Source organism: Pomacea canaliculata, linkage group LG3 (genome assembly GCF_003073045.1).
Source record: "Pomacea canaliculata isolate SZHN2017 linkage group LG3, ASM307304v1, whole genome shotgun sequence".
NCBI classification, from domain to species: Eukaryota; Metazoa; Mollusca; class Gastropoda; order Architaenioglossa; family Ampullariidae; genus Pomacea; species Pomacea canaliculata.
The window spans coordinates 22,783,286-22,836,414 of record NC_037592.1 but is presented as its reverse complement, the minus strand read 5'-3'; the positions used below and the strand labels follow the sequence as shown (position 1 = coordinate 22,836,414).

The following is a 53,129-nucleotide window of genomic DNA, read 5'->3' as shown; positions in this document are numbered from 1 at the left end:
CAGTCAATATATTCATTGCGATTGAGCATATTAAGCGTCCTGTTGAAAACCTTGATTAATGGCATATGTCAGACCAAAAATAAAATAAAATAACACACAGCTATTCAGAGACAGTGGTAGAAAGACAGTGGAAAGATGGACAGGAAGACGAACATCTGAACGACAGACAGCGAGTGAGTATGATGCCTTTCTCTTGTTTACACGGTTTACCCTCAGACACAACACACTCCTTACCTCGCCACCAGATGATCTGGTCCAGTCTGACGGACGTGTGGGCCGCCTCACCTGTAAACCCACTCTCACCTGGCTTACTTCAGCCGCTTTTTGATCCAACACCTCCATAGAGAGCGCGATCTCGAAGTGTTCGATCGATGGAATCGAGTAGGACTGGGGCTGCTCGGAAGCAGATAGAATATTCCTTCTTTCCGGCTTACTCTCGGCTTTTTTTCTTGAACCTTGGCAGGATAATACGAGCTGAAGAGCCAAGGTTTTTTTTTCAACCGCTTTTAGAAACTTAAACATTACTCCCCGTCCCTCCCGTCCTCCTTCTTGAGAATCCCCTCCACTAGCAGACCCATCAGCCCTGGCAACCGCGACATTTTGATTATGTATGATTCTGACCCGCCCATTGGTGTTTTCTGCGCGTGTTGTCAGGCAGCTGTGTGGATCTTCGCCAGTTCTGCGCAATACCTTTGAGCACCCAAAGATTTCTGCGGCTGCTGGTGATTCCCGTGGAGGATTTACAAAAAAATCATTGTAAGCTCCGTACAAAGTCGTCAGTCGTGCACTCCCTGTAGAAGGTTAATAGCAGTTTTCTTAGGTACTTAGGTCTCGAATGCCTGGATTCTTTTTTGTGCACCTACGGAGAGAAAGTATAAGTGATTTGCGCAGTGTGTACTTGACTGCAAACCTGATGCCATTGCTGCTATCGTCGTTGCAATCCTTTCATCGGATTTTTTTTATATTTTGCGGCATAGTGTAGCTGCAATCTTCGGAGAGTTCTCTCAAGTACTTGAAGGCTTTCACCTTCTCGAACTGTTACTCACCCACTCCCACACCTTATGTGGAATTCTGTTTTTATGTCGCCTTTGCTGTTAACCACGGCTTTTTTTTTTTTTCATACCAGTGAAGTTCTCTATCCCATAAGCATTCGCGCTGCCCTTCAGTCTGTTGTTAAGGTCTTGCAGTTCGCTGCTTCCTGGCATGAGGTCAAATGTCATAAAGAAGACTTGAACTATACTGGCCGCCCACTGACCGTGGCCGTAAAGTGTTTCTCGCAATACCGTTCTCCAAATAAAATTTGAAGAGCACAGTCGATACAGTAAATTAAGCAGCACTGCACTCATTGACCTTTGTACAGATCCTTCATGACTTCACTCTCTCTGATGTTAAATTCTCGTATCACATGCCACAGCTCAACATGCAAGATTCTGTCAGTGGCCTTTGTGAAATCAATGAAGTTGTACAAGAGATGCCAAAGATGTTGTATATGTTTTTTTGTCTATGTGACAGTTGGAGTTCTGCTTACTCAAATTTCTGCCTTGTCCAAAGCCTGCATGCTCTTCTGCTAGCAGTTCCTCAACGATTTTGAATGTCTTTAAACAGGATTTGGGGGTTGATCAAAGGTTCTGTAGTTTTGGAAGGGCTTTGACTAGCGATTGCGCAATTTGCTCTAGCTTCCCTAGTCACTTTGCGCTAGCTTCCCTCACGCCTTCTATATTCCTTTAAACGTGCATCCTGCATCGTTAGGGGTTACCGTGTCCCTGTTTGACACTTGGCAGGACTGTGCTCTCCAAACATCGCTTTCGCGCGTGATGGTCTGCAGCCTGTGTCCTTATTCGTCTCGCTGTTTTTCTTCCTTGTGTCAGGTGTTTACTTTCTCCGCTTTCGAGAGCTGCCAATGGCCAACCTTTTCAGCCGATTTTGTGGACAGTCTATTCTCAGCCGCCGCACGTAGGTGGCGTTCCAGTCAAGGTTTTCACTACAGACCGAGCAATTTTAGTTTACAACACTTGGCCACGAAATGTAATGATTTGGTAAAATTAACTTATTTGTATATTTGTTTAGAATTTTTTTTATGAAGGTTGTTCTGTTTGGAAAAAATGAGGCGTTTCACATTTATTACAATGTCAACCTCACGTTTCTGACTCATAAAATTTGCGCAATGTTTTTTGACTTTTGAGAAGACTCTGATGTATGTATGCTCTCTCGACACAACACAATTCTCGCGATCACCCACGTGACCATCGACACCGTCAGCACATAACACACATATAAGCATACACAAAACACTCACGTTTACACACAACACATTTACACACAACACCAAACTCACACACAGATGTACAAGTTTACTTAAATCTACTCACTCACAATTACAAATTACAGAGGAAATAAGCTGATAGTTCAATCGATGTGCCCAATTTTATGTTAGTCCATAGATGAAGTCACGTGACATGATGTACACTGACACATTGGTTACTACCCTGCATTCGTCCTCGTGCCTCTGATAACCGTTAGTACTATTCTCATTTTGTTTCTGATCACACATGATCATTACATGCTTTTTGCTGCCATATCCATACTGAGCTTATCTCATGCACACACTCCCATAATGTATAAAAAGACAAAAGAGTTTGCTTATAGGTATGGATCATTTGAACCGAACCCTGCGGGAGGACAAAGACTTTAAAAACGTACGGATGTAATAGGTCAGTGGCTTACACAGAGTGTTTAAACAAGTTACTTCTAAAGCTTCTCATTAAAATAAATATACTTGCCTTCCTTCGCCACAGTCGTGCAAATGATTCTCTCCCCACTTCTCTCTCTCTCTCACACACACAGCTTGTTGACTGGTACATCTGAAAGGGCTTTTTTTGTCTGCCTGAAATTTATTGCTGTTTCTTTGTAAAAGCATCCACACAAGAAACTGCGTTTTATAAATTATTTCGTATTATTTTGTAAAAATTATTAATACTCATTAGGAGCACGCGATTTTTATACTTCCAGATTGATATATATATATATACATGTACGTGGGCACATGCTCACATGGTATTGTGTGTGCATGTGTGTGTATTTGTGCTTGAACATTTTGCGTACTGAGATGCGTTTGTGTTTGTTTCAATGTTGTGAATAAGTGCGTGCATGCATCCGGGTGCTCACGTGCGTCACCACCCCTCCCAATCCACCAGCTGTACTATCCCTCACTCCTCCCAAAACTTTGTTTTCTTTCCATTTTTCCCTCCGTACTCTTTTTTTGTGGAAATCTGTTTGCCGCCGTTAAAGGCGTTCCTCGTGTCTGCTATCAAGACAATACTGGAGCTCATCGGGAAAACAGGAAGCCGCCCACATATCAGACAGAGCGTCAGACGGCCAACAAACGACAAAGATGCCTTGAATCAATACTCATGTCCCGCTTTTTTTTAATTTTCTTTCAGTAAAAGACACTTAATATAAAACTGAAATATGTTTATTGACCATATAAAAATGCTTGAAAAATATTGTATACTCAATGGCGTATACTATAGTATTTCATTTAGTTGTGAAATATAATTTAATAAAAATAAGTTAGCTGTTCATAAAATATACGTTTCTAAATATAAGAAAGCATGCTCATAAAAGAAATGGGAACCAGGAGATTAACGATTGGGGCGATCAAAGAGCTGTGGCACAATGTAAATGGGATAATCAAAGGTCTGGTCTGTGACAAAAGCACAGTGACTTTCAAATCAGATGCTGCCTCATTTTCAAATCAGATGCTGCTGTTTTATAGTCAGCTATTATCCTAGTCCAAGAAAGATTTTTTAAAAATCAAATATCTGGAAGACCTACCCAATCAAATGCTGATTATACATTAAGTGTTGAATTTTATACAAGGACTTGTTAGTCTTCAATGTCTGTAATTTTGTGGGATTTGTATGATAATGATAATGATAATGATAATGATAATGATGTCAATTTATAATGCGCAGGTATCCATTCAGAAGAATGCTCATTGCGCAGAAAAAAAACAAAAGAAGAAAAAAAAATAAAGTGAACAAATATATAAAACACCAGGAAAGTAAAAAATATAGACAGAAGTGTTTCTTGGTAGTTTGTGATCTTCCGTGAGAGAAGCCGTACTGGGTTATTGTATAACACCTTATTGTCACTTTAACTAAGGCAGACTTACTCATTTAATAACATGTATTCTAAATTTAGCTTTTCTACACCTGGCTTAGCATTTAAAAAGTAGTAATTTAAGGACTAAAACGATTGCTTAATTTTAAACTATTGATCAACTGAGGCCTGCGGAAAGACACGAGACGCAAGTAAGGGGAGCAATCCAAGCATTACTAAGCAAAAGCAAAGGTTATTGCCCTTAGTTCATCTTGCCAAAAACACGTACATAGTTACACGTGTATCTTACGCAAGCACCTTTTTAGTTTGGTGTTTGGATGATAATATGCTTACTTTTTACTTTCATCTTGCTATTATTTCCCACAATGTGGACAAAAGAGAAAAAATATGGCATTCTTTGACTATGAAGCATACAAATATAAAAAGTACTAATTTTGTCTATTAAAAAAATGTACGATTAATATGTTTAGAGAACAATAAATTAAAAATAACAATAATTGAATTTTTGTTACCAGTTATAAAAATTTCTTTAAATTAATGCAATTATTTCAATTAAAAATAATATAAGTGTAGGGCGTGCCACGCAAAATGCCTTTTTTTTTTTTTTACACTGTGGATCGTACGGACCTGGACATGGCCTCTCAAACACTCAAGAAAGGTGTTGACTGCAGTCATTTTTCGCATTTCGAATGTTCTTGATTGACATGCTATGAAAAGATGAGAAATAACAATTTCAACACTTTTAAATGTATTTGATATGTTTTGCTATTCTTAAATAAATAATAATTTATTATTAATTTCAAGACCGTTAATCACGATTTAATATGCAACACGCAATATCGCGATCGTGAGATTACGGCGCTAATTTCAAAATGGCGACTGACAGGTTAACACGTGGGAAAGGACTGTGATAAAAAAATGTATTTATTTCATTATTTATTGTAACTTATGCATTATCAAAAAATATTTAAGCCACGGACCACGACAGCCACGGTTAAGCAGTTTGGACCCCAATCAGCACGGCTTAATGGCCCTACACTGTATATAGCTAATAATTAAATCAATGTGTGGAAAATGTGGAAAAGATTGTAGACTAAAGCCACAGGTCATCAGCCTAGAAAGTGCATTTGCATGAACTAATCAATGTAGCTTGTATCCACTGCGGAATTGACGGACCCTTCGAACTCAAGGGCGTTACTAACGGACGGAAAGGCAGCAGCAGTAATATTCATCGCCTACCTCCTCGCTGAACACAGTAAAGCGATTCCCACACCTCTAACCCTCTCCTAGTTCGAACTCATTGCTTTATGGAAACATGTTCTCTAGAAAACCAAGAAGACACTGTGCGAAAGAGAATTAGAAGGCTAGGTTTTGTTACATTTTATATTAGAGTTTAGGGAAAAATTATTAGGCTTTTTAATATATTTTTCCGCTGTTCATTATTCAGGGCCTTGCTAGCACACCCCTGTAAAACGAGCGGTTGTCACCCACTTTCCTCACAATTCGTTTGTTTGAAAGCGGGGGAGATTTTTTCTAAGGCACTTCATAAATTGTGTACACAGTTCACAACATTCATTAATTATGCAAACAGCTTAAAACAATCGCTGGACAAAGAAACAGGCAAGTCTTTTTCTTCTCTGCGCCCATCTTTCTTTGTCTACATCCTTCATCTTTCGTTCTTTTCGTCATTTTTTCTTGTTCTTTCCTTTTTCTTTCCGTTTCTTTTCTTCTTTTCTTTTTAACCTCAATGAGATTTTCTTTTTGTTTTAGTTCTATATTTATTTGTTTCTACCTCTTGTGTCTTTCTTCTTCGTGTGATCAATATGGTGACCTCGTCTTCTGCGCTACCAGAGGTCAGAGGTAACGGAGCGAGAGTCCAGCTACTGACCACGAGCCTGAATATCCATCAGCCCCTGTCATTAGTCTAACCTGACCTCATGTGAGTGATTGCCCTTGCAAGGATTCTCTTTCCCTGGACGGTCTGCAGCTGGTCACTTTGTTCCTCCCCAGCTACCCCCAGCGTAATTTCATATTCATAGGTCTGGCAGGATCGTGTTGCTATGGTCACTTCTTGGACACGTGATGACTAACGCACACATCACACCTCTGTCTAAATGATGTATCCAGAGTTTTACCCTCCTCTCTCTATCCCTTATTATATATACGTATGAATACTTAAGGTACTTTGGTCTTTTAATGACCGTACTCTATCAATGTTTGATGCTCAGATCCATACTACACTGTTCGATGGCACGGAGACCTAGAGAAAATAGTATATTTGAAAATGTCGTTTGTTTGGAATGAAAAAGATTCTTACATGCCAGAATGTTACCTGATGCTCTGAAGTATGGTCAGGTGGGCGTTATCCAGTAACTAGCAATACACATGTAAGAAGTAAATTAGTTCAAAACATGGCAGCTACCAAAGAAACATTACAAAGAAGAGTTTATGAAAAACCGCTTAATTTGAATAATGATCGAAGGTTACATGGATACATTGTGTAAGGAATTTTTTTTACATGGGTTTGTATGGGAAAGTCAATAGATGAAATGCCTAGGATTATTTTTAAAGAAATGAAATTCATTTTGATGGCTTGTTTTCACCAAGGGAGGTAAAAGAAACTCAACCATATTTTTAGCTATGTATCATACAACAAATCACATATCACAAGGGACTAGCTTTCTTGCACATTTAAAGTACACGAGAGTACTATAGCGGGAGAGAGTGGAAGGTATAGAGAGGACGTGCTGTGCCTTCTATTGGTGTTTGTTCCAGATTATTCAACGTTACTTTTTTATCTTTACGTTATTTTTTCCTCTTTGCATTACTATATTTTTCGCACTTCTCCTTTGCTCTGTCTTGGCCACAAATATCAGCGATTTCGGCATCCGTCTTAAAAATGGCAAGCCTGTGCGTGAGACGTGTATCGAGAGTGTAAATCCCTTGCTCAAAGACGGAAGTGACGTCAGGGCAGTTATTAATCTAACGGTTAGTCCTAGAACGTGGCGATGAGTGTCCACTTTAAAATGAGTGTTTCCCCGCCGGGTGTGAATAGTGACCACAATAGTCTCATCAGACTAAAACCTATTAATCAACAGCTCCCGCTTCCAACAGAGGACTCGCCCGGTCCAATTCCAGAATGAGGCGTGGCGAAGAAACGTGCTGGACGCAGGAGAACTCGCTCCCAAGGGACGTAACTCTGAGCGAAAGGCTGATAGTCCTTGCCAGGTCTTAATCAGCTGGTCCGTATTCATGGCGTCAGAGCGACACAAGTCTTCGCTAGCCCCCGATTGTGCTGGCTTCTAAACTGCATTTTGGACACGAGGCGGGTCGTAGAGGCTCCTTCATCCCCCTCCCACTATTTTTTTTTTTTTTAAGTAGGAGCCTTCATGGCTGGAAAAGATGTTATGGAAGAATCGTGTTGGTGGGTTAATGCAAATGATTATAGCTTCAGGCACCACCCTTCCCCCTTTTTTCTTCAAGTGGACAGCGGTTCGTAATGGAAAGACATCCTGCAAGGTGCATGCTCTCCCGGAGGGCAGCCATGACAGTGTTAAGTGACAGCTTCATTTTTGTTGCCCGTTTATTGCATTGATCTTCCAGAGAGTACCAACCTCTTCCCTCTTCTGTGAAGTTAAAGAAAAAAGGAAAAAGTGTGAACAAGTCCAAGTCTTAAAGTTTATTCATAAACCCTCAGGGGACATGTAGAACAAAATGTATTATATAAAATAATTCAATGCACAATAAAGAAATGCGGAGAATATCTTGAGAACTATAAATAAAAGATAGCTCTATTTTCACAAATTTATAACAGAAAATTAATGCAGAATCATAAATAATTAAATGTCTCTAAATAAATAATAGCAATACGAATCTTAATTCTTATTCTTTTCGCTATGATGCTGGCAATTATAATTTTTATAAATTTGATCCGGGTCATCAACCCATCCTCAATAGCGCTACCAAGAAGAATATTAAGAGTATGAATTTTTATTTCTGAAGCAGACTTTGAGAACTAGTTTACTTCCTTCTATTTTGAAGGAAAGAAAAAACTCACACCAACAGAAATCGAGGTTTCGTCACAATATCATTGCATTTATTTCTCATTCTCAGTCATTTGGCACATTATTATATTGCTTTTATGTACAGGTAGGTTTTATTTGTTATTCTAACTTCTGAAAGACACTACAGTTTTGAACGACAGAACAGAAATATGCTTTCTGCAAGCCAAATCCTTTTATGCATTCTTTTATTACACTTTCTTGTTTAGAAAACCATAAATGTGTATAAAGATCGAGTAAAACTTTTCTTAATAAAAATTGAGCTGCAGATTTTCCTGATCGAACCAAGCCGAAATAATTTAGAGTGGACGCTAGGTTGTTACAGTCATGACCTGTCCTGCATTAAAAAATACTTTGTCTCTACATAGTTATCATGCCCTTCTGTCGAGTTATCCTTTATAACTATATTGCTTTCTTTTCCTTTCCTAGCAGTATACACCTTGTCACCGTACTGCTTGGTGGTCCTGTTTCCATGCTGCACCTTCTCCACTCTGTCCTGTCCTCCACTGGTCTGGTGTGGAATGTTCGCAGCTCCAGGTCTCCTCGCCGCCACCATGGACTCGGCCTAAACACCAACAAACAAAGGATTAGCACCTGGCTGTGATTTACTCTAGCAATCGAACTGCAGTAAAACTTCTGCAAATAATGGATTAGCACCATGAACTATCACTATGGTTACGATGGTGGGAGTCCGTCATGGACCTTTTCCCGGCATGGAGACTATTTCTTGCGGTAATATACAGTAATTTGCATTCACTAAGCTATCAGTAACGAAGGTAATTTTAGGCAATAATTTCGTCTGTAGATGCTGGGGGACAGAGGAGAGACCTCGACAATTGATGATTTTTTAATACTGTCGGTGTGTCCAGCTGGAGATGTGTACACGGCTGCCTTTTCGCATACAGAGTTAGGAAATGAGCAGTCTCAGAGACTGTTCAGTCTGCGATCTGAACTATTTCCACGCATAGCTACTCCTGATAAACTGTAGTGAGAATGACATTCTCGTGGAAAGATACCTTTCAAAGGTCAAACTCTTACAGTAAAACCTCGACAGCAATGGCTACGTCTGCTGGGGAATTCCACGTCAGCTTTTGATTTATGGATTTAAGTATGGGGAGAGAGAGAGTGGGGGAGAGGAAGTGGAAAGAGGCGAGAGGATGCTGGGTAATACCTGCCTTCGGCGTGTCACATCCTGTTCCGGCCTTCTCCTGCCCCTGTCTACCCCATTATACAAGCCAGTGTCGTGCGTGCGGAGACACAAGGGCTTACCTGCATTATAAATGCTTCTCTCGGACTCTCGTGGCACCTTTACCCTCAGCCCTCTAACTCCTCGAGCACTTAGGATGCCATTCACCTGTCTGCGATCTGCACACGTACAAGACATATTTACTAGCAGGTGGGACAGGGAACAGGGAAAATGGGGCGATGCTTTGATATCCTCTTACAATCTACTGTTGACGTGGCCTTGCTGTAGGTGAGCTGCTCATCAAGCTGTTCGTATTAAGTTGTGCTTGTCGCTTTAAAACGAACTTAGTCTCAATTTAGCGCAGATAAAAGAACACCCTTTAAACAGACGTAAAGCCTCGAGAGACATTTTTAATCTCTCCTTTCTTCCCCAAGCACATACATAATGACTCCTGAAGACGTGTCTCTCATCCATTATCTCGTCCTCGGTAGCTGGAGTGGACATATGCCTGTTTGACTTGAAGAGCTGACCTTTTGAACTAAAGCCTGTGTTCAAGCGAGGTGAAGGTAGTTGAGCCACTGAAGCTGCTTTTTGCACGGCAGAAGCATCATGTCTCTAGCATGCTGGAATGTTCCATTGGTAGCAGTCTTGGATGAAACGGAAGCCGCCTTCTGGTAGTGTAGATCAAAGTAGGGTTGTCTTTTTTTTTACCCTGTCTTCTGCGAAAGGCTTTACCATGTAGCCAATACGCCTTTTATTTCATGCCTTTGTTTACAACTTCCTCTTTCTCCTTGAGGCCTGTCCTCACACACAGACGCCCGAGGGAACAAGAAGATAAAAAAGAAAAAGTCATGTCAAAGCTTCGTAAACCTTTGATCTAAAATCCGAAGGGAGAGTCACAACTTTGTTTGCTGCTAAAAACTTATAACAACCTCCAATTTTTAGCAAACATGGGAATCAAGCCCTACCTAATCCTTGGGAAGTGTGGCCTTGTCACACAGCCCGCTGTGTGTGGAGGCGAGGCGGAGGGCGCTACAAGCTAATGGAGTCTTTAGGACAACGAACACGTCACGGCGCTAATCCAATGGCCGTGTGACTTCTCGTGTCTCGCACTGCGCCACCTGTCGGCGGTCCGTGGTCTGGTCACTTCGCGAGAGCTTTTGTCCGTGAGTCCGCGGGACTGGGGGTCACCCTTACTGTGTGAAAGGGGTGGCGCTAGTACTCGACCACAATCCGCCTTCCTCAATGCAACCACTCATGCGAACTGCACTCATTCGCTCACACACGCACGCTCTCCGAATCTTTTGTCCACAAGACATTCTTATACACATTCCGCATTCACGACCATATAACTTTCCTTCAACCGTGTCCTCCATGCTCTTCAATAATAATCCTCATTCTGCTTCATATATTTATCTTCCTATTTTCGTGCTTAAAGCTGTGTGCGCACGCAAGTGTTTATTTATTTGTTTTGGTGGTTAAACTGTGCATCAGAAATATATGTATAAAAGAGACAGGGACTGCTCTTTTGTGTATTTGTCTTCTTCTTTTCATAAATTAATTAACAGGTTTAACTGATTCATCTTCATGTTCCCGACAATTTTTTTTATTCTCTATTTACACAGATGCTTGCAATGTTTGTAGCCAGTTATTGCACACGAGGTAAACAACGACTCTCACCATGTGTCAGGGAGGTTCATATCTAGAGCTATTGTCGGCCGAGTAGCTCGTTCCTATGGGCGCCTACGGTGATATTAAATATGTATTCTCAGACCTCTTCAGACCGGCCTAAGCACCAAAGCTGCCTCCTCAAACTGTTTGACATCTGGTAAAGGTCAGCTGCCAAGGGGCAATAGAATGTCCAGTCGGCTAATCGACAAAATCTTTTCGAAATAGTCCCCTGGCAACCACAATTTTTCTTGATGAGCTGCTTTAGTAGTAAAGATGATTTATACAGCTCTTTACTCCAAAGGCAGACCCAAAGGGCTAAAAAAGGATGAAAGAAAAAAATTATTATCATTGGAAGCTGGTCTCAAAGCAAATAGTTCATTGCGTGCCCCAGTAGTGTAGTTACTACTGTTGAGAAAAAGATGAATTCCATCAGAACAGATGCAGTTACAGCCTTGTCATTGCATGATATACTCAATAAGTTAATAAAGCTGGGCTTCAAAAATTGCAGAAAATTATTACAACGTTAATGTGGAATCCCAACTCAAGGAAGCTTTCACCTTTAACATAAACACCGCATGTGCCAGCATGAATTACAAAAACCGAAACAAAAAACTATGTTCACTTCCTTTATGGACAACGTTTAGGATGAATTTTCCAGGAAATTTAAAAAAACTTCTTGCAATGACTTACGAGCACCAAATTTTACTAACATTTTGTTAGAAACAAATAGCTTTCTAACAACACTATAACAAAGGTTATTCATTACTGAGAAGCAGCGACAGTTATTACTTTTACAGTCAAACGCCATGAAGACACGTTTGTCCTCGCAGTATGTAGTCTGTCAGAGCACAGAGTAAGTGTGGATAAATGTAGATAAAAGAAGAATGACCGTTAAACTTACACTATCAAACGAAGTCAATAAAAACCTGTTGGAGCATGTAATCTGAGACAGACATGCTAGCAAGACAAGACAAGACAAGTTTATTATAATCCTCAGCGGAAATAAAATTTGTCCACAACAGGGGCATAAAATAATACACATACTTCACCATTCCCCTACTACCACACACTTACTCACATAAAATACTCTGATAAAACATTGAAAAAAAAATACTACTACTACAGTCATATAACTTTTGATGTGCTCTCGTGCTTGGGAACCATATTTGGTCCTTGAATACACGCAGACGACCGGATAAAAGACATTTGTAGATTGACTTCAAGATACTTCTTCTTAATATCTGAGTGAATAAGTTCGTGAGATACAGTCCTTTGAAATTATCCTCTGTGTTTTGAAAAGAGGAAGTAAGAATCTCGTTTCCTGGGGCGTCTGAAAAGACAGGCTGGCAGTTAATACTTGTCCAGAATTCTACAGTTGGTTGCAGCCTACAATGGTGTCTGCATCAACACGACTTCCTATCATTCTCTCTCTCTCTCCACACACACACTCATTTATATACAAGGAGAGGTGGGACAATGACCTTAACAGTTATTATCGAGGGTGGAAGAATAAGCAAAGCATGCGGTTTATCTTTATCCTTCTCCGGAGCAGAAGATACTAAAGCACTAGACTATTATAATAACAAGGTATGACATAGAGTGGAGAGGGAAATGTGTAGTTATTGCCTTCTATTTTACATGGGTCATGGAATCTTGGAGTATGAGAAGTACCTAAAAAACTCTTTTTGGCTTTTAATCTTTAGTTGAGTTCAGAGCACATCCGGGTGTCAGGCTCAGGGTTAGATATGAGGTCTCAGCACGTGATTACAGGTTTTGGCTAAGTATTTTAGTAATTCTTGTCGGAAGCAGTAGAGAGTTCATCTGGTGGAAATGAAGAGCAAGGAAATTCCACAGGACTCTACTTGAATATATCAGGCTTGACTTCAACAGACCATTTCTTGGAATGAGATATTCAGTTTAAGAGACCTTCGATGGTTTTTGTAAAAAAAAAAAAAAAAAGGGGAAGAGAGTCCAGAGGACAGTTTCTCTTTTTAGTATTTAATAATGGAGATGCATTCGTTGTATTTTAGCATGTTTTTCACTGGAAGGACTCATTGAAAGTATAATCATTAGATGCATTCAAATTAATAAAATGTTTTTATTACTCCTTCGCTAGCAAGTCTCACAGAGTGGTGAGAAACAAGGAGGAGTGAGAGAGAAACGCTACAAGAGAAATGGCAGTGGTATGTTTTATTAACATCCATGCAAATGTAAGCTTCATTTACATCTTACAAGGATCAATCTTTAACAGACGAATAAATATGTTAACTTTTAATATGTAAAAACTTAATAGCTGCTACTGGATATTTCGTAATTCTTGAGTGGTTGAGAACTAACACTCTCCCTTTTGCGATTGTATAAACGTTAGCTGGGTGTTGAGTTATTTCCTTTTTGTTTTTCTTCTGGATTTTATAACAGATAGCATCGACACCAACGTGTGCGAAGATCATTCATTCAGCCAGTCGTCCCTTAATTGGTTCCTGTCGTTGGGGGGAAGGGAGGAACATGGAGAGACGCAGCAGCTGACAAGGAAAGGAAACTTGGTTCGAATGAAAAGTGAAAGGCAAATTGGGATTTGCAAATGGAACAGGTTGCGAAGAAATTCCAATCCGAATATTGTCTAACCTGATAACAGCCACACAAATGTCTCTCTGGAAGTCTCTCTGCTACATTAGGTGTGTAACTGTTGGTTCTCCAGGGCAACCCGCCGCTTAGAACAAATAGAAATGTCATGGCGAAGCAGTAATGAAACATTGTGATGTGAAGGAACAGGGTTGGGAAAAAAATGGAGAAAAAAAAAGTACAATGCGAAGCTGAAGATATCTTGCTAGTTTGAGATGAAATTTTCTGCAGGAAATGTGAAGATCGCGGCAACCAAAGTCGGCAGTTTCTCCGAAACGAAAGAACAGCACAGCTAAAGAGGCGTAACTCTAATCAGCGGGCAGATCAGACACGGAAACCGTTGTATTACCCGCCCCTTATTGGCCTCTCGTTCGATTAACGAGGTTTACTCCGCTGGGGTCTTTGTGCCCGAGCCACGCAATTTCACCCGAGGCCTCCTCGGTCTCCCCAGGGGCAACGGAACTGGCGACTGCAGCTCTACAAGACAGAGGGGAAAGGTCCCCTTGTGATGCATGGTGTCCTCTGCCACGGGGGTCAAAAGGTCGGTGAGGTGGAAAATATTGGGAGGAGAGTCTTGCACTGCCGGGCGGGCTTCCATGTTCAAACACAGAAACGGCAATTTGTCAAGAACCTGCGTGCCAATGAATCTTTTATAAAGGTGATGTGACCTTAATTCCATTTGGTGGGTTAGTGACACGGCTAGTTTTCAACATTAGCATTCTTTTTTTGGAGGAGGGGTAAACGGGGGTGAAGAGGGAAAAGGGTTGCAGGCGCTTAACCAACTGTAGAAAATAATTCTTTCTATACAACTGTTTGCAGACAGCTGATGACTTCCGCTCTGAACACGCGAAGGCTCATGCTAGGGTCACTGGGGGTGAGAGAAAAATTGGGGGCATTTCGCACGTTTTGGAGGCTGCTCTGCTCAGTAACCGTCTCGTTACAAGAAGCTGGGATAATTTAATCAAGGCATCGACCTTTACACGCGGCAATGCGCGTAGAACAAACGAGTTTGAACGTGGATGCATGTTGAAGGTGAGGAAGGAATAACTCACAATGAGACTCCAACAGCAAAGCAAGCGTCGATGGACAGTAAAAAACAGCTTCTTTGTTGCTGTACTTCTTCATCAGATGGTCTTAGCGAACAGCAGGCTAATGGTAGAGGTAGTAGAAATGAAGTGTTTCAGGATACTGCTACATATATCCTACAGAGAGCGCAAAACGAACGACGCAACCCAGTTGGAGGCCTTATGGGTCCCCTGGAATCCCTGTTCGAGTGAGGAAAGCTCAAGTGGTTTGGACATGTCGCCCGACATGACACCTTAAAAACATTTCTACAGGGTTGTGTTAAAAGCGTTCAAATTCCGCGGAAAGCAGAGGAAATGCTGGGTGACTAACATGAAGGAGTGGACAGGCTGTTCACTAGGGATCTTCTTAGGCGGGTAGATGACCGGACCCGCTGGCGTGAGTTCACGTTTGCTACGCTCCGTTAGACTGTTCCCCTGCGACTGGTGGATGTAAGAAACTCCAGTTCAGGGGCTCACTGGAAAAGAAGAGGCAGTACGACCGATGTGCACGATTAATCTGAGAGCAGTTAATCTGAAATGTGAATAAGCCGGAAGCTTTGCAGTAGCATGCTTCGTTTTAGTAGTAACTGAAAAAATCGTCTGCCAGCAGTCCATTAATACACGTTAGTGGAAAACCTAAAGCTTCTGAAGTCACTGTTCCTCAGGTTGAATTCAGCTCACATTACATGGTCAAAACGATCCAAATGACACTGGCGATCAGGGGAAAACCCCTTTCTCCAGTTTCTCTGACCTTCCTTCTGAGTTTTTCCTTCCTCAACAACTGCTTCTCTCCGTGGTAATTAGTACAAAACGTTTGACTTAATTGAGAGTTTAAAAATCCTCTTTCAATATATTAGTTCAGTGAAACATATCACGCTCGACTAGATCCTACTGTGTGAGACCAGCTTTAGGAGTGCTGGTCGGAATGGAAATATCCTAAGGGAAACAACTCCTCCCTCGATCGCTAACAGGCGTGACCTGACTGATGATGTTAGTGATATAGATGGCGGCACATCCCACCCTGCCTGCAATGGCGGTGCAAATTCAATCATGGGCGTGGCCAAGATGATCAATCAACCCAAATCACCAGCCTGAACTCGCTCGGCTGATAATCATTCTTGCACTTTGGACCAGATGGTGTGTCGAACACCGTGTTCTGCAGCTTTCCGTTTCTTTCATTTTAGATGCAAATTTCTCTCTCCTTTCCAGTCTCTTTCTGGTTTTTTTTTCTCCTTATTTTTTCTCCTTCACGGACCTAAACTTGACATGTTATATGGTGTTCTAAAATAAGAAGAGAAGGACTGTCTACCATAGGGTTAAAACAAAGGGTTAAAAAAAATTTTCGAGTTCTCAATAACCGTGTATCCACGGAACGCGGGAATGGAAAAATCCATGGACTGGCGGGCATTGAAAGATCGATTGTCGCCCTTGAGAGACGTGCATCGCCGCGGCCTCTGAATTACGCTTCTTGTAACCTCGTGTAAACGAGATAAAGTTTTTGTTTCATTACCTAGATATATCTATGAATGGAACTAACGCTACGTGTGGGTTTTGCGAATAAAATGTGTGTTTATGCCTTATTAACCCTCTCTCATTCTCTCTCTGTTGGGCAGATTTGAAGTTGTTAGCAAACAACTATAAAATAAATTAGCTGAAATGAATGTTGAACTAGACAGGCTAGACTCACCCTCTAGAGGTTATCTCTAAGAGAAACAAATCAAATTTTTTCGGGATGAATTTCCGATCATGCTGAAAAAGTTGTCTTTAGTTCAGTCTTTACTGAAAACTCTTGAACATCGACGACATAGACAGCGCCCACCCACTCGGTTTGAAAGACCAGAAGAGCAGTCAGCCTTGGCATCTGGTCGTTGGATTCTATCGATGGTTGCACAGAATGATTTTACTGATTTTACTGATACCCATGCACACTCAGCTCTGAGAGAGGCTGGCATTAGAATCGCCGCAGACCTGACAACGAAGCAAATGGCTTCGCATAGGAAGCAAAAAAAGATGGTAAACCGGACATCTTAAAAAACAGGTTTTTTGTCAGAGAAAGCTGGGTACTTTCAAGCTGACTCCCACCCTCTCCTGCGGAAGAAGCCGGCCATAACAGTAGCATTGAAAGGGACTGTATTCCATTATGGTAAGCTCTGCACATCAACAAATCGCCACAGCTAGGAAATACTCCACTGGCCAGATAACCACTATTAACATTCTCTCTGGCCACTGTATAACTTTTTTTTCCCCAGCAGCTGTAATCATCCAACTAATGGACAAGCAGGAATGAACAATGAAGGTCTTTTGTTAAGATCAGTGTCCTCTGGCAACAGCCAATCACCATTTAGAAGTTCTCTTAGTATCGTGCGCAAATCGGAAAAGGGAGTCGAGATGTATGCCTGGCTTAGCCTATACATTCTTTAAGTGAACATCTTCTACAAGCTACGAGATTCCAGCTTCATCGACATGGATAAAGAGCAGTTTTAATCAAAGAGAAGTTCTAGTTCTGACAAAGTCACTTTCACAGTTGGCTGCTTCACAGTTTCACGGTCATTTACCAAGTTTTGATGGCTGGTAGCAGAAACAAAGCAAAGCAAAGCGTGACATAGCTTGCTTTATTCACGAAGGAGTCCTGTGCTGTCTTTCTACTTCTGGCTCTTCTACTTTGTCATTGTACCAGTCTTCAAAAAGGAAACTGAGAGTCCCCAAGTATTTATAAAGGAATCTCTCTACTGAACACTATATTGTATGATTGACTGGAAGAAAACAAGATTATACCAGAATTACAAGGAAGATTTAGAAAGGGATGCTCAACAACTGACCACGTATTCTCATTGTATGCCATTGTCCTGAAGTGACTCGGTAATCCCGCTAAACTTTATTCATGCTTTGTGGATTTAAGATGGCCTACGATTCAGTCCAACACGCAACCCTCTTGAAACATGAAGTAAATCCGAAGCATCCAGACGTTTTATCACATCTCTAACGGCCTGAAGACACGCATCCGGACAAAAACTAAACTTACAAAGTTTTTTCACTGTCCCCGCGGTCTTTGACAAGGATGTGTTGCTAGCCCAACGCTATTCTCTGTTATCATAAATGATTAACTGCCTCGCTCATGCCAGAAGCTTGGATCCAAAATCAATTGTAGAAAAACTAAAGTAGTTGTCTTTAGGAAAGTGAGATTTGGGGGAAGACGGGAGAAGTGGTTTAGAGGAGAAATGGCCATAGAAGTAGTCAACAGCTACGTATACCTAGCTCTTACATTTACGACAACCATGAGTTCGTTTCAAGGTGCTAAGCAGTTGGAGGCCAAGGGAAAATACCACTTTCGATATAGTCACGATATAATTAAACAGAGCTTTTTAAAGCTTTTTGATACTGTGATCTAATCTACTTTTTTATTATATGCATCCGAAGTATCCTTCTCTTTGAATCTGTGATAATAATACTCGTTTGTCAGTTCGTCCGCCTGCTCGGGCAAGTTGTCTGACATCCTTCCACTCTGACAATTATTTTTACTTTTATCACATGCATTGTCTATTACAGCTCAATTTAACCGACACTGAGAAGTTAATCAAAGTGTAAAAATGTTGACATTTTGTATTCCAGCCTCCATCAGACTTCTGTTTGCCCCCGTTATGTACTATTAACAGGTAACACAGCAATTATGGACTCAAATTTGCTTTGGTGGTTGTAGTAGCAGGAAACGGAGCGATTACAAACACAGCGCGGACACGGTTCCACCCAGGGATCGTCTAACAAACAAGACATTAGTGGAAACCAAACTAGGGTTGCGTGTCTGACTGTCATCGGCTGATTGTCGTTTCGGTAAACATAATTATCTTCATGTTGCGGATCCCCCGATACAGTTCATTTGAGGGAAGTAACCCTCTCTCTCTCTCTCTCTCACACACACACACACATTTTGATTGTAATTAGTCTTTGTATATTTACATTCTTTGCATCGTTGTGTTCGATCTCCTGTGGATTATGTTTCTCGAATAAACCATTTTTCTAATGGGGAGGAGTGGGGTTAGGAAAAAAAGGAATAAGCGAGAAAAAAAAAAAGGAGAAAAAATGAAGAGTTGCTGGAGAGAGCGAGAGAGAGAGAGAGATAGCCTTAGCCTGAGCACTCAATGTCACCATCTTGGATTGTTTAGTAACTCAATGATGAAACCTAAAAAAAAACCTAGCTGGACTAGTCCAGGTGAGACATTCCTATTAGCCAGATATAGCTAGACACGTGACCTGTTTTTTTTTTTTTTTCTAACCAGATCGACTCCTACGCTGAGAACTGATAGATGAGTAGGTCGAGTAATTCGTTTGGGTGAAATTTTCTACCCTGACAGCGGGCAAGCTGTGTCACGACTACCCTCACCTTTTTAATAACTAAATACAAAGTCTGAAGTTATTAAAGCATATGACTCTATAGAAACAATCTTTCATCTGTCCAGTCGTGTTTGTAAATTTCCCCACGGGGTCAAGAAAATCTGATGCTTTGTCCAGTCCTTCGTGTTAGCAGCCTGAGTTCCTTTCACTTTCGCATCCGGGGGCTAATTACAAAACATCGTTTTTTATGTGTTTTTTTTTTTTTAGTTTTGCTTTGTGCAAGATAGACAATGTCTGTTGAAAGCAAAGTTATTAAGAGACTCGTATGAAATGACTAGAGTCAGTCTAATGTACCTCAGAACTCTTCTTTCCTCCTTTCTTCTTTAATTCTCCATCCTTCACTTCCACACTTTATCGCCTTACCCACGCTCTCTATTTGCGAGAAAGAAAAAAAAAGAGAGAATAGAAAGAAGTTGAAGCGCAGGCTCGTCCAGACCTGGACCCTTTTTTTCTCATTTTTTCATCTTTTTTATTTTCTTCTCCATGGTCTTGAGGTCCTGATTTTCTCAAGACCCGTATGTAACTACCCCAGCTTTCGCCACGGACCATCCTTCAACAGACTTATGTATAGGTCTCTGTCTGTTTTATGATTTTTACGTTTTATCTGCTGGCGCTCAAGAAAAAAAGCTCCTTTCTCATTAAAGTTCAACAAACAGTCCCTTCATAAGAATCTTTTCATGTGACATACTCTCTTTCTCTCTTTTACAAAAATCTTTTTCGAGCGGGCAAACAAACAAGCAAAAATACAGCGAAAGACCCTCTACACAAAAGATGGCGATGAAAGGTCATCGGCATAAAAAGTCTTGTGTGTGACATCACACACTGATCGATGGCATGGAATGATCTCCTGCAAGGTGGAGTGGGATCCGCTTTCTCGCCCAGTTGTATCCCAAACCCATCGAGGAAACAATTGATCACGAGGCAACAGTCGATTCCTCTTTCTCGCTGGCTGTCACGCCCGAAAATTTGTCAGGAAGACGAATGGAGTTGTCATTTCCAGCTCCAGCTGAGAGCAGTGGTGTTTAGCCTTCGCCGGCCTCTCTGCGGGCCTCGCCATTTTCCGCGGGAGATGGCAGCGGCCAATGAGGGCTTCCGGTCCTCCGGTACCAAGTAAAGGGTCCTGGCGCTGATTGGCTCTTCTTGTTCATTAAAGCCTCTTCGAGGACTGGTAAATGGATGGTTCTGGACTTAATATTCAATCTTGTTATTAACAGATTTTGAATATTCAAATTTCACTACAAATGTAAAAAAAAATAAGTCTTTGTTTACAGTAGAATTTAAAAGATTTAAAGGACTAGTGGGGAGAAACAGTTTTTTTTAATGATTGGGTAAAGTTCAGTGCAGTAAATTGCTTTCCCCCTATTCCTCTTCTAGTCTCGAGATATACACTTCAAAACGTCCCTGTGGACTGAAAAAGGTTAGCATCGTGATATCACTTAATTAAAGTATACAAAATCTCCCATTGGCTGAGGTCTTCACAACATATCTATGTCTATATACTGATGTCTGTCTTGCTCCGCTGTTTATATGCAAAGAAATGTTTCTAGGCGTGTCTTGAGAATGGAAGAATGTTCTTCACCCAGCTTTGTAGAAATAATATTTTGTACTTTGGTTTACTCAATAAATAGAAAAAAATTACACCTCAGTACTTTTTTAATACTCAGACTACAACGTATCAACATTAGCCCTCTGTTTTACCAATTAAATCTAATTTGAACTTCACAGTGTATATTAACTGTATCTAATAACAAATGCATGTTTTAAACAGAGCTATTTATTAATATATTTATTATTTGTCTCATTCGTGTTCGTTTTCATTTGATTTAGTCTTCATGTACACCACTTTATTTAATTTTTTTCTTCTAAAAAAGTTGCGTTGCTATTAGATTCATTTCCATGAGGAAGTTGATGTCTGTAAGTTATATATACATAGTTCGTCTTCGTGTGACCTGACTGCAGAACGTCGGCGTTAAACTCAAGGCAGTTCACTCACCGACAGGCTGGTTTTGTTAAGCTTTGCGCATGCGCAGTGCACAAAACCCTGAACATTGTTGCATTTTGCAAAGTGGTCTTCAGTCTGTGTGGCTCCATCAAGATGTGTAAAGAAATAGACAAAAGGTCATGCAGTAAGTAAAGGTAGACGGTAACCAGAGACCTACAGAGAGCAGTGCCGTCTGTCACGCGGCGACTTGCAGACGACCCGTGACCAAGATAATGTCGCAGGCTCTGAGACGCTTGGCATGGCGGGAATGATACTGCAGCCACAATTGATGCATGCAGACATGTTCAGGCGTGCTGTAACAGGAGAAAGAGATATTTCAAATATTCGACGATCTGTATGCAGTCACTTAAGACCTATAAGAAAAAGCTCATAAGTATAATTGAACATTCGAGTCTTATTATTTCATGTAGTTGCTGTATCCTTCTGTTATGCTCGGACTAATTGGATTTTGGTACTGCTGTCCTACTATTTGTATATTTTGTTCCTTAGCATATTTCTTCATGTTTCTTTTTTTATTTAAGATGTTCTAAATGGCTACACATAAAAGAAATAAAAAATTAATGTGGAATAAATTTTGACAGAGACGTAATTTTAAATGCCTTCCCTTCCCCCCCTCTCTCTCTCTGTGCAGCTGAGTGAGCGAGACAGCATAGTAGCCAAAAGCACTACAATATTTGTCTCCCCTTCACGGTAGACTTTCCTCCCCTTTTACGATGCTTTTTGATCTGGTCCGCAATCGCTCTGTGCGCTGACAGCCTGTCAGGCGAAGGACATCATACAAGCATCGAATACCTTTGCTAGTGAGCGATATAAAATGAAATCTCATTATCGTTTTTTATGATTACCCGTTGTATGCATAACTCGTCAAATGCACATTCCAGAGAACTGTTTACTCGAGAATCAGGGCTCTCCACGGTTTCGCTTCCCAAAGACATGAACGATGTGGACTTATCCGTGAATATACTGGCTCCCTAATGAACACGACACCGCCCACTGTCTGGGATAATGGCGCCACGCGCTACTAGACATTTTAATGTCGTATTGATCTCTTCTGGAGGCGCGAACATTACCGAGAGCGGGAAAAAAATGTACAAGTTCAACAATGATGCCTTTGTTGTCCGAGCTTTGCGCAGTGGCGCTACCAAAGCCGATGGGCTTTACCCGAGGCGTAGTTATTGCTAGTTAAACGAACCTTCTTATTGCATCAGAGCTCACATGAGCAGTCTCTTTATCTCTCTCTCACTCTGTGCATGTGTAAGAGAGACAGAGAGAGAGAGAATGTGGGTGCGCGCCTTCCTGACTCCTGGTCGGTATGTCTGTCAATAAATTTTCTTGTTCTTTCTCTCCTCCCTACTGTCACGCACGCGCACGCGCGTGTGGGTTTGGTGGCATCCCCACATCACCGTAAATCTAAGGGACTGCCATCAAAAACTATTACCCAGCTATTTTAAAATATTTTGATGCAGCGGCTAAGAAGGGTGAGGGGTGTTGAGAGAGTGAGGATCGCAATGAAGAGGGAACCTCTCAGGTATCTCCATGCGAAAAAAAAAAAAAAATGCCTCGTCTCTCGAGGGCCCCGTCACCCTTGACCTGACTTCACCTGCAGGTCGACCGTGAACCAAACCCCAGTGCTGGAGACAAAGGCAGATGCCGCCTCGCTGGATCTTCATGTGGAGTTGAAGGCTGTGGTGGTGCGGAAGACGCGTCAGCGTGAACTGATCCTGTCATGAGAGTGCCTTTGTGCTGTTCCCTCGGGTCACGATAGTTAGTCTTTGACCAAGACCTAGTCATTTCAAGAAAAAAAAAATCCGAAATTATCTGACAGTTTCCGATCATTACGTCCCTAGGGGTAATCATAAAAAAAAAAAACAAAACGATCATGAACTACCGAACTACTAGCCTCGCTACCAGTGCTAGAAAAACCGAGGGTATCCTGCCTTTTTTTTTTTTTTTTTTTTTTTCGTTTCTCCAGTGTATCTTATACAGAATAGTACACAGTCTTAGTACCAAACACTTTTTTAAAAAAGTCACAGCAAAGGTCTTGGCACACAGTGGAAGCAAAATATTCCTATTTAAAATGCAGATTAATTCATTTAAAAGTACTTAAATCAGATGTTTTTCATTTTAAGAATTATTACTGATTTTATTCAAACGCTTTTTTTAGCTGTTTGTATAATTGTAAAAATACAGTTTTATCTTAAACACGTGTTTAAATTTCCAGTCCTGTGAAAAATACAGTTTAATGGGCGGCTGTTTCAAGTAAGCAAAAAGAGTCTGTCTTCTCAAGAGTTCATCAACTGCTGACGTCGAGGTAAAATCAATGGCCTCAGTGGGGTCCCATAAGTGTCCATGGCATACAAATATACACGTACTCAATATTCTGTATATTTTATCAACAAAAGTTGGCTTGCAGCTCATGTCGAAAGTGGTAAATGCTATTTTGAGAGCCATTTGGGTTGGAGGGAGGATGGAGTAGGGAACGGCAGTGCTCTAGGAGGATCTGCTAGATGAGTGCCATTTAATGGCGCGGATGCAATCACCGTGTTCCACCAGAGTAGTTTCCTCTTCCGGGAATGTCTCGATCAGAATGTACGACCACTCTGCCACGGTGTCAATTTGGCGCGATTTGGCGCGTGAACGCGATCCGCCGTGAGAGCTCGCCACCTCACCAGCTTCCACATCTCTCGTGGACCTAACAACGCCGCAGGCCACTTGGCTGCGCACTCCGGCCAGTCCACCGTTGCCAGGATGGTGGATGGGGAGGCAAGAAAGCCAGGCTCGGCTGCTTCCTTCTGGAGCTGGCATGATGGCGGCCTGGCCTCGTATCTCGAGCTTTCCCATACTTTCAGAATCTATGGGTGGCTTTAAATGCCCTCGCTGACACCGAGGACAGAAAAGTAGTGTGTAGATTATGGAAGGGCCTGGATATTTGCGGACACTTTAAAATATACCGATAGTTTGGTATTTTGAGTTGTTTATTGAATTAGACAAAAAAAAAAATATATTGATGAAGAATGGAGGGGTGGGAGTAAGGATTTTAAAAAAGTAATTTAAAACGACCCTTCGGTTAAATAAATATGTTAAAAGCAAGATCTGAACCATTTATGAGAAATAACTAAAATGAGCTGGGCTACTTTTGAAAAAATTAAGTTCTCTGGCCTGTTTGAGTAAGACAAAGATTTTGGGGTGTTTATGGGTTTTTTGTTTGTTTGTTTGTTTTATGGGGAACGTGTCTCTTCCTCAGTGGTACAAACCACCTTAAGTCTAGCTTTGATGACCAATGACCGTGAGAACGTGTTTTCTTTTTTTAAGATGTAATAATTCTTCATTTATTCTTCGTCGGGTTTGTGGTAATGGTGTAGAGTAGGTTCTTGTGTATGTGTGAGTTGGTATGTTCCCAAATACTGTGTTTTGAAGTGTTTGTATATTTATGTGTAGTTCTAGGTATATGCGTTTATAGAATTCAATTATAACTCGATTTGCTTACAACTGGATTATGTTTACAGTAGTTTAAAGATGTTGTGTAGATACATTGGCAGTTACTCACAACCGTGCTGGACTTATTCACGCGATAAAGAACCAATCAGTCTCTCTCTCTTAGTTCAAACAGTTATGGAGCTGCTGTTATCACTTCCGTCTGTTGCAGAAACCTAGTAGTCATTTTTTCAACGGAAGTCAGTACCCTCCATTTTCTCCCATTCTTAGCAAACGATAGGGCTAGATGGACAGTGACGATGAAAAAAAAAAAAATAATAACGTGAAAGAAAAAAGGGAGATGAAGAGAAAAGGACATTCCGGCAGCTCACAAAACGACCTTTCCAAGTGCTTCATGTCAGATGCATTTCTTGAAGGAAAACTACTCCTTTGAAAAAAGGCAACTGTGTCGTGAGCACTGCGCATTGATAATGTGGCGTGGTGTGATGTGACAGGCCTTTGGTATCCACAGATCAAGTGACAGCGAGGCTAGTCCTTCACGACGACCGACGACAGCGGAGAGGAACACTCGCTGTCGTGCACCAGTGTTGAATAACTCTCCAGAAACTGTTTAAAACCCGATGGACATCGGGAAAGCTCTATGTCCCCCTCCTCCCTCACCTCCAGGACGCTGCCGACATTTACAGCACTCGCTAACAGTTCTTGCTGCTGGCCGGCAAACGAGCGGCCACGAATCTTGTCACGTGACATTATCCGGGCCACTTGAGCTGTGACGTCCGTGGCAGACCAAAAGCGCAATATGGTCGTTCGCCATCAAGCTATATGGAATCCTTTTGGGGCCGCTGTCAAAGGGACCAAAGCTCAACAAAGAATGGACCTCTCATGGAAGGCAGGAGGAGTCATTACAGGGGGGAGCGCGGAAACATTAGACGTGTGCAAATGCGTTTTTCTGTGGTGTGAAGTGGCTGGAAGCTGCCGCCGTCCTCACTGGGCTTTTATTCCTGCCCAGCTTCATCTTTACTTGGCAACTTCTCCGACTTCCGCCTGAGTCACCCGAGCGTAGATTGACACATATCCGTTAACTACTCCTGTAGATCGATAGTGGGTGGATAGGTGGAGCTACTTGGACCGGGTGAGATGCGGGTGGGTATCGATAGGAGGAAATGTATACACGCAGAGAACAGGCACCCGCACGCGTGAACGCACCCGCAACGATCTCTGAATTTTAGTTTCAAGGATCATTGGAATTTCTTTACTCTCCACTTTTATTATAATACTTAAAGTGTTCGTTGTTGAAAAGCCTGATGGGATTGCTCGATTCAGCAATGAGCTTTGTCGTTTGGACTAAACATCAAGCGCACATCTCTTGAGTGTTGCTTTTCCCAGCTCTTTGATTTTCTGAACAGGTATGAGATCAGAAAAGTAATGACATACATCAAAAATGATGTTTTTCTTCCAATTAATCATTTGCTGTTAATAAACTCCTTTTTACAAGACTCCATCATCATCATCATCATCTTCTCTCTAGTGCTTGCTTGGTGCGACTTTCTTTCCTTTCCATTTTTTCTTCGCTCTTCTTTTTTTTTTTAATTGTTCGTCATTTCTCTGTGTTCATTTCTTTCTTTTCTTCGTTGGCTTTCTTTTCTTTGTGGATTTTTTTTTCTTGCCTAGCGTCTGTCAGTCTTTGTAGGTGCGTGTCACTTGGAGCTGCAAATTGTAATATGTTCGTCTTGCGCGCTCTCTCTCTCTCTCTGCCCTTTAATCTTGCTTCGTTCTTCTCAAAGTTGACCAGTCGCCGTCCTTGTCCTTTGATCGCATACAAAGGCGGGTCGTCTCTGGTTCATCACGGCGACGGAGGCAAGCACAGTTTACTTCATTTTCTCCTTATTTTCACCTGGTCTCACTACGACCGCGCGGCCGTCGCAGCAACAGGCCTAGTGTCTTTTGATACCCTCCATTCAGACTAAGAAGATTGGCCAACATCGCTTTGACCTGGGAGAGCAGAAAAGTTACCTTAGCGACCTGGAGTCACGTACCTGTGTTAGTTTGTGGGTCACGCAGGTAGACCGAGAGGTGATTAACTAGCCGTGGCAGGTAGTGGGGATTGGGACAGGAGGAAAAGACGCTGAAAATTCGGTTTGCCGCATCATAAATCTTAGGACTATCTATCTGCAATATTTTTTAATTTGTACCAGAAAAAGTAGTCGTACTTCTATAGTAATTGTAGAAGCTTGACAAGAATAATACTAGTTGTCGGAGTTTAAGGCTACGTCAGCGGAGGAAGAGAAAAAGATGAAGATGCTGCTGCTGCTGCTGCTGCTGATGCTGATGACAAAGATAATGATAGTGATCACCGCTTCTCTCTAACACTGCAACAGTGGAACCATGAAGGGAGGGGGACAGAAAGATCGAAGAAGATGGCTCCCACACCCGGCAAGGTGACAGCGAGAACTGTCAGACCCGGCGACATGAATGTTTGTCGTGGCACTGGGAGGGCGACCGGCCACAAACACGACCCCCGAGTATCCAGACGACCCCTGGCGCGCATTCCGTCGTTAAGAGCTCTCGGCTCCGCCAAGCTCGCTGTCAGCTCGAGTGGACTCAGCTGCACGTGTTTGAATAATTATGTAGAGTCAACCCCGGAGTCGCCGAGAGATGAGGACTTGGCATGAATAATGGATCAGTGGAGCGGTGTCACTTATCGGCCGTGATTTAGCTGAACACCCGGCCTCCGGCCTACAGGTATCACTGGGTATGAAGCCAGGGTAAGTCGCTGCCCCAGAGGAAAAATGGAGATAAACTCAGGAAAACTAAGAGCAAGAGTCTGGTCTCTAGAAAGGTGTCTCAATGATAACATTGATATACAAAGATGTAGGAAGTAAGAAACAAAACTAAAGCATTTTCAGAAGCCGGGATCACTCCTTAACAGCAAGAGTCTTAACCCATGAAAAAAAAATAATCAAAACAAGAACAACAAAAAAAAAAAAAAAAAACAACAACAACAACAAAAAACCAAACAAAACAAAAAGCAACAACATCAAAAAACAAACAAACAAAAAACAATGACAGTTAATAGATATTAACGAAAGACAGACGAGTGAGTGAATGGGTGAAAAAGGATGTGGGAAAGTGAGAAAGAAAGACATGCAGCACGCAGGCATCAGCTGGATAAATTTTCATTGCACTTCTAAAATATTTCTCATCTAAATATTCAGTTTAATTCCCTTAATACAGTATATTAGTATCTTACATCATTTTTATTATTTCTGAAATGTAATTCTTCTTCTGTATTTAACTTTTCGTAATAAGTGCTTCTGCTGGTCATGACTACATCCCTCTTCTCGGCATGTCTTCGCCAGTCCCTTCAGGTGTCTGGAATAATGGGGTATTATCTGTTGAGTTATGGTTGATTACAAACTTGTAACATCTGATGCTTCATCATCATCCCCGGAGCTAACTGTAAGAGGTTTAGAGTCGCTCTTTACAAAGAACCGAGGTGGTGCGAACTCACGGACAGACACTCTGCTTAAAAATTATACCTCAGGACCTTCTTCATCAAAGACAGATCATCCGAATATGTAACTGAATCTGACATTTTTATGGTCTTCATGTGAAAAGTTTTAATCTCGTATTCGCTGATATGTCTGGCGGTTTAGAAAACTTTTTTAACACCCAGGTTCTATTTTGATTCCACTCCCAAAGTAGGAGGTAGCCTGGAAACTGCTAAAAAGAAAAAAAAAAGAAATATAAAAAAAAGACGAACTTCACTTATCAGACAAGATTTTTGTCACAACCTCGTGCTTTGGCCCTGTTTCATGTAAAATGACAGCTGCTGCACTCTTTCTCGAGCATCCTTTCAACCTCGCTAACATGTGATCGGTGTTGCAGTGTTAACCTACCCCTTCCTCATCTCCAAGCCTCGATGATCGTCAAACATCGTTCAGTCACCATCGGCCTCACTCCTTCTGCTTTAATGATGCTGAGGATCCGTCTGGGAGTAGACACCGCGGTCGCCTCTCAAACTTCACGGCCTGTCGTATATCGAGGAGGCTGACTCACGCAGATGACTAGTCAATCTGGACCTTTAATATGTTTGGAAAAAAAAAAAAAAAGCCCGCATCGCTGGATGGGCTGTCAATGCCAAGCATTCTGACAACGGCACGTCCCGCGCATGCGCCCTGGCGTGGAAAGCGCGTGGCGAGATTTTGCGAGAGGTCATATCTAGAAACACCAGGCGGCGCTCATTTGCTCCGTCCCGGAGTTTAATTTTTTGGTCACGTGACAAGAAGCAGACTTTGCTGTCAACTGGTTCTTCCTCCGCCAGAAATCTGCTTCACATCCGCGATACACGAACCCGTTAAAATCGCATTTTTCTACATCACATTAAATCAAGATTTTTTTTTATTTCTTTGAAAATGTCACTGGATTATTTTTTTTTTTTTTTTTATCTCATTGCTTTCGTTGACTTACAAATGAACCTGCTTTGAATATCTGATATCGAATTATCTGCTATTTTGTAACCCACCCATCCAGTTACCATCGTGTCATGTGTCATGGCGTGCTAATCATCTCCAGCCTGCAACAAATACTGATATTGTGTTTAAATTGTGGTGATTTGTCTAAACAAGGAGGTTAAACAACAAATAAAAATAGATCATAGGGCTAGGCGGCTCACTGTGTCTACCGTGATGTGGAAAGTAGCGTTCAAGCCTCTCCTTTCACCTTTCCTGAAACATCAGGTGACAAAGTTCGTTTGGTAGGCAGGTAGGAGTATCTAGTCTGTCTTCAGTGATCCTCAAATTCACAATGTCGAAAAACGAACACAAGTCTTCGTTGTAAATAAATTTTATTTTTTCTGTGAAGAAGATTAAACTTGAACTGTTCTTCTGAAATATGTAGAAGATATAGTGCACACAAGAACTGCATATAGAAATCATTAGCATGTACAAATGTTTGCACCAGAAGCAGAATCAAAATGAAGCAACGGAAGGATAAGCAAAATCAATCGACAGGCTGAGCCTTACATAACAACCCTCCCCTTAAAAAAAAAAAAAAATACAGATGTGGAATGAAATCTCTGTTTTCCAGCATTAAATGGATTAGAGACCAACCAGTCAGAGAAAACAGGTTTTCTGAATAATTCAAAGTATTTTCGTGTACCGGCTCTGGCACCTGGCTGCAGGCGGATGTACTCTTCCTGACAAAACAGACATCGAGAGATGTACTCCTCAGAAAACTCTTACTCCCACCCCCACCCCACCCCTCCCCCGAATAAACAAGAGAGCACTCTCACACCGTAGAAAGGAATTGACTGTAGAGACGGAATGTTGCAGACTTGCTTCGCGTGGCACCCAACTCCAGAGATGAAGAGGAGCTGAGAGAGAGAGAGGGGGTGGATGAAGGTGGGGTGGATGAAGGTGGGGTTGGTGGAGGGATAGTTAGTGGATAGAGAAGCTTGCGGGGGATCTCCTACAAACAGAGGCTCAAGCAAGTGTGTCGACTGCAACAGTATCCCGGCTTGTCGCACGCCCGGCTTTACGTGACTTCACGTGACAAGGGGCAGTTAGGCGGTGATCGGGATGCGCAAGACCTGACCCCTGACAGACATCTATCCTTCCTACCCCCTCCCTAACCCTCGCCCTCCATGGAATGTAGCGTGCCATACCAAGATAAGATGTAAGACGAACGAACAAACAAAATGACGAATCGAGATATACTCCGAGCAGGCAGCAAACTCTCGACAATGATCTGGTAATCTTGGAGAAACTGTATTTTTGTTATTGGCATTTGGCAAATGTTCAATGCTGGCCTCTAAGTGACTTTTCACTCGCTGGATACAAGCCACGACAGCATTAAAAATATTAGCTATATGAAAGCTTGTAAAGGCACGCGGACCCAGAAGGGTGAGAGTAAAATATATCAGGAGACAGATGGAGGGGCAGCGGAGTGTTCATCTTTCAGATTCTCAGTCAGGCGGACGCCGTGAGTAGCGCTCGTTTGTTATCTGTTGAAAGTGGATCCTGAGAGGTCACAGTTCAATTTTTTTTAGCTTTTCTTCGTCGCATCGTGAGCAGGGTATGTCAGAGGCAATACTGTACCAACAATTACAGAAAATGTAAAAGTTTGGCTCAACGACGCATGACTCTTTGTTGTCAGACTTGGGTACTTATCTTCATGGATATAAAAAGTACATTATAGCCTTATAGGATTAGCTTGCATTTTCCTTTAAACTTTGAGAAACAACTCCTCAAAAGCTATCTTGTCATCTTAGCCATGGTGCTGCGAGTGTAACTTTATCCATGAAAGTGATCCTAAAGTATTACGATTAAAACTTTTTGATTTACTATATAGAACGTAATCATGCAGTCGATCCTCAGTCCAAGCCCATCAATTTGTTGAATTCAACTGAAGTTGGCAGTATAATGTTTGATACTTCTCCGAGCACACTCCAATAACATGCGAGAGCCCTGCGAAAAAGTTGCGAGAAGACTTACATTGAAAACACGAGAACACGAGAGGACTTTGCAAGAATAGGCAAAGGTTGGAGTGTTTGGAGAGATAGCTGTGGACGTATTAAAAAATAAATTATCCAACGAGCATAAAACAGAATAAAGAAACGCTTTTCGTGTATGGACCCCACCCAGCCACAAAACAAATTTCAGAAATCGAACCTTAGAGGAGAAAAAGATGACAAATACGTCCAGCGTCTAACCAACAGGTCGAAGTGCCCTTCTGCTTCCCTCACTGCGGTCCTCTGCAATTGAAAAATCACATTCGATGCCAAGATGGAGAGTTGCGTGCCCTGAACACTGCTCCAACACGCGGGGGCGCTGTGCTAAGAGACTAGTCCGTACGTTTCCATTCATTTTCTTCAGCACCGCGCTCCAGACACTCCATCGAGCCGACCTTTGACTCTCAGAAGCTGGCTGCTGGTTGCAGCTGGGATGGCGGGTTGTCTTCCCCTCTCTAACGTGGAACAACAGTCGCTGGAGATGAAGGCACCCGGGCAGCTGAGTCAATATTTGTGCAGCCTTTGCTTATGGTCTTTCATTCGTTTTCTTTATTCTGATGTTTCCGTGAGTAGCGGCGCTTTAGGAACGATTAGTATGTGATACTTGACCTGGACATACGTGCACGAGACGGCGGGAGGCGGTCAGCTGCTTCTCAGAAACTCGGTGGACCAGGTCTACAGTACGCTCTAATACCCCTTTATTACATCTCAGTTTTATAGACAAAATACAGACAGGCAGACAGGGGGAAAACAAATCAGAGAAGGACTAGAAGACAGACAAGAACATCGAAAGAAAGAAGAGACAAAATGAGTAAGCAAACAAAAGGGAATCAATTGAAAAGTGAATCTCTTTCCTTTAAATACAAAATATTTAATTTTGCAGAAAAGAAACGTATAGCACCCACTAGATACACTGGTATGTGGATAATATGGTATTAAGACCATCTTTATTTAATTAACAACAAGAACCTACACCCGCCTACCCCTTTCACCCATGACTGACATTTGTTTATCTCTCGGTGCAAATTGGAATGAAAGTTGCTGATAAAAAAATTCTGAATTCCACGAGAGAGAGAAAGAGAGAGAGACCCAATCAAACGAATGTTCAGTGAAAGGTTTTGACATTTTCCGTCTTTTTTGCAGATTAATTTTCGCAAAAGTTTCCTGGAAAAGCTTCCCTTCAATTACCGCTTGTTTGAATGAGTGCGCATGGCAGTACCCGAGTCCTGCCATTACCCGCAATTTGTTAAGTGCCTCCGCTGTTTACAGTTCACCGACTGACTCTGTGGAGTGCACCTAATACACTTTTGTCTTTTGGCCCTCATCTCACCCAGCTTTCCTCCGTGCGGCTCTTTGTGTGTGTGTGTTTTTCAGCTTGCTTGTTCGTCCTTCGCGAAGTCATGTTGACCATCTCACCTCTAGTCCAGTCTCATTTCCTCTAAGTCCATGTTTACAGATTCTCTCAGCTTTTCATTTCTTGGGCAGATGCATTTAACATCCAACAAATACTTAAAGTTATATCAGGATGCAATATTGTTGAAACATTGCTGGGTCTATTTTAATAAAATTTATTAGTTTCCAAATTCTGAAAATAATTTCATTCCTTCGTCTTCAGTGGATTACATTCCCACCCGCTTCGCGAAAATAACAAAGCTCGCGTGAGGCAGGTACCCTTAATTAGCATCTACCCACATAAAGTTCAAATAAGAAGCTTATTTCCACGACAAGTCAGAGAAGGACATTACATTTTATGAATCAATCAACCTTAAATTAAATTAGAGACTGAAAGTTGGCATTCGTTTAACTCAGCCTCTGTAGTTCATGCAGACATGACATGCAGAATACAAAGCAATGTTTGGAGGGTATGGTTGGCAGTATCTTCAGAATGTTTGGAGGGTATGGTTGGCAGTATCTTGAGAATGTTTGGCAAGTCATGTTGGCAGTATCTTCAGAATGTTTGACAAATTTGGTTGGCAGTCTCTGGAGCATGTTTGGCAAGTTTGGTTGGCAGTATCTTGATCGTGTTTCACAAGTTTGTTTGGTATTATCTTGACAATGTTTGACAAGTTTGGCTGCTCGTCTAGTGCAGCTGTATGACAAGTAAGGTTGGTAGTCTCGGGTACTCTACCCAGCCCTGCAACAAGCTCGTACATAAAACGTGGATAGCCGACCCCGTGGGTGAAGCTGCCGACTGCTTTATAATGTGTTAGAAGAGCCCGATACTGTTGCTGACGGTTATAAAACAAGCAAACTACGACAGGCAATCTTCCAGCTTGAAACTGTATCCACCCTCCCTTCTTTGAGGACAAAATGCTCGAGGGAAAATTTCAACCGCACGATGCGTCCCTTGAAACTCATATTTTACAGTAAAGATCAACCGCCATATTTTGTTACAGACATCGAAAGCGCCTTCTAACAGGGATGAGGGTGGGGGACACGGGAAGCGGGTGTCGTGCTTTATTATGTAGGATGAAAAGGTGAACTTTCTAGAAGTGTCTAAAGTCGTGAGCACTTAAGAGGTTTAAAATTTTGCAACTCTAAAAAGGAGAAAAAAAAAAAAAAGAAAAAAAATCTGAGTTCATAGAATTGGTTGTCGGCAGGGTACCTCACACTATCTCAGTAGAAACCAACTAATCCTCCGGCTGACAACCGCACCCGGGGGACTTCGACCAAGGGGATCACCATTACACCGTGGCTCTCGGTGACACCTTTGCACGCACGAGTGTTCTTCACGTGAATCCACGGTTGCTCGAGCTTGGAGACTGTCTGCTCTCAGTGTAGCCGAGTAACTGCTGCTGTCACTGGTAGCTCGGGGTATCGGGTACGGGATCCACCCGTAAGATGAACGCTTCTCGTTCGTGTGGGCAAACACAAAAGATTCGGTGAAATTTTATTCGGGTTGAGTCAGGGAGGGAATAAATTTTCGTTCACAAGTATTGATTCTTTGTGAAGAGGTTTCTGATCACAGCGATTGAGTCGGATTGTAAAGGGATATGCCCTTCAGAGAACAAGGTTGTAACATGTGCACAGGCTGCACGTGTTCTGATGCACACAAAATGTTTAAAGCTCACGCATGAGCCGTCTTTCTCCATCTCTCTCTCCCTCCCTCTCTCTCTCTCCCTCTCTCTCTCTCACATGCTCACACACACCATGTCTGAAGCTGAGCATCACTTATTGATCAGCAATAATGGCTCAGCCCCGGGCTGTCTGTATACATCCTATTCCTCAACCTTTCCTATCCCGTTGTGCCTTTTCGTTGTTATATCCTCTCCTCAAGAGGCTCTCAAACGGCAGGCTCTCGGCGAAAACCTTTTCTCGTGCCACAGCCGTCCCCGGGCGCTTATGGTTTCATCTAATACACCTCCAGCAGGTTATCAACTATGAACGCTCCACAACCTCCTCGTCAGGCCCTCCAAGACGTCCTATTCAGCTCCGCCGAGCTTCCCGAGATTCTCCGAGATTAAGTCGCAAAACAAATTAGACTGAATCCAGATTGTCTCCCTCGTCTTCGATCCTCGTCGTTACGCGGCTGCCTGCTCTCAGTTCCTTCATTTCCGTTTGCGGACTTCGCCATGCGCATGCGTGGTGGAGAAAAGCGCGATGGCCGCTGGGAGAGAGGGGAAGCTGCGCCATTTCCTGGCCTCCAGGCCTGCATGAATAGACGTGGCAATCATCGAGCTAGGAAATAATTTTTGAAGCAGAAGATTCCACGGGACTGGGTTTTTCTTCATTAATTTATACGCTGAATTAATATTTCACGACTTTGACAAGAACGAGGCTCTATAGGGCTTCTGTGAAAAACACGCATAGATTTCCCAGGATATTAAAAAATCATATCGGTACGAGAGATCAACAAATCTCCCCAGCGGGCTGTCTCCGTGTGTTTGAAGTTTCTGTATTTCTGCGTCTCCTTGATATGTGGTTGAACATAATTATATCTATATTTATACACATATACGTATACACCCTCACTCACACTCACACACAAAAGCGCATGCGCGCCACACACACACACAGAATGCCATCTAGCCGAGGTTGCCCCGAGCAACAAAAGCAGATAACAACCAAACGAGAGAATTGGTCGCACCTCGTGTCCTCCTCACTCTGCCCTTTGTAACGAAAACAAATCTCCGCGTACCTAAATCTCCAGGTATAGTCTGCGCATGCGTGGGATTTAAGTGACGCATGCGCACTAGTGATATGGAAACGAGCCGCGAAAGGCTATTGTAGGCGAAATTTTTACCCCCAAACCCAACAATTCAAGTGCTCATGAAGATTAAGTGCAGATGGCAGTGAAGAGAAGTTTTATATAGACTGACCATCATAAAATTTGACATCTAACGTTGACTGGTCGATTCGGCAAGCAGGAAATGACCTTTCCAAGTGACAATGAACTTTGGCTTCATGCGCATGCGCAGATATACCCTGATATTTGGTTTCGTTACACCCTCACCCCTTTGCTTTGACCAGTTTTCCTCGCCAGACTGTGACGAGGAGTCAAGGACTGGGGTCACTGTTGTCATGGTAACTTTCTTCCACCTCGGACACACTACAGTTCATCGCTGAATCGTTCTCCTCCCACACAACAGACCGTGGCGACGTCCTTGCATGTATAAACAAGGTAGGGGTCGCTGCGAGTCTCGGCTACAGGAAGCTGTCATCGCTTCCTGTTGTCGTACTTCGCCTCCTCTCTTAACCCTCTCTCCTCGATAAATAAGTTTATATCCCTTGCTTTCCATGGGAGGAGAAAAGACTTCCCTCCTAGCTGGCGTTGTCAGGGCGATTGAGTGGCCGACATACGCCTCGTGGCGAGGATGTTTCCACATCAGTGTCCACGCTACCTTTGCCCCAAGATGTCTGACTCGTCCTTCACGGCCTTTTTCAATGATCAAGGAAGCCGGCAGCACGGTGCACTGGTCGCTTCATTAGACGGATGTGCACATGCACCATCACGCATGCCATCGACTTGCCACCCTGACTTTTGATCCGGGTCACCCTTGCCGCTGATTGGCTCTGGAAGGGGGAAAAAACCCAGTAAAAAATTTGACCACAAGTGTCAGTGCCAATGCTCAACAAGCCACTGCGTGATCAAAGATGGCCAGGTTCTCGATGTATTTCTTAGCCTGCTCGGTGATGATAAGATGGACTAGATTTTATGTTTTCTGCCGAGTGAAGTGCAAAATATGAAAGTCGTCTGACTGAAAAATAAAGATGAAGAGGCCCACTCGTTTCTGTATTGAAATTTATTTTGACTTCGTTGGCAGCTACAAGAAATGCGCCTGGGACAGCTTAACGACATCTGCGGCTGTTTGAACTCTGACACGCATCTGTACCCTGTGACTCAGTCTCGCTCGGGTGCGTGCCTCTGTATGGGACGGCTGGTATGCACTTGCACGTGCGTCGTCACGGCGCCATCTGTTACCTGACTATTCCTCATCACGCCCCTAGCTTTTGTCGAAACATAAATTATCCCTACAGAACAAAATCAATCTCTCCTCGGACATTTTTTCGCAGGATCCCTCGGGGAGTGGGGTTGGGGCCGGGAGAGGGGAACAAACCGCACAGCAGACGAGTAAATTACAACTCTCGACAAAAGAGAAGAGCCCTTTAGTCCGACGCGGGTGACGATAGGACTGGCGCCACTACTTGGTACAAGATAGCGGCTTGGGCTGCGGTGTAAATGTTCTCGCCTTAACCTTTAATTTTTCACACCTGTTGCAGGGTTTGTTTTTTATTTCCCACGAGGAAGAAAGAACCAGCCATTGTGAGTACAGGGACGGTCATTTTGTGGAGTAGAGAGTGTTCGAGCAACGTTCGCTTTGTGACACTAATAGAACTGCATACACGGAGTTAAAGGTCTAGTAGGCTGCAAAAGGTGTGGATTAATAAAAATAGCCTAACGAGTAAGTAAAGGTGAGAGCAAGATACTATTTCCCCAGAGAAGCCACAGAGGTCAATAACAACACGAACTAATATCCATGGACTGCTGGCAGACGATTTTTTTTCTTGCTAAAGCGAGGCATTAGACGACAAAGCTTCCGGTTTATTCACATTTCAGATTAACTACTAAAACGAGGCATGCTACTACAAAGCTTCCGGTTTAGTCACATTCATTGTTTAGGCTCGCCGAGACTAACAGCGGAGAACATCGCAAGAGGCTAAGTGTTGGTCCTGGCAGACAGACAGCCATCCACCTATACACATCAATGATAACACAGATGTCAGGGTTATACACGGATATGTTTCAGTTGTCAAGGCTCTCAGTGGGAGGAGAGCTGAGATTACCAGTGTCTATCTGTGTACAAACGTAAACATCCTTCTGTGTATGATGGTTATTTTTCTATCTCGAGAACAAAGATTTGAGGAAATAGTCATCATTAGAAGAAAAAAAAATTTGAACTCCACTACACCTTTAAATGTGTCTGACGAGTAACAAGAATGTGCCCTGGTGTTTGAACTGCTGTGTATCTATCTCATCCCCTTTATCCACGATCGCCGCTGGAATTATTTGGGCAAAAAAGTTTTTAAAAAAATAATAAGGGAGAGGGAAAAATGAAAGAAAGATTAGAGATTAGCATAAAACACTTTACTGTCAGTTCTGATCGTTTCAAGCAGGTGAGAAACGAAACAAACTGTGACACTTCTATTCCATTGAGAGGTACAAGCGGAGTCCTGGGACAAAGCATGGTTATACACCAAAGTTACAATTAACTTCATTGTGGTAACGGCGGTCTGATGAACTCAGTGGAGACATTTATAACCGGGGTGAGTCTGTCAATGGCGACCTGCTCTCCTCCCTCTCTCGACCGTAACACTCCCTTCCGTCTATAAAATGTGACAAAAAAATACCGGAGTAAGGGAATGCAGAAGGAGAAAAGAAGCTTTATTCACTAGGTGTATAATAACTTTCGTTGGTATAGTCATCCAGCCCTGTATTTAATTCCAAATTTCAACTTTTGTGTCCTGGCACTTTTCTCTGAATAAAGGAAGCAAAATCGAAAGATATTTTATGGAAGTATGTAGACAGAGTGAGATCTGTCAGCTCGTGAGTGTGATCCTCATGTTTACTCGGGTTACTCTTTAAATAGAATATTTCTTTTGCCAGACATGACAAACCCTGCTTTTTCCTCCCGCTCGTTCACTTCTCAGAGGTTTGGCGGGAAACCACGCTATATAAGCTCACGTATTATTGTTATTATAGAACCAGACGCCAACTGCCGAATCTGAGGCAGCGATGATAATCTAGATAATGGAAAGCCAAAAAATTGTTTATTAAAAAATGCAATTTTGATAAGTTTACAGAATCTAATCTTTCAAATCGAATTAGTCCTCGAAAAAGTCCCTGATTTCATATAAAACGCGCCCCAATTAAACTTTTCTTACATGTACATCTTTATTAACTTGATACATACATAATCAGCTTCGCAAAACCGGAAAACACTACGTCTTGCATCTGCAAATAAGGAACGAACTCTATTTTGAAACCAGTAACAATATTTGTTTTTAAACGGAAAATAAACAGACATGCACTCTTATTTTGGGAGGGAGGAATCTGTGCGTGTCGCCGGGAGGAAGTGTCAATCTTCAGCCGGATTAAGCCCTGCCGCGGATGCTGCAGACGTGCTTGATCCCGCGTGCACCTTCACGCGCCGCCCCGACAGACGCACGTTCTCAAAACGAGGCTCTATTGCCTCTGGGGTCTTCAAATTTACCCAGGGGCGGAGGCGGCGGGGCAGCGGCCTTTGGTTCTTGGCACAGTTTGACCAGCGACAGGCAGGATCGATGCCATCCTGCTAGTGCCCCTTTAACATGTGTCGCTACTGCATTCGAATGAGGTTCTGCGTCGACAGAGATGGGGAGAGACAGAAGGGAAACACGGGAAGTGAATGTAAGAAAAGCTGAGTGAGCAAGGATGTGTATACCCACAACGCTTAGCCTGTTGGGAAGTTCTCCGCTGTTAGTCTCGGCGAGCCTAAACAATGAATGTGACTAAACCGGAAGCTTTGTAGTCTCCTGCCTCGTTTTAGCAGTTTAACTGGAAAAAAAATCGTCTGTTGGCAGTCCAGTTATACAAGTTCGTGGTGTGTGAGAGAGGGGGAGTATTTGTTCACATTTCCAAACTCCAGACTACATGCTCTTGTTATTTGTTGTCAAACACTTTCTTCCGTAAGGCGTGAACGCGCCACCAGGGTGCATTGATTGGCCACAGTTTGCCTGGGTGACGTTACATAACACCTTGCCATATGGTGCTGAGCTGGTGATATCTGCATCACGCCGCGATTCAACTGCGAAAAGTCGTTAGAATCTGAAGGCACGGCAGGGGGGCGGGTCTTGACAGATATGAAGTGTCGCATTCTGTCAGGTTCGTGAAACTTGCTATCCTGAGTCTGATAATACGCCCTCGACGTATGTGGCACACGGTAACATTTTCTCTCCCTCCACTTCACCTTGGCTTTGCACGCTAAAAACAAAAACCTGACGTGCGTTTGCTCGCGCCATTTTGAGTTTATCACGTGCGTGTTCCACCCCTGTTTATTCCTTCCTAATACCACCATCATCCATCCACCCCTGTGCGAGGGTGTGCTCCGCGTTTCGCTTGCAAGGAGTCACACGGGGTGCAGCGGGTATTGTCAGAGAAGCTAATGGGAGCTTGAAAGTTAAAAAAAAAAAACAAAAAAACAAAACAAAACAAAGGCAACAAATGTTGGGTGGTTTTTTTTTTTCGTGCATTAGAAACAAAGTAGATGAATTTCAATTTTAACAACAGTGACACCATAATGCGGACATTGGTCTAAAAGAACAAAAGCTCACTTAAAGTCTAAACCGTTTGCTTTTACAAAAACCCGGATAGACGAAACAATCTTCAGAGACACCTTGCCTCTTGAAAACACGTCTTCAGGCGGGTAGCGTCCCTTGAGGAGCGGCGCCACCGGCCAGTTGAGATGAGAATGTACTTCGTTGTCGGCGTAGGAACATGGAAGAGGAGACCGGCAACTAATTCGTGAGCAACCGGTAAGTTCCCTCTCCACCCACCACCAAGGATATATATATATTGCAAAAATGACGATGACAAAAGAATATCATCTCCCAAATCACAATGTACACTTTGTTAACTTTTTTTTTTTGCTCGTCGTCGTTTCATTCATCTCATTACAGTCATTACTTGTGGTCATCTTTCCTTTGAGTTCTTTCCTATTAAAAACAATGAAAAATGTAATAAAACGGCTTTAACAGCAGAAGGGTCAGTATGTTCGAATCATACTAACTCCCGCCTCTCAGACCTCAAACATCACAACCACTGACCTGCGGAGCAGCAACAACTACCCTCTCAAGAATCCTGTTGCCATGGTAGTCGAGACTTAGTGCAGGTGGCTAACTTAATGTTCGTGCTTCACAACACTTGTTCAGTCGGCACAGGTGATGTGGGACTAGTTGAGGGGGTTCTCACTTGTGCGGCAAGTGTTGATTGAGTAATGGGACCGGACTTTGTTACCGGTCGGTCCTTTAACGACAGGCTCAAGGAGGTCATGTGGAATAACTGGGAAAAACTATTACCTCGATCCTCTGAGCCTCACCTGGGTGGTGACTGATGGAGCGAGAGTGAGAGTTTCTGGTCCAAGGGGGATAAGCTGGGGGAGAGAGGGAGGTGCCACAGCCTCCGGCACTCAAGTGAGAGCAAGGACCAAGCACTCAGATACGGTCTGTGATCAGAGTCACCCTTGTCAAGCTTTCCTCTCTTCTCAACCAACTGTGAGCTTTCTCCACTCCTGTCAACCTTATTTGCTTGATGGCAAGACATAATGTTCAAGGTGGCGTTTCCATGATGGTATGGTCAGGCTCTTTCAGGTAGCAAAGTCCTTTGTCTTCATCCGGCGAGTTGGCGTGTAGGGCCTGTTGTCACCTGTCTGCTATACCCTTCAACATGTCCAGGTACCCACAGGTGAAATACACCTGTACAAACACTCTGTTCGAACTTCTTACAAGAAACAATACAGCTTTTGTTATGCTGTCTTCACATATTTTGTTGATTTTATTGCTTTTTACTATGGCCTATGGACTTCCAGTTCAGAGTCTATAACGATTCATCACTCATTCAAAAATGGCAACAATTATTATATAATTATAAAAATATAAAGACGGAACATTGCTGGTCAATCACTTACTTTACACTGGGCGTAAACAGCAATGGATGGGGTGGGGGATGTAGGAAGCCTAGGTACCCGGAGAAGACTGGTTCGAAAATGTTTATTATTTTTGTCGAAAAACCCTTGATCACCCTAGTGGGATGAGTGAGTGGAAACAGGCGGTAAATACTCCTCCTACCTACCCGATTATAAATATACCTCTAATTGATTTGCCTAGTCAGCAGCAGTCACACCCAAACATCCGGGTACACAGTGAAAGCAGCGAAAGAAGAGGGACAGCCAGGTGAGCCTAGTCAGCTCATCACCAAGAAGCGATCTTTGTTGGCACCTGTCTGTCGGCGCCTCCGTCAGGTGTTGTCAGGTGAAAACCTTCGAGTCCCTGTCAGCTACAGGAAATGCTTACTTAATTTATCTGGGGTGTGGACGAGGAACAAACAAGTGAAAAAAAAGAAAGAACGAAAGAACGTGCTTGGTGCGCGCGCGCAATCTGAATTCTGACTCGACTACAAACCCAAAAGGGCAAAGGCAAGAGAAATCTATGGTGTCAGCATTCGGCACATTAATGAGGTAGATGTGACAGATATTTACATTACCAGTCTGAGTTATCTATCAAAATTTTTGGTTTTTATGGATGTTTACCGTGTGTGCAACTTTTTTTTTATCTGATGTGCATCTTGTTTTCTTCAGAGAATCTATTTAAGTGGCTTCGGCCTTTCATTTAAATCCACGTGAAGACGTCACGGTTGTCATAGAAACAATGCAAACATTCTTACAACAACGACCTGTGCGCGTGTACGTGGGCGCACATGCGTGTGTGATAGTGCTGGTTCAATCATCCAAACACCAACAATTACAATTCGCACCGTCTTCACTGTACCATGAAAGCACAGCAAAACATAAATCATACAAATACAGAAGATTGAGTTCTTATTCTTTTATATTTTCTCAGAAATTTTATAAACATTTTATTTTCTCTGATGAAGACAGATGAAAATTACTTGATTATCGGAAGGAAATATGTTTGAGAAATGACGTTCATAAAAAAAGTAATAAGAAAGGACAAAATAGAAAGGGAGAAGGAATAAAAGAAAAAGAAAATGATTGAGATCGACTGATGACACTAGCCACCAGCCTCCACTCAAAGGCCGCGCTTGTTATGTTAGGCTGACTACTGCTCAGGGCAGAGAAACAAAATGTTGAGGTAGTTGCGGAAGATCCGGAGTTGCTTTGAAAGGACGCCGCCAGACACAATTAGAGCGAGAACCGCGGGCTGCTGAGTGCTTTCCCATCAAGCACCGCGCTGTGGCCTTCAGCTTTTTCTCCTCATCCAAACCCACACCCCGATCTCTCAGTTCCCCATCCCCCACCCCCAATAACCACACACCCACACACCCACACAGACACCCGTCCTCTTCATGCACGCATACACACACCTGCTTTGGTAGACACTGTTGAACATTACACCAACTGATGTCCACACAGGGAATCCAGTCTGGTCTCTAGCATTAGAAGGATACATATATAAATAAGAATAGAGAGAATTTTTTAAGAAAATATTTTAGTGTAAGGGTTAGAAATCAGACACAGTTGAGGAACCAAACAAACGCAGACAGTTCACCCTACCCATTCCCGAACTCTACCCACGGTAATTACTTTGAACAATAAGATGTCAGCACGACCAGTGGAGTTCCCCTACCCGACTGTCAGCATCCTTACTTGGCTACCCAGCCACTTTGTTCTTACGGGATGCCGAAGAAAGTAATTGTGTGGGCGTGTACACAGGCTCATACCGATGACTAGCAGGGCGTTGGTCTGTGCAAACACCTGGCGGCCATACCTCTGGAGCGGAACTACGCCAACGGTTCTCGCCCCTGGACGTAGGTGCGACTTTGAACCACGGGACCAACTGTAGTCTTGTCTCTCCGTCTCGCACCTTGACGGCTAGCATGGGGGCTGAAGACGAAGAATCTGTGGTTGTCCAAAGCTGTCCAATCATAACAAGAGGAACCGGTCAGACACCCGCCGACACCATGATTGCCCTTTGGTGTTTGAAGCGCCCCTCACTCAATCTAATCCATTGGCCAGGAAACACCCTGTACCCTTCTTCTCTCTTTCTTCCTCTTTGTCTCGTGTGTGGGGATGCGTGCATCTGTGTGTGTGCGCTTGGGGAATAAGTGCATATGTGTGTGTGTGGGGGTAACCATCCCGTCTCGCGATCAGAAATTGATTATACGACTAATGCAAGGTTAGAAGAATGAGTTCTTTTTCTCTTTCTGTAAAACAATAACTACCTCCCCTCCTCATGCCTACAACCAATAAATAGACACAATGACATGTAGCTCAGATACATCTGTCATATATATAAATAGAAGTTTAACAACTACTAGCAAAAACAGAGACAGTGAACATAGAAATAGTTGCAATAAACTCACCGCAGACATTAATATACAATACGTCTTTCAGTGAATTATCTGATTTCTTTGTTCATCCTCGCTATTTATTACTACTTTTTGCTGTACGTTTAATGAAAATTAATATTATCCTTTCCTTCCCAATATAAAATTGTTCTGGGTGAAATAAAGTAACAAGTAGTCCTTGATAACATAATTTTCAAATCGTGTCAACTAATTTCTAGTTAAAATTCAATTTTGTTAATCCCTATCCTTGGAGAAGCTTTGTGTTTTACCAACAGCCACTGGAAATGAAGTTTTAATCGGTTTAAAAACTTAAAACAGTTACAGTTGCAGTTAATTTTTGTCAATGGAAGCAGTTGGTCTGAGCTCGGCAGTGTGTGCACAGGAGCGGGTGAGATGTTTGCAGACCTCAAACCGAAACAACACAACCCGAGTTACACAACTTGTAAAGAACTTGTGGAAAACCCACAGACACAAACACTCCCAAGGAAAGGGTTCGATGTCGCTGGTGGAGAATTTGGTGTCAACAAGAAAATACTGTTTTAATCAAATTCTTCTGTCTTCTCCGCTTTTCCTCCCATTATCCTGCCTGCCTTCAGCCTGATGCTGACTGAAGATTTGGAAATCATGGTTTGCTCATTTCCTCCTGTCCGGAAACAATCAGCCCGTAGCAATAGATCGATGACCGTGATATGCACTGACCAGACTTCGATCGCAGGCCTTCCGTCTGCTCCCTTGACGTGGTCAGTGCCGTGCGGTCGTCAAGGTTACGCTTCAAGCCGGAAATGGACTTCCCCGCGCATGCCCTCTTCACGATCCGATTTGAAGATGACATCACGTGGGTTAGTGCGAATTTTTCTCGGGACTTAAAGAACTTAATGGAATTCACAGAACTCTAGAAAACTCACTAACTCTCTTTGCTCTCGGGATAAGAGAGAGAGGATGACAAAGGCAGTCTTTGACAGAGAAATAAAGAAAGACGTGCAAAGAACGATTTTGTAAGAAATCACGTGACACCACAGTGTCAAGAAAAAAGAAAACAGTGATGCAAAATGTAAATGGATCGAAACAGTAAATTTACGGATATATATTTTAAAATAATATTTTTAAAAACTGTGAGATGAAGTGTAATGAAGAACGATGAGACACGGAGCAGTCATGTCGGCCCTCCCTTCTTTCACGTGATCGGTCAGCTCCTCCCTTCATAACAAATTATATTTAACAATAAGGTTCTTGTGTCTGATATTATTCAGTTGGCATTTGAAGCAACTTTCTCGCATTAGATGTTATTGCCTGGACGATTGAGACAATGGAGTACAATGCACTGACCAGAGTGAGACTGCCCTCCTTCTCACCAAATTCCTCCTACTATTTTATGTCCGTGTTTCATGCCGTTGGTAACTGTTGCCACGTGTGGTGTAACTGTCACTGTTTGCGATGTTCATACGACATCAATCACCTCCTTCTGACACCCGCCGTACATCATTGTGTCCCTTGAGTCTGCGGGGTTGTCTCTCACACAACGGCTTCTTTGTCGCGTGACAAGACCAATGTATTCATAACAGGCTGCAGCGGGAAGACAATTTATTATCTTGACAACATGACCTCCAGATTTGGGTGATGTTGTGATGAGAGAAGACAAGCGTGCTGAGCTACTGCTTCATATTTGTCTTCTCTTTGCTGATGTTTTATTTGTAGACAGCTTTGTGCCGCTGGGAAGGAGAGAGAGAGTGTGCGTAAAAATAAAAACTTTACCTGTGAAATATCGAAAGCAAAGAAATCAAAAATTATACATGCAAGATTGAAAATAAACGAACCTCGTACTTTCGCATTATTCTTTTATATTCTAGGGACATTGAGAAAGTACATTTATACAAGAAATAATTTATCCCATATGTACTACACTCACGCTCCCAACAGGTACATAAAAGTGCCGGTCCCTGTAAGACATATTTTCTAGGACCGGAAGGAAGGAGCTTTATGCCTGTTACGTGTGGTGGAGACAAGACTTCTACCTTCTACTCATGTCTTCGTTGTGGGGCTTGACCTTTGTGATTTTCTGTCTAGACAGCATCGGGGGGCCCATTTCACACACTGTGTGATTTCAGCGCCAAAGTCCTCACTGCCCAGCCCGCCCTCTGAAGCTCTCCAACGTGTTAATTCTGCCCCGAGGGTAGTCATTGGCGAGGCAGTCAATGGTCAACGGTCGGGTACACAATGGCGGCCACAGCACAGTGTTGCTTTGCCAGCGTGCTCGGAAAATGCCTGGGAGGGGAAAACGTGTGTGTGTGTGAGAGAGAGAGAGAGAAAGAGTAAATAAAACTGTTGGTGGGATCTTTATGGTCAACATTTCGGTTTGAGATTAAAGGTCGGATGTGGGTCGGCTTACATAAACGGTTGCGGAGTGGATGATGAAGAAGAACACTGTGGTTCGTTCCACCTATAACCCGCGCGACCATTACATGACATCGAGTCTAAGCTCTAGTTTAGTTTTTCAATCACTCACTCCCATTTGATATTATCGAGTGGGTAATCAATCAATCAATCAATCCCACATTAATGTTATCCCATTAATCAATCAACTAATTAATCAATTGTAGAATTTGTAAAGCCCCTGATTTTAAGCTCAATACGCTTTGCACTAAGAACTACAAACCGAGAGAATGAACCCATACAACAAAGGTTGAAACCGTGGCAGACAGAAATGAAGTGCTTGGATGAAGATGAAGGACTGACAAGGGAACGGAGCGAGTTTACGGGATTAGATATTCCTTTAAGGAAATGAGTTTTGAAAATGGACTTGAAAGCTTCGGAAGTAGACAAAGAAGTCAAAAAAACAAAACAAAAAAAAGTTTGAAATTTCCAACCAATCAGTCAATTAATCAACTCGGCCTTTCAAGTTTTCTGAACATTACAGGATGGACTGTGGGAAAGTCTTAGTCCTGCTGATGGTATTTTGATGTCACGTGTCTGTGTATGATATATCAAGCGTGGGATAGATAGAAGACAGAGGTCGACAGAGAGACAACTTGTGAGACCATCACTTGTTGCAAAGTCTCGTGGTCGGTGACTAATCCCTGGAGGGCGGCAAGGTGGCCTTCTTTACGGTGTGACAAGAAATGCCTGCTGTCGGCTGTCTAGTCGGGTGGAATTAAATGCAAACCGCTTCAATTTTCAGGTCCATCGTGGATGCACTTTCAGTTCACGAAGGGTATCTCCTCTTTTTTCCTCTCCTCCTAGCCGTCTGTGAGTTCTGTCGAGACAGCAAGCAAGGGATGATCCGAGAGGATCAACAGACAGTTGATGCCAGTTGAACCCGTCTCCCTTCTTCCAAACAGCGGTCAGGTTTCTCTTGAAATTAGTCAGATTGGGCCTTGAGGGAGGACTTGGCACAACTTTTGCAGACGTATTCCGCAGTCAGAAGTTTTACTGGAAGTGGAGGGAGGAGGCGCGGACTTCCGGTGCCAGAGAGAAAGACACGGCGTGACGTCATGTTTGCAGGTAGATGTTGCACATGTGATCAGCAAGCCATCCTCATTAACCGCCCACAGTTAACCATGCAGTACTTTAATATCCGCAGTCTCAATTTACATTTTTATTTTGCAAGTTCTTGAGTTTGCAGTCAATGAATTTTCAACCACAGCTTTGGAGAATGAATTATTCTAGGGGGAAAGGGATGCCCGTAGTTACCGAGATACCTTTAGCGCCAGCCAACCTACACACATTAAGAGTAGGGGGGAAGAATATCCTCCACTGACACTCGCAAAATGCCACGCACTTTGACAAATCGCTGAAGATAAGACCAAAACTGTCAGCCACAAGCTCTCTCCGTGTGCAAACTCTCCCCTTCACACCACACCACATCGGTTCCAAAGAAAGTAAACTTTCGCCACTGATCCTGGAGTTTTTCTGACCCGGAGGAACATTTTCCCGCAAGGTGGCACACTTCATAAACAAAGCACTCCGAGGAAAAAAAAGCACTTTATTTTTTCTCGAAGATGAACGGTACTCGTGAGAGGAATTTCATCTCGACAATCGTCTACCTGAACGTCTGTGATGTTTCCCAGGAGACATGGAACAGTAGAGACAGACACCATCTTGTGTCGTCACGCGTTAAAAGCCCGACTGTTCATTATTTCCAAGAGCTCTGGAGTGACCGGGCAACAGGAAGCACTTGGCTTTGTCGAGCGTCTTGCCTGGCTACAGGGACAGCGGTGTAAAACTTAATACTTGGACCTCAGTCACTCTCTCTCCTCCCCTTCTTTCTCTCTGAGATATACGTCTGTGAAGAGACCGGTCTTAGTTTATTTACAGTGCAGTTTAAGCCCCCTCCAGCAAAAATATAAGTGGATGAGCTGGAAGGCAACAGCTGGTTGCAGGACTACGAACCTCTCTAGAGGGCAAAGCTATCAAGTGGAGACAAGGGCTGCCTCGAAGGTTGCTTTACCTCCGGGTCCTTCACACAGCCCGAAGGAACCCTATAGAAGGCTGGACAGGACGATGAAAAGTGTCTTTAAACACCTAGAAGTTAAACAGATGTCCAGTAGGTAGGAGCTGATTTTCGGGTGCTGGAGCATGCTCTCATGTTTCACATGTCGGTCGTCATCTGGGTGCACAGATGTGTGGGCGGGTGGGAGTGGTGGCTGCATCGGTATTCGAGCATGTGCGTGCATGAATGCTTGTATGTACAAATGTAGTTTCATATAGAAATATTGAGAGAGAGCGTATATAAGAAAAACAGATTCTCCATAGTAAATATAAACATAAAAAAAAGATAATCAAGAAGTAGAAAGAAAGTTTTCTGTAAAGTGTAATAACATGTAATAGCACTCCATGTATCTCACGAATTATGCTTCTCACACACACATACACACTAACAAACACATGAATACCGCTGAACACACGCACACACACGTGCGGTGAGGTATGGGCGTGCGAGAGGCAGGGCCCCGGTAAACGAAGCTCAACAGCGGCGCGTGCCTCGTGGGGCGCCCTCCGTCTTGATGGCACAGCCCGGCCTGTCAATCACCCGCCAGTGGGCGTGGCCTAGCGCAGCCCGCAAGGAGCGCCTGACGTCGGACAGCAGTTGTAACGCGGGTACATTACGAGTACCTGTGTGTTACCCGTCGTCTGCTTACCTGAGTGAACTTCTCATCCCCTTCCTGTGTAGCCAGTCAGTGAATCTACTCCTGGGAGTAACTGTCTCGGTGTTTGCTGTCTGTGGGTTTGTGCTCCTGTCTTCATTGACTAGCATCTCAGAAAGAGGAGAAGAACATCGGAGTTGTTTTTTTTCTTCTTTCTCTCACCCCATCATGCGGAAGGTAAAGTTGCTTTCATTACGATCCTGCGTGTTTGTTTATCTAGGGAACAGTAATGCAGAAATCGATGATATCGTTTGTCACTGCGATATGATTGCTGTTGATGGGTGACGTTGATTGAGAGCTCTTATCTGCCAAGTTTTTTTTTTTTATTAATTAATTAAAATAGAACTGACTCATCTTTTCGATATTCCGGTTTCTCATCCTTTCTTCTCTCTGATAATCACATGTTTGTCCTTGTCCACTTGTCCTGCCTGTTCAACTGTCACTGAGTGTGTGCTAGTGAGATATGTACGTTTGTGTGTTTGTTTTATTGTTCATGTTGTTGATGTTGTCTTTTATAGTTGTGTTTACTTGCGTGTGTGAGAGTGTGCATGGAGGTGTTCTGGTGTATTAGTGATCCGCATGGGAGTAAGGTAGGTAAGCAAAGTCCTAGCTGTTGACAAAAAGTAAAAATCTTACCATAGAAATGTCGCCAACATCAGTAATCACCGGTACACACTGTCTCGTTTTTATATTTTAGACAGATTGTGTGAAGAGACAGGTATTCGGCCATTTCAACTTCCCATAATCAATCTCTCAAAAAGTACTTTACCTCTCATTAGTTGCAGATGTATGAATCACCTTTCATGAACAACTTTTCCCATCGCATCAGAAATCTACGAAACATCACTTTTATTAAGATTAGGGGTGGTGGTGGGTATTTTGGGGGTAAAGGGGCCCCACCCCGCATAAAGTGGCCGAGGGGCTTAAACCGTGAAGTATACGCCTCGAGATATCGTGTATCTGTGGAGATAACATGACGTAATCAGGGTGGGCTCCAGCTGCAAAGCGTTGGTCTCCTCTTCTGAGGAAAGAGCATATCTGCCAAGCATAAACCTCGCCGCTGATAATAATCTGTTGCAGAAGTTTCCAGCTTTCATTTATGCATTTCCTCCCTCATCAGCGCTATCGGCAGACCGTATACATGTCGTTTATCGCCAAAGTTTCGTATATGTCTGGAAGATTTCAAAGCGATATGCGAAAAGTGGACCATCCTTGATGTCTGACAAACCGACAGACTTTTCAAAGAAAATGGATGTTCAAAGCATACTGGGCAATGGAAAATATCTTCGAAATTCCCACGTTTTTCTCTGTCTTATTCATTAACAAACAAACACACACCGAGTTAAGTGTAATGTGTGGAAGAGAGAAAGAAATTCTCTCCACACTACTAGGCTTTCAACTTTAATAATGACCTGTCTTATTTGAGTTTGCTTTCTTTCCAATAACTTTTTAGTCTTTACTAGACTATATACCCCAGTTACAGGACCCATAGGAGCATCTTCTCGACCTTGGGATGCGACTGCTTGAAACTACTGTCACTGACGTCATTGGCCGTTGCAAACGTCCCCCTCCCGCTCCCACCACCACAAAGTACACCTGAGAACAAGGGTCTCTTCACTTCAGCCTGCGGAACAAGGCGGCCCTTGCAAGACGATGCGACTAAACCTGTGGACAGTTACTTAAGCAACCGGGAGACAGGAATCTGTCCCTCCTCCACGCTTCGGTCTCCTTTGTTTGTGGAGTAGTTTGCTCTTGGCATTGACGACCCGCTCAAAGAACGCGGTGCATCATGGGCAGTTGATGACATCCCATCGGCCGTCCCATGCTTCTCGTTACACTGATTAAAGGCGGTCCACCAGTTTGTTTGCACAAACGAACGGAATCTCCTCTCTTTTTCTTTCACGACACTCCTTTGAATGTTGGGTAAAATGCTTTTTTTTTTTAAAGTGCCCGACCCAAACCATCTTGCCTTTGTCTTCCCTTCTCTCTCTCTGCGTCAGTGCGTGCGAGAGAATTATTCAAGTGTCTCAATATGCTGGATGAGGGTTGTCCTTATGATTATAGTAAATTTTATCATTCTCCCATACCAACTTGATATCTGTAGTATGTGTGTGTGTGCACTAACTGATGGAATGGTATCCCAGACGACAGGAGAGACGACTGTGGAGAATCTTGGAAACGACAGTTTGTTTGAAGACTGGGAGTGGCCACATGCGAGCGGTAGCGTGAGAGAAGATTTGCCAAAGGAATTTCCCCCACCTCACCCAATCCATTCCCCCCACCCCTCGCCGGTATGTTTTGAGTCCAGCTTTTTACTTCTCTCTCAGAGTTATCAGCCCTGGCTGCGGGGCCAAGGGTCTTCCTGTACGAGAAGTTTGCACGGAGTTCCTTGCTTTTTTGGCCTGCGTCTGAGTAATGGCCGAGATGAAAGCATCGGATAAGAAGTATCATCACGAACTCCCACACCCCACCCCTCCCCGCGATATTTCGTTGGCTTTTACTCCCCTTCACGATATTTATAACTGCAAGATGAAACGGTTAAATTGGGGAGGGGTGAGGGTGGATAAGCAAGACTACTTTTTCTTACTTTTCACAAAGAGTGGGAAGAGCACCTATGCCGTGATAGACTACACAGACACATTTTGGGGGAAAAAGTCGGGGCGAACATATGCTATGTGTCTCCTGTCGAGCCATTTAAACTGTCAGCTGACGGCGCTTTCCAGCTTCCGCAAAACAGCTGTACCCCCTTCCCCGCCATGTTCTTCTTCTCTGGTCCCTTCCTCCCTTCTTCCACATTTGATACTCCTCCTAGCGAAAGCTACACTTTTTTTAACTTGTTGACGATAGCACTAAAAATCTTATCTACTTCTAATCTTTTCGCGAGAACACCAAAACCGTGCTTGGCTGCAAACCTGCTTTTGCAACATTTCTCCTTTCTGTCTTTTGCAGCTGTCTGTCTAACGAGATGAACTGATCCTTTGGCTGGGAATTCTTGCAACGGTTTCTGAGGGGAACTGCTTTGAACAGCAAGGACACCTGGAAGATGGCCAACAAGCGAGAACATGTTCTATCACTCATTCTGGCTCTCGTTGCCGTGGCAGACTTCGCTCGAGGTGCGGATATCGATGTCAGCATCAAAGAAGAGGAAAGGGAGGATACTCCTGTTGTTAACGTCAACAACTACCCCGCACTGTTTCTGGGAGTTTCGAATGCCAACCGTCCTCTTGTCTTCAATATTCTGGACAAGTCCAGCATCCCTGCATCCTTCTTCAAAATAGATGCGAGTTCAGGCGTCATCTCCATGGCGACTCGGCTGGACAGAGAACAGGTGTGCGGATCTTCGTGTTCATGCGCGCAGGAGTTTAACGTCGCTATCGAGGGCGGATCCTTCACCAACATCGCCAGTGTCAAGGTGACGGTTCTGGACGTCAACGACAACCCCCCGTCCTTTCCCTCCAGCCAAGTTTACCTCAAAGTGTCGGAGGGCGCCAAGGTGGGCACGGTCCTGCAGCTCAGAGGAGCCCAGGACCTTGACTGCGCCTCCAACTTCGTCGTCCAACGTTACGAGATGACCCCGAAGACCAGCGCCTTCTCCATCTCGGCCACGAAGTCTCTGGGCGTCAGCAGCTTCATTAACCTTCGTCTGGAGCAAGGACTGGACCGCGAGACCACCCGCGAGTACAACTTCAACGTCATCGCTGTCGACGGCGGCGACCCAGCGCTCAACGACACCCTCCAGGTGAATATCCAGGTCGAGGACGAGAATGACAACCCACCAATGTTCCAGCAGGAGTCCTATGCGGTGGAGGTCAAAGAAGATGCGCAGGTGGGCTCCAAGATTCTGCAGGTGCGAGCCACGGACAAAGACAGCGGGGTGTACGGAACTGTCCAGTACCGTTTTAGCAGTCTTCGTTCCGATGTTGTGGACCGCTTCTTCGCGATGAACTCCTCGACAGGAGACATCACCCTGAAAGCGCAGCTGGAACACAAGACCGGCATCTCGGAGTACAATCTCATCGTGGAGGCCTTTGACGGTGGGACTCCTCCATTCGTCGTGCAGGCGGTCGTCACGATCAAGGTGCAAAACACGGGCAACAACCCGCCGGTAGTGAGGATCGTCACGGTGCAGACCGGCGACACCACCGAAGTTCAGATCCTGGAATCCGCCATGGTGGACTCGTTCGTTGCTTTCGTCAATGTTGAGGACAGTGACGCGAGTCAAAACGGTAATGTTAGCTGTTCTATGAACTTAATGCCGGAGTTTCGCCTGGAGAAGCTCGTCAACAAGGGCTACAAGATTGTGCTGAACAGGACTATGGACAGGGAGACCACACCTGCGTATACCCTTGCCATTAGTTGCGCG

General features: G+C 43.3%; 2 protein-coding genes across 2 annotated transcripts in view; one reads left to right on the top strand and one right to left on the bottom strand.

The window, feature by feature from the left end:
* Positions 1-21,172: 21,172 nt before the first annotated feature.
* LOC112560906 lies at positions 21,173-29,231 on the bottom strand. The gene is made up of 3 exons (XM_025233017.1): positions 28,452-29,231; positions 22,718-22,900; positions 21,173-21,410 (listed from the first exon to the last, which is right to left on the bottom strand). Exons 1-3 carry the CDS (start codon positions 28,487-28,489, stop codon positions 21,293-21,295), a joined length of 339 nt encoding a protein of 112 aa, XP_025088802.1. The 5' UTR covers positions 28,490-29,231; the 3' UTR covers positions 21,173-21,292.
* A 19,347-nt stretch (positions 29,232-48,578) lies between these two features.
* The window catches only part of LOC112559569 (protocadherin alpha-2-like), a 13,433-nt gene continuing 8,882 nt past the window's right edge, over positions 48,579-53,129 (top strand). The window contains 2 exon segments of the mRNA XM_025230901.1: positions 48,579-48,943; positions 51,716-53,129. The exon segment at positions 51,716-53,129 is cut by the window's right edge and continues 77 nt beyond it. Of these exon segments, the coding sequence (XP_025086686.1) occupies positions 51,810-53,129 (1,320 nt within the window). The 5' untranslated portion in view covers positions 48,579-48,943; positions 51,716-51,809.

Bases quoted from the DNA above. Each gene is read 5' to 3' on its own strand.
- LOC112560906 (XM_025233017.1), bottom strand. From the start codon at position 28,489: ATGTTTGACGATCATCGAGGCTTGGAGATGAGGAAGGG. The intron at 22,901-28,451 runs GTAGGTTAACAC...TGAAATGACTAG, and splicing joins GGCTTGGAGATGAGGAAGGG to GTCTTGGTCAAAGACTAACT. The intron at 21,411-22,717 runs GTGAAGTCAGGT...CTCCTGTTACAG, and splicing joins GGTTCACGGTCGACCTGCAG to CACGCCTGAACATGTCTGCA.